This window comes from Dama dama, chromosome 27 (assembly GCF_033118175.1).
Source record: "Dama dama isolate Ldn47 chromosome 27, ASM3311817v1, whole genome shotgun sequence".
Taxonomy (NCBI): Eukaryota; Metazoa; Chordata; class Mammalia; order Artiodactyla; family Cervidae; genus Dama; species Dama dama.
In genome coordinates this window covers 8563039-8635127 of record NC_083707.1, presented here as the reverse complement: position 1 = coordinate 8635127, position 72089 = coordinate 8563039, and positions in this window count along the sequence as shown.

Genomic DNA, 72089 nt, shown 5'->3' with positions numbered 1-72089 from the left:
TCCATGGACAGAGGAGCCTGGCAGGTTACAGTCCATGGGGTCACAAAGGGTCAGACAGGACTGAACGATTAACACATATAATGATCTTTGGAATAACTGGAGCTAAACTTCCTTCCTGACAAGCACTGATTTTGTGTTCAAGATGAGTGATTTATAGGAATAAAAAATATGTATCTAATTCATTGGTGAGTGGAACTAATTATACAGGACTACATCTTAAACTTTTAACTACATGTATAAATTTTCTGAGGATACAAGGACTATAAATGATGGAATGCTAGGGTTGCAACCTTCTTTTTGTTCAAGCCCAAGTTCTCGTGTTTCCTTCCTATCACCCTGTCTGCCAGGATGACTCGCCATGTCAGGCCCATGTTCTACAAGGGAACCTACAGTCTGCTCACATATCTGTGATTCCCAAGAGAGATGACCTCAGAATAGCTAGCCTTTCAATATTATACAGCCATACACACGGGACTCAATAGTGTTGGTTTAGCCAAAAAGTTTGGGTTTTTTCAGTAAGATATTATGGTTCAATCTAAACACTAAACTGACAAAAACCAAAAGCAACCATGATGAGCAAAATTATAATCAACTGAAAAATCAAGAGTTTGGGAAATACATTTGTAAATGCATGACAAAGCTCTAAGATTAATAATAGTAATAGTAATAATGCTGCAAAGTGCTCTTACAAATTGAGATAGATATAAATGGATAAATGAGAAAATGGGTAAATTATTTGAGCAGGAAATTCAGTGAGGTTTTAAGTACAACTATAAAAATACATATGTAAAATATAAAAACCTTACTGGTAGCTCTAACTATAAATTTATATAAAATTGGCTATCAGAATGCTGATAGGTAACATTATTGATTGGAATATATACAAAAATATTTTTAATTGATATGTTAAAGATTATTGCAGCTTTATTTAAGTGCAATATGGGAGTATTTATTTAAACTATAAGTAATAATCAGTAATTCTATTTCTGCCAGTTCGTCCCACATGGAGACCACTTGAAGGCCATTATACAAAAAAACAGTGGAATGAAAAACTAAAACCTCAAGTTAAGGATCCCCGCAAAACTGAATAGGGGCAGAAATTGTGAAATACAGGTTTCCCTGGGATCTGAATGTAGAGGATTCTCATGAAGCCTTTTGTAAGACGAAATGACAGAGAAGCAAAGCAGCAATCACATTAGGGCATCCTGCTAACGGACGCAAGGGAAGTAAAGCCCGGATGCTTACAGGGTGCGAATCTCTGGCGGCTTGATGTTGTGAAACTGACGTGGGTCCCGGGGAAGGTGCTGGGGGTCCCGCCCCCTGCTCAGGTACCTGCAGCCTCTACAGGGCTTGCTGCAAGACAGACAAAGGCTGAATGCGGTTTCTGCTTTTTGTGTTTTTTTTTCCCATAAAAGTGGAAACCCTCTGTAAGTTGATTTGGGTTAGCAAAACATGTACTGACGTGGGTCTTGCATGGAAACTGAGTGGCATAAAGCAAACTTTCGAAGAGCAGGGGGTACCTGTTTAATATACAGTGGGGCATTATGAAGAAAATGAAAGAATTGGAACTGTCATCTTGTTTTGGAGGGATTTCTGTTAATTGGGTAAAGCACGATTCCCAGCTGTGAACATAATTCTAATCTTATAGGACAAGGTATAGTGTGTATGTGTCTTTGAATAAACATGCAGTCATATAAGCTGGCAGAAAGTTATGGAAGGACATCACTGACACTGGTTACCTATGGGAGTGATTAGGTCCAGCGGGGGGAAAAGACAATAAAGATTGCAAAAGAGTAAAATAAAGGTGTTTGTGATGACAGAAAACACATAACTTATGATCCTATTTAAATGAAAGTATATCCATGGGGTCATAAAAAGTCAGACATGACTGAAGCGACTAACCATGCATGCATGCATGTGTTAAGAGGTGTTTGTATAGCTTCAGTTCTTTTAAGTATTAGCCTCACTTGCTATATTTACATTCATGAGATGGAGTTTGTTTTTGTTAAGTTTCCCGTTATATTCTGAATTTCTGTCCCTGATTATCTCAACCAAACACACCAACTCAAGTCTGTAAAGCATAAAAAGGTAAAATTTGTTTATATGTTTAATTTATAGATGTGCGTTTCTGTGTCAGCATAAATACCCGCACTTTTCTTTCCCATTGCAGTTATATCAGCATAGTCAATTACATCGCAGGAGGTCTTTGCTTTTTACTGGTTTTTGAAAGGTGTTAAGAAAGTTAAATTAGACAATGAAGCAGAATCCAAGCGTCTACAACTGGCTTGCTCTTTTAAATAAGCATTTTGTCATTGTCTTCAACTTCTAATGTAAAGATGTTTTAGAGACTCTCATTTTGAAGAAAGGAGGAGTGGGGATAATGAGAAAAGGAATAAGATATATGAAAAAAGAGACCAACCAGCGTGGGAAAACTGGGTGTTCAGGGAGGTTTTCTTCAGGAGGTGACCCTGGAGTTGAGACATTACTAAGTCAGGAGTGCTTGGAGCTGAAGAAGTGATGAAGCCTGGAATCATAAGGCAGGATCAACTTTGCAAGTGAATATAATAAGGAAAAGAAAGCCAGTGCATCTTGCCTGGTTTGTAGTATAAGAAGAATGCCAGTAGTGAATAGTGAAGTTGGAGGGTTAGGTTTGGTGCAAATCTTTGGGGTTAGGGTGTTCTATTGGCCAGGTGACAAGTTTAGACTTTGTTAAGGTTTACTGAGATGGCACTGAAAGGTTCTGAGGAATGAGCTGAGGTTTCGGCTGACTCACCTTGTCAAAGATGATGCTGTGAGTTGTTTGGAAAATGCCAGGTGCATGTACACAAGTGGCAACAAGTTGATGAATTAGGAGGTTGTATCTGTTGTCCAAATGGCTTGAAATGATATAATGCTTACAGATACAGGGGCCAGAAGATTTCTGTGACATTTCTCTGAAGCTCTGTGTCCTTTGGGTTTTGAATATGAAATTAGATTAAGATGAGATGCACAAGGGAGCAAATACTGAGAGAAATCCCAGATTTTTTAGCTTAAAGCAATCGGAAGGATGAGAGTGTCCTTTGTCAGTATGCGCCCGTTTTTCTAGAAAGTGTAACCTTAATAAGTGTGTGTTTATGAACCTTTGTTAGTGAATAGACATTTATATCAAGGAAAGCGCCTGAGGTGACATGTGAAATCAATTTGGGAACAATAAATTGGTATTTTCAGAGTTAACGACACACACAAAAGTAACAATGCTGCTTTGTATTTTGGACCACCAGTGAAATACTTCTTCATATATAACAAGATATAATTAAAAAGAAATAATAGGATTGCAATACAATAACACTACAGAATAGTTACACCAGTGGAAAAATAATCTGTCTCACTAAAGGCCAGATAAGTGCTTGGCTAAACGAACAGACAGAGAGACCTGCTGGCAGGTGTCCTGAGGCAATTCAGGAGTTGAAAAGAAAATCCTTCTCTGAGAAAAAATCTTCCTAAGAGGAAGGTTAGAGGGCAGACACCCTGGTCAGAGCTGAAAGGTCACTTCCTTGACGAATTCAGCAAATATTTATGCAGGTCAGTGAGATACAAGCAGAAAAAACATAAGGTTCCAGCCTCAGAGCGAAGCCCTGCTCATTTGATACCCGCGTGGAGAAGGGCAAGCTCTCCTCCTCCCTCCTCGTCTCCCCTCTGCTCACCTCCTTCCTGACTGAACCTTCCGGATTCTGGAAAATGCCTGCGGCCGCACGCCTACTATTATGCACCAGAGGAGCGGGCCTGACGCCGCCTGTGCAGAGGGGTCTCCGGGTGACCTGTACAGAATCACAAAACTTGACTCTCAACTATCATTTGATGATAATAAAGCCATCTCTTTGGGCTTCTCTGGTAGCTCAGATGGTAAAGAATTTGCCTGCAATGTGGGAGACCCGGGTTCAATCCCTGGGTTGGGAAGATCCTCCGGAGAAGGGAATGGCAACCCATCCCAGTATTCTTGCCTGGAGAATCCCATGGACAGAAGAGACTGGCAGGTTATAGTCCATGGGGTTGCGAAGAGTTGGACATGACTGAGCGACTAACACTTTCACGTCTTTCCAAGCTGCTCCTTTATCAGATTTTTTTTCTATGTCCTCTATTTTATCTTATTAGATCTTTGAATGGGAGTGGATCTTTTCCTGCAGTGGATGTAATAAACTAACAAAGTATCACCAGTGCACAGAGATTGCAGAAATAGTATCTTCTTTACCTGGTGTTGTTCCCAAATCCCTAACCCAGACTCACTCAGAGTCATGGAAACACTGCGTAGTGTCAATGGTCACTCATTGCATCCCTCCTTCTGACCTGATGTTGGGTAACTCAACATGAATGAAGCATTTTGGTAAGCCTATTGATTAGTTGGAGACAGACGGGTAAGCAAAGTCCTTCAGGGTGTGATTTATGCTGTGAATTCACAGAGAAGGAATGTGTAGGCCAGCTTTCACTGACCGTGTTGCCTAAATTGAGGCTGAATGGTGTCCAAGAGTTAACATGATGAACAGAGGAGGAAGCTCATTCTGGGTAGAAAATGAAAACACAGGTAAAGACATCCAGGCATGAAAAAACATGAAACTGTCAGGAGGAAGCAAACAAAATCGTAACTTTTAAATATTTTAGCTATTAGTGCATCTCTATTTTCAAGTGGGCACACTCTTGATTTTAAAAAAGTGCTTCAGTATATCTATCTATCTATATATTTTTTTCTTCATTTATATCCAATTATTTAGCATTAAAGTAAACTAAATTTCAAAGTTTTGAAATTGCACACAAAAGTATGTATGTCTCTTTTTTTTTTCCTGATACTTTAGTGGGAGGAATTCAATTTTTGAGATGACATAATAAGCCTGAAAAACAAATTAATGGTAGTGAATATGATTTAATACATTAAAATTGGTTAAATCATTGTGGGAAAAAAATCATCCTTTAAAAACTAAAAGTAAAGTGGATTCTATTTATATTAACATGCTAATTACTATAAAAGTGAAGTACATATGAGATGAAATTATGAAGAAACTGCAGCAGATTATGACTTTTGTCAAAGTCCTGCAGCTGTAAACCACCAACATCTGTAGTTGAATAATTTCATTTATGATGTTTTTCAACCTGGGAGAATACTTGTATTGGGGTGCCTGGGTTGTCTTAATAAGGAGAGCATTGGGAAGGACCTAGTAGAAGACCCAGTCTTGCTGGTTGATTTGGGGAGAGAGTTTAAAGAAGTGGGCTTTGCTCTGATTTGGGATAGGGTTAATCCTACAATTGTGTGTCTTCATAAACCTTATCTACAAGGAGAAAAACTAAAACTTGAATAAAAATGTAATTGACAAAGAAGTAGCAAACATGGGTATGAGTCAGAATAGGTGGTATTTGATCATTTTTGTGGCTTGGACAGAGTTTTGTCAGTGTTCATATATTGTGACTTGGTCTTGGTTTTATTTGATCCACTTGGGTCATTCAGTGGTGTCCTGATACTAGAGTTTTGTGAAACTACTTATTTTTAACACAGAATAACAAGCCCTAGTCGATAGTACCAGACAAGATCCTGAATATCAGGGAAATCTTTCCTGTTTCTGACTTTCAGGTTGTGATTCTAATAGCAGATAATAAAATGGAGAAGAGAAATAAATATCACTAAACATTTCTAAGCTCATCTCAGTGTGGAAGAATGTATAGACAAGTTTAAATGCTCATGCTAAAGCAAGTTCATGTTTGTAATGTATGGGGCAGACAGAAGGTTGATATCCTTAATAGACAGTTTTACAAGTCAAAATGGTAACTACATTGTTTAGGGAAAAAGAGATAGTTTCCATGAAGACTGATGATAATCCACTGATAAAGATTAAAGGCATTTATAGTGTGACTGATTAATTGTGATATAAAATGTAATGACCGTAAGAAGTACTTTCATTTTGATCCAGCAGTCCAATTAGAAGGAATTTACCCCCCAGAATAACCCATAAATACTCAAAACCGTGAGTAGGAAAATAGTTGTCATAATATTTTAACCTCTTTATGAAAAATCTCAAATGTGCAAAATAAGGTAACTATAATAAACTCTCACTAAACCATCACACAGCTGCATCAAATATTAGTATTTTGCTAAGTTTTGTCGATACCTATGCATCTTTGTTGTTCTGTGATATTTTGCAACAAATCCCAGACAACACATCACTGAGGCAATAGACATTTCAGTGTGCTATAAGGTCTTTAAAAAAATAAACACCATATTATTACCACAGCCTAACATTCTAAAAGTATGCAGATTGTCTTTATAAATATTTAATAACCTGATCATATGAATGTATCCTATTTTTCAAAGTGCCCCCATCTTCATCAAACATCAAATTCCAAAGTCCTCACTATTGTGCTTGTTACCTCTTATAGGTCTCTTTCTATAACAACAGCCCTTTTTTTTAATGTCAATGATTTGTCAGTAAAACCTGGTTATCTGTTCCTGTAGACTATCCTTCATCCTAGCATTGGCTGAGATCTTCTGTGTGTAGTCACTCAAATCATCTTTCTCATTTATGCATACTAAGTTGCTTAAGTTGTGTCCGACTATTTGCGACACTTTCAACTGTAGCCCACCAGGCTCCTCTGTCAGTGGGATTCTCCAGGCAAGAATATTGGAGTGGGTTGCTGTGCCCTCCTCTGAGGGATCTTCCCAACCCAGGAATTGAGTCCATGTCTCTTGCGTCTCCTGCATTGGCAGACGGGTTCTTTGTGACTAGCACCACCTGGGAAGTTCTTGTATTTCCTGTGAATTCAAAAAGATCTGAGGCTTGGTTAGATTTGAGACTAAACTTTTAGAATACTTTATAGGTGGTTCTGTGAAATTTCTATTGCTCCTCTATGAAGTACAAAATATCTGACTGTATCACCTTTGATGATGCTAACACTGATTAATGCTCCAAGATGTCATGGACTGTCAGCTTCTCAACACTGTTACACCTAATGAGTTAGCATTTCTTTGGAAATTGTTGTCTAGACCCATACATCATCTGTGTATAATATTTATTTAATAGTTTAAATGGAAAACAACTTAAATTTAACCATAGAATATCGAATAATTGACACTGACAAATTAATTGACATCCCATAATCTAGCACTATGTAACTTTTAAGAAAAAATGTATATGTATACATAAAATACATAGAAATATTCAACATTTTTTCATATTTTTAATGTCATAAAAGCTTTGAATATAATACAGTTTCTTAGAAAATATGATTTTACCTAAATATATATAAATCTGTAACATGAATTTTTATTTTGAAGTTATTTTTCTCCAAAATAATTATTTCTATGGTGCCTATATGTTAATTTATCATTAATTTCCTATTTATCAAGTATCACTTAAAGTGTAAGTAAAAACAAAGTGCTCTTCTCTGAGAATTTGTATAACCTGGTAAGTCTACTATTATATTGCTTTTTATACTATCATAGTGTAGCCTGTTATTCCAGTGCTTTCCAAAGTGAGAACAATTTGCCTTCAATTTAATGCTTAATTTAAATAATGCAATGATAACAAAATGGGCTTATATAAAATTATATTTTCTTAATATCTAGCCACTAAAACAGTTGATCATTTCTCAAATGTTAAATCTCCTTCTCCACAATCGGATCTGCCACTCTGATTAAGCATCGCCGTTTTGATTTCTGCGAGTGGTCAGATGAAGGGTATTCCAGTGGAAAGTACCTCCTTAATTTTGGCTGAAGTATCTTCAAGTCCTCCTCTGATTCCTGGGTTTGTGGTGTGACTTAGAAGGTCCAGGATCTCAAGGCAGCACTGTTACATTCTCTCTCTTGGGCCTGAGCCATCAGCTTCCAGAGTGGGCATCTCAAGGTACATTCAGTAGTAGACTGATCATCACAGTTTACACATCACCATTACGAGTAGGTTGTTTTTATTAACAGACCACTCCTGGTTCTGACAATGGAAGTACTGAGAAGGGTCACTGAAAACACAGACCTTTTTTGAAGCTAGTGAGGATCTAAAATAGCCTGGGAAAGTGGGACTTAATTTGACTTTACCACAATCCTCTATGAATACTTACTAATAAAAATCAACACCCTTGCTAATACCTGATCTCCCAGTCTTGAGCTCTTTGGTGCTCCCCATCCTCCGGATAATTTATTTATGCTAAATTACTTGCACTTGAGGAAAATCTCTTAATATTCAATGTTGGTCAAATGTCAAATGCTACAGTAGCTAGACATCTATTCACTAAGTGATTCTGGAAAGGAAATGTCATTTACATAGTGAAATTAAATGAGTGCCAAGTAAATAGTGTCACATATTGTTATGATACCTGAATCTCACAGAGTATTGATTTTGCAGTTCGCTGTCACCTACCAGAAGTTAATTATTTTAACTTAGGTTTACAGAATACAGAATACTACTACATGAATCCCTCTAGTAAGAGGTAGAAAAAACCAGTGTCTGGATCATAATTGTAGTAATTGCTCTCTATAAGAAACTGCTAAATATTGCATGAAACATAATTGTGATTGTATAAATATAATGCCATTTGGTGAGGGTATATGTCTCATTTAAATTTCTTAGTGACTCAAGAAATAAAATCTATTTCTCAAGAAATCGATCTCTTTAGAATAAAAACAGGAGTTCTTTACTATTTGAGCCAACAGGGAAGCCCAACAGATAATTTAATTACAATATTTGATATAAAATTTATATCTGGCAATAGTGAATAAAGAAAATTTTCCGCTGTGTTAAGTGTAGTGAGAAAAATCTGTAATTGTTACTATGGATTAAGAAAAGTTCAAGTCATTGCTATCTATAGTTTCCGGCTAAACCCAATTAATGTTATATTAAACCTGGTATTTTTAAGGACATACAACAGAGGAATTGATACCATAAAATAATGAACAAAACAGTTGTCTTTTTAGGTTGAAACTGAAGCAAATCTTGTCGTTTTTTGTGAGAATAAATAGTAACTTTGGGGTTTCTGCAGTCTCTTCCTTATTTGAAAGCATAATAATGTGTCTCCTAGAACAGGCTTCCCTAGGACGGGCTCAGTGGTAAAGAACCGCCTCCCAGTGCAGGAGACCTGGGTTCAGTCCCTGGATCGGGAGGATCCCCTGGAGAAAGGAATGGCAACCCACTCCAATGTTCTTGCCTGGAGAATCCCATGGACAGAGGAGCCTGGCAGGCTACAGTCCATAGTGTTGCAAAAGAGTTGGACATGACTCAGCAACTAAACAAGAAGGACTTGGGTCACACAGGAAGAGTTGCCATGCAGGACCTCACTCGTGGATAGGTTAATTTAATCTGAAGAGGATCTTCTTGGCCTTGGCAGGAAAGAAAATGTTTCTCCTGGAGACAGTCTAAGTCAGTGTCCTGACCGTTACTGTCAGGCTAGCAAAATCAGTGTTTTAACTGTTGAACTTTTCAAATAACTCAGCCTGCCATGTTTCCATGCTACCCAGAAAACTGATTTTTGTTTCCATTCTAAGTTTTTCCAGGGTGATGAGAGGGCATGCTTGTATAAACAGTTTAACAGTCCTGTATCTACAAAGACTTCAGCTGATTGGTGTGATGGTTTTTTCCAAGTAGTCTTTGTGAGTGAGGGCACCGTGTCTAAGTCCAGGAGTTCACCCTTAGCCTGACCCTTCCCCTTGGGCAGGTTAACCATCAGATGTCAGAGTCTAGAGAGCAAACATGCAGTCTGTGGATGTGGTCATCCAGGCCTGGTAGTAACTGTTAGGGTGGCCAGCTTCCTAGATCAGAGCTTTCCAACTGATGGGGGTGGGCGGGTTGCAACTTGTGTTGCAACAAGTCGATGCCTCGGCTGTTAACAGCAACCAGAGCAGCCAGAGCTTTGGATGGTGAGCAGACTTCTCCATCCTCTTAGGTGTTGTGTATACTCTCTCTCTTTCTTTTTTCATTTTAATTTTCTTTAACTGTTTATTTCATATCAGGGTATAGCTGATGAACAATGTTGAGATAGCTTCCGGTGGACAGAGAAGGGACTCAGTCATACACACACATGTATCCATTCTCTCCAAGCTCCCCTCCCATCCAGGCCGCCACGAACATTGAGCAGATTTCCCTGTGCTTACAGCAGGGCCTTGTTGTTGATCCATTTTCAATACAGCAGTGTGTGAATGTCAGCCCCAAACTGCCCAACTACGCCTTTTCCCCAGCAACCATAAATTTGTTCTCTAAGTCTGCAGGTCTCCTTCTGTTTTCTAAATAATTTCATTCATAACATTTCTTTTCAGATTCCCCATATAAGGGATGTCATACACATATCTTTTCCTTTTATCAAGTTAAGGCATGTAGTTGTTTGACAAAAACTTTTCAAAAACGTATACTTACAAGTCAGATCACATTATAATAGTTAACTAATATGGTGTTGGTTAACTAATGTGGCATTAGTGAACAAAATACAGTCAGCAAAAACAAGACCAGGAGCTGACTGTGGCTCAGTTCATGAACTCCTATTGCAAAATTCAGACTTAAATTGAAGAAAGTAGGGAAAACCACTAGACCATCCAGGTATGACCTAAATCAAATCCCTTACAATTATACAGTGGAAGTGACAAATAGATTCAAGGGATTAGATCTGATAGACAGAGTGCCTGAAAAACTGTGGACAGAGGTTTGTGACATTGTACAGGAGGCAGGGATCAAGACCTTACCCGAGAAAAAGAAATGCAAAAAGGCAAAAGTGTTGTCTGACAAGGCCTTACAAATAGCCGAGAAAAGAAGAGAAGCTAAAGGCAAAGGAGAAAAGGAAAGATATTCCCATTTGAATGCTGAGTTCCGAAGAATAACAAGGAGAGATAAGGAAGCATTCCTCAGTGATCAGTGCAAAAAAATACAGGAAAACAATAGAATGGGAAAGACTAGAGATCTCTTTGAGAAAATTAGAGATACCAAGGGAACACTTCATGCAAAGATGGGCACAATAAAGGACAGAAATAGTATGGACCTAACAGAAGCAGAAGATATTAAGAAGAGGTGGCAAGAATACACAGAAAAACTGTACAAAAAAGATCTTCAAGACCCAGATAACCACAATGGTGTGATCACTCACCTAGAGCCAGACATCCTGGAATGTGAAGTCAAGTGGGCCTTAGAAGACATCACTACGAACAAAGCTAGTGGCGGTGATGGAATTCCAGTTGAGCTAATTCAAATCCTAAAGGATGATGCTGTGAAAGTGCTGCACTTAATATGCCAGCAAATTTGGAAAACTCAGCAGTGGCCACAGGACTGGAAAAGGTCAGTGTTCATTCCAATCCCAAAGAAAGGCAATCCCAAAGAATGTTCAAACTACCCCATGATTGTACTCATCTCAAACGCTAGCAAAGTAATGCTCAAAATTCTCCAAGCCAGGCTTCAACAGTATGTGAACCATGAACTTCCAGATGTTCAATCTGGATTTAGAAAAGGCAGAGGAACCAGAGATCAAATTGCCAACATCCACTGGACCATCAAAAAAGCAAGAGAATTCCAGAAAAACATCTATTTCGGCTTTATTGACTATGCCAAAGCCTTTGATTGTGTGGACCGCAAAAACTGTGGAAGATTCTTCAAGAGATGGGAATACCAGACCTCCTGACCTCCCTCCTGAGAAATATATATGCAGGTCAAGAAGCAACAGTTAGAACTGGACATGGAACTACAGACTGGTTCCAAATCAGAAAAGGAATACATCAAGGCTGTATATTGTCACCCTACTTATTTAACTTACATGCAGAGTACATCATGCAAAATGCCAGCCTGGATGAAGCACAAGCTGGAATCACGATTGTCGAGAGAAATATCAATAACTTAGGATGCACAGATGGCACCACCCTTATGGCAGAAAGTGAAGAAGAACTAAAGAGCCTCTTGATGAAAGTGAAAGAGGAGAGTGAAAAAACTGGCTTAAGGCTCAACATTCAGAAAACAGATCATGGCATCCAGTCCTATCACTTCACGGCAAATAGATGGGGAAACAGTGGAAACAGTGAGAGACTTTATTTTCTTGGGCTCCAAAATCACTGCAGATGGTGACTACAACCATTAAAAAGCAGAGACATTCCTTTGTCAACAAAGGTCCATCTAGTCAAGGCTATGGTTTTTCCAGTGGTCGTGTATGGATGTGAGAGTTGGACTATAAGGAAAGCTGAGCACTGAAGAATTGATGCTTTTGAACTGTGATGTTGGCGAAGACTCTTGAGAGTCCCTTGGACTGCAAGGAGATCCAACCAGTCCATCCTAAAGGAGATCAGTCCTGGGTGTTCACTGGAAGGACTGATGCTGAAGCTGAAACTCCAATACTTTGGCCACCTGATGCGAAGAGCTCACTCATTGGAAAAGACCCTGATGCTGGGAGGGATTGGGGTCAGGAGGAGAAGGGGACGGCAGATGGTGAAATGGTTGGATGGTGGTACGAACTCAATGGACATGAGTTTGAGACAGCTCTGGAAGTTGGTGAAAGACAGGGAATCCTGGTGACCACTTTCCATGGGGTCGCAACTTTTCGGACATGACTGAGCGACTGAACTGAAGTGAACTGAATGTGATGTTACTCATTCTTAGTATTATTTCAAAATTGCAAATATGTATAATATTAGTGAGTTGACACTAAGGTAACTTCACCCAATTAAGAAATGTAACATCACATATTTGAAACCCTTCTTATACTCCTTTTCCATCTCACTGCCCTCCTAAATGTATCTTTATTACTAAACAGCATTCTGTATTTATTTTTCATTCCTGTGTGTGCTTTTAAACTGTTGTAACATATAGGTACACTTATAGCCATTTAATATTGTTCTGTATGTTTTAATACTTTATACAAATGTTATTAAATCATTCAGAAACCAGTTTTAATTTTTCTTACCATTAGGTTCTGTTATTTATTCATGTTGATCATAAAAGCTTTTGTTAACTGATTTCACTTGCATAACATTGCATGGCTTGCATGTAAAATTTGTTCATTGTTCTATGATCCTTTTACTGGGTAGCAGTGTTTTGTTTTAAACTATGTTGCTGCAAAAGCTTTTGTACATACTTCAGTATATACATATTGCATTTATATTACCTACTTTTGTCTGTGCTGGGTCTTCGTTGGTGCACGATGCTTTCTCCAGTTGCAGAGGGTGGGGCTCCTCTCCAGTGGTGATGGTGGGCTTCTCATTGCAGTGGCTTTTCTTGCTGTGGGGCTTGGGCGCTAGCGTGTGCTGGCATTAGTAGTTGTGGCACAGGGGCTTGGGAGCTGTGTTACACAGGGTTAGTTCCTCTTCGTCTTGTGGAATGTTCCCTGAGCAGAGATTCAACCCATGTCTTCTGCACTGGCAGGTAGATGCTTCACCAGTGGACCTCCGGGGAAGTCCATACTTACATATTTTGCATGTATTTTAATATATATATGGAAAATGGAATCTTTGGGCATATTCACCTCTAGACTTACTTGTTCAGTCTCTAAGTCACGTCTGACTCCCTGCAACCCCGTGGACTACATATAGCACGCCAGACTTCCCTGTCTTTCACTATCACCAAACTTACTGAATGTAGCCTAGAGATATGTTAGAGGGATTCTAGCAGTTAATTCTTCCTCTAAATGTGTTTGAATGTCCCCATTTCCATCTGTGTTGTCAGTACTATTATAACTGTTTAGATATTTGCTAATCAGGTATACTATATAATCTTATTTTAATTTGTTTATTTTGATTGCTAGTGAGGTAGAATACATATTCATATGACTAATGTGTAGTAAGATTTCCTATTCTGGAATTTTTCTTTTTGCTCTTTTCCTTTTCAAGGTTTTGGGATAAACTTTTCTCTTATGAACTTATGGACATCATAGAAGTGTTTTGAACATGAATTTGTTGTCATGCAAATGTGTGAATGGAGTGGGTTTCCATTTCCTTCTTCAGCAGAGTCTTCCCGACCAGGGGATCAAACCTGCATCTCCTGTATTGGCAGGCGGGTTCTTTACTGCTGAGCCAGCAGGGACTCCCAATATATCAATATAGTTGCCTATAAATTATGTGCAGATACATTAGATACATATTTATAGACAAGAAAATGTAGATAGATATGTTGAAGCTAGAGTTGAATGATCTTTTTGACTTTTAGCTGAGTAATACATTAGCTGGAAGATATCAAGAAATAGTGCCCAAATAGGAAAAATTAATCTGCATAGTATGAAATGATGCTGAGAGGTTCATTTTTAGTTCATTGGGGTGTTCATTTTAGTTAATAAGCCTATTTAGAGCCACCTGGTTAGGTTAGCTGAAACTGAAAAGAAATCTTCAAATACATCAGGCATGGTCTTTAAATAAGATAAGATACAAAGATCTATAAATAGGTTGGAAAGTAGTGTTAATGCTGAGTCTAGCGCTATGAATAAGAAATGTTAAGTGTCAGCTCAACCTTTATAAATGCTTTGCTATGTTGCTTTTTGTATATATATATAATAATAACACAGAAGAGTTTCCAATTAAATTATGTTGGTTTTATTAAGAAATGAATTGATTATGTATTCATTAATTTATAAACATTGAAATATAATAAGAATGAGGTCTCCGCAAAATTGCACAGCCAATAATGATAATGGACAGATATTTTGCATTTAAACAACTAAGTGATGCTTTTTAAATGGTGAGAAAAGTGGGCTCAGTGGAGCAATTACTTAGATACTAACCTTTTTTTATAACAAAGTGGTTCGAGAAAATAGGCAATAACTCAGTGTTCAAATACATTTTAAAAGTTTTTTTAACTACAGACACTTTTGAAATTGCAGCCATCCAGCAGCATAATATCTAATTTTACACAGTTGCTAAAGATAAATGATTTTTCCTGATCAAATTATATGAGGATGAATAATTTTATACTATATAATTGGTGAGCTGGATAATTCAATAAGTCCATTTGCTATGGTTGACTTCTTTTCACAAGTAGAACGTCTGTAATGAGGAAGGCAGTTTTGTCAAAACAGCTGCCAAATAGCAATAGCATTAAAAAATTAATCAGTAAATTAATTAAACATTCTCTGGATGTAAAACATGCTATGTACTGGAAAATGTAAGTGGTTTGGCAACCTTTGTAATGCTTTCATCAAATGATTGTAGGAAACAATAAAAATAGGACACCTTTTTTTTGCAAATACAAGCTGCTTTATAAGGAGACCATTCTACTGAAAAGATTTTATCTTCAGCAAATGAAAGATTTTTCTATTAATTTTTATGAGAAGTATCAAAATGCTAAAATCATATTTTCAATAAGTTACTATGAATTGAATTATTAAGAATATGTTGTCCAAGGCACCTAGTCCCCATTTCCTATTTCACTTTCTCACTTTCACATACTCTAAAGTTTTTCCAAAATATACCCAAGAAATACACTCATCATAGCAATTATTCTGACTTGGTTTTTGTTGTTCAGTTGCTAAGTTGTGTCTGACTCTTTGCAACCCCATGGACTGCAGCACACCACACTCCTCTGTCCTGCACTATCTCCAGGACTTCCCTCAGATTCATGTCCGTTGAGTCGGTGATGCTATCTAACCAAAGTGATGTCTTTGCTTTTTAACATGTGCTTAGGTTTGCCATAGCTTTCCTTCACAGGGAGAGTAAATGTAATTACCTATGTGTGTGTGTATATATATGTTTGTTAGATAATTAGCAGATACTGATTCATATTTCCACATGATCCTCATAGATTGCATACTTGTCCTCTTCTTTAGTATCCTGCATTTTATTTCCTTATGTTTTAAAGGATCCTTTTCAGAGTATCCTTTGTAATTACATGATCTGCATGTTTTGTAAATATCTAATTTTTTCCCATTAGTTTTGAGGATTTTTGTTTCAAATGCATTAAACATGTTAATTCTAAACTTGGAGATGAGGGCAGTGACTGTCTTTTGGCCAAATAAGTTTTATTCATTGGAGCCTTCTTTTTTTTTTTCAAGCCCCACTGCATGCTAGGCATATATGAAAATTCTAGCTCATAATTCTCTGCTCTAGGGAATACCCTAGGTAGAATTACCTGTTTGGTACATTAACATACTTTCAGTCAAATTTCCCCCTTGCCTGATCTTTGCCGGAGCGGTTGGGTTTAGGTTTGTTCTTGAGACTTACTTTGGTCAACAGGATGTTAACAGACATGATTACAGGAGGAGGTTTGAAATGTACTAGAATGTTTGTGATTCCGCCATTCAGTGAAAAGAGCTTCCTCTCGCAAGTATCTCGGGCCCTACACTATGTTGAACTAAGTGTACCTGGACAGAGGGGCCGAGTCTAGCTGGACGTTCAGCGGACCCAGGTCTCCACAGGGTAGAGGTTCCTGGGAAAACCGCACAGAGGAAGAAATGGTAAATGAGCAGTATTTCTCAAGGCTTCCACCCATCAACCCCTTTCTGCTACTGTCTCCTCCAGTCACCTCCCTCTCAGCTCAAGTAAGCCCTCTTGTACTTTTAATCTTCCAATGATTTTGCTTCCATTTTAACTTCATATAATTACAGTAATGCACTATGTTTACTTTTGTGTTTGTCCTCTTTTGCTCAATGATATGTTTTGACATGTATCCATGATTTTGCCCAAATATCTTTTCAAGTATAATGCCTTAACTCTAAAATATATATAGGAGAATAACCTTGTTTATTATAGGAATATATTAATATTGATTAATACTAGTATAGTTTAATTAAATATTGATAATATTTTTTTAAATTTTTTAAATTTTATTAGTTGGAGGCTAATTACTTCACAACATTTCAGTGGGCTTTGTCATACATTGATATGAATCAGCCATAGAGTTACACGTATTCCCCATCCCGATCCCCCCTCCCACCTCCCTCTCCACCCGATTCCTCTGGGTCTTCCCAGTGCACCAGGCCCAAGCACTTGCCTCATGCATCCCACCTGGGCTGGTGATCTGTTTCACCATAGATAGTATACATGCTGTTCTTTTGAAATATCCCACCCTCACATTCTCCCACAGAGTTCAAAAGTCTGTTCTGTACTTCTGTGTCTCTTTTTCTGTTTTGCATATAGGGTTATCGTTACCATCTTTCTAAATTCCGTATATATGTGTTAGTATGCTGTAATGTTCTTTATCTTTCTGGCTTACTTCACTCTGTATAATGGGCTCTAGTTTCATCCATCTCATTCGAACTGATTCAAATGAATTCTTTTTATAGTAAGATTAACCGCAATTCTCAGGGAGGTGGAGAGAAAAAAAATAACAAAGAATATTGAGACCGGAACAGGATGCCCAGGTATCTTTCTGACTCTGTATCCACGTAGGCACATGATTATGGGCCACTGTATTATGAAGTCTCAGTTATTATTTTCAATTTGCTTTTTTGTATTCTGATTCAGCTCATAAGATTAGATGAAGTCTCAAGTTAACTGAGCTATAAATATTTTATGATTCTTTATCTCTGTGGTTTTAGGATCTTTAAACCTAACTGAATCTTGTTCAATTTGCATTCTTATATATTTACCCTATGTGACTTGTAAATTAGCAAGCAAAAGCAAATTGAGAGGCTTACCTTATGATTAATTATACTTATAATGACAACTGGTTAAATCACAAGGTTTTGACTATCACCTCAAAGGAAAGAACACACATTCTAGTAAATGCTAAGGCATCACTTGTGAGCTCCACAAGGGAAGATAAGCCGCTTGCTTCTTTTGTCTTAGATTTGCTTTGATCTCTTTCTCTCTACTTTTCCTTTCTAACTCCTGGTCCTTTCCCCCTTATGCAGTGAGCATTTACTGCTCCTGTGTTGGTCCTTTAATGGACCGGAACCTGGTGGTCTAGAGTCGACCATAACAAAGTAAGAGAGAGAAAGAGGCTGATATCCCCTGAATTAGCCGGCGCAGGGGTGGGGGTGGGGGTGGGTGGAGAGAGAGAGAGAGAGAGAATATATACTGTCTTACAAGGTGGTTATTCTCAGCAAAGATAAAGATTAAAATTCCAGACTTACAAAACATAAGATGATCCCTATCAAAGAGAGAGTTGCAAACAATCACCTTTTCATAAGAAGGAAGAGGGTACTTATCACTATAATGGGAAATGCCTGGATTCCTCAGCCCCGGGAAAGGTGTGCCTCTCCTCTTAATTCCTGAATATTCAGGAATCAATAAGGGCCAGAGGGTTCCTGACAGATCCAAACAGCACACAAGAAGCCTCTTGTTAAATGCTGCCTGACACTCCTGTCCCAGATGACAAGCCCCCACTCCCGCAGGTGGGGATAGTAATGAGGCAACACATCATGGATCACTGTAGAGTGATGGAAACAGATAAATAAGCAAAGAACCCCAGGTGCTATGATAAAACTCTAAATTAATGAGTCATTTTTGACTCTGCTTTAAATCTGTTTACTTTTCAGGATCCTAAAAATGATAAATCATTGAAATCTTTTTTTTTTTTAATAGCAATCAAACACACTAAAATGTATTAAGCACCTACTACATACCAGAGACCATCCCAACATTGAATGTGATAGTTGATAAGTTATAAGGAAATACTGTCCTCCCTGCTTCTCATCTCCATCAAAAGGGTATATTGCTCTTAAACACTGATTTTTGGCTTGGCTGTGTGGCTGCCATTGTTCAATGAAGTGTAGTCAGAAATGACCTTGAGCCACTTTCAAGTCTTAATGGGCACCTCCATTTCCATTCACACCTTTGGAAGTTTCTTACCTCTGCGAAGACAAACATGTACTATCCAGGTAGCCATTGCCCCTTTAGCCAGGGCCACAGAGTGAGGTGGGCAGAGCAGAGATGCTCCAGCCTCCTGCAAATTCACGTGAAAGAAAGATGCCCAGTGCAACTCAGATCAGCATGAGAAGAGATGTTGGCCTGATTCTGCATTGATTGTTCATCGGGAAAGGTGACATACAGATGTACATTGCCCCTGTATTCAGAGTGAACATTCTGATTTTGCATATAATGTGGGAGAGATTACTTCCCTAGAGGCACACAGGAGTCAACACCTGAGCTGAATCTAAAGGAATAAAAGTAGCCAGACAGGGAAGAACGGCTTGGGGAGAACTGAATTGAGTAGGGTTACAAAATATTTCCTAACACAGGGACCGGCATCTGTAAAACAGCATGACAAATAGTCTATTTCTTGGGAATTTCCAGCTCTTCAGGAATTCTGGTCTGAGACAAAAATTAGCAAGGGATAAGCCTAGGGATAAAGATAGTCAGCGCAGAGATGAAAGATCTTCTAGCTCTCCCATCACTGAGGTTCAGCCATCATCAACATCTTTTCATGTCTGTTTGTCCCCTCATGTTTCTTTTCATAAGATGTTTTAAAGAAAATCACATACAGGGGGACATGTTACCTTTCATGCTATATTATGGGTTTAATCATGGAAATTAAGAGGCGGTCTAATGACACTTCTGAAACTGAAATTTTGGGACTAGGAATATGATAGTGGGAGTGTTTATAACCCCTCAATACTAAAATGGGTTTTTGGAAAAGTTTACTGGTACAAAATTAATTTGACTTGATCAAACTTTTAATACACTCAAGTAATTGTTCAGTTTAATTAAATATGCAATTTTGACTCCTGATTTCATTTTCTGTGATTGGTTTATAGTTTAATATAAATGGCATACAAAATGCTCCCATAAGCATAATCTAAGTCATAGGACTTTGCTTTTGCCTCATTGTACTCTGCATAGAAGGATTGCTGTTGTTAGCACAAAATTATTCCCAAAATGTTTAGGGATATCTAGATATCTACATAGTGGCAATTTTCGGGATGGGGTGTCAAAAATTTTCATCAGAAAAGATTTTTAAAAGTGCTTCATTTCCAATTATTTTTGTTTCTGTTTAATCTCTTCCTCACATTTACTCTAGTACACTTATGCCAACGTGAGTAACAACATACAACATAAAGTTAAAAATTCCATGTTATTTGTAGCCAACATGTACCTTTCCTGCTGTTTTTCTAGACAAAAATTCCCTGAATTTAGACACTTTGAATTGTTCAGAGATGTATAAATGATGATGAAATAAACATGCATAGGAGAAAGCTTCCTTCAGTGAGGACTTTACTACTCATTATGTTTGTGAATAAAATAGAAAAGCTATTTCACTATTTATGGCAGTACAACCTTCATCCCACTGTACTAGGTGATATATATCTTTAATTATTAGACTGCAATTGAAATGAGACTGCAATTTCAGGTAATTAGGCATAATTTGAGGTTGTCATGGATGGTGGTTATAATTCAAGAAATAGGGGCCAGAAGGTTTCCCTTGGTGGGAACATTCTATAGGACAGTAAAAGCAAATGATTGACATGAATGCACTTGCATGTATATACATGACTTTAATTTTTTTTTCTGTTTCAAACCAATGTTAGACTAAGAAAACTTGCAGAAACCATATAGGAAGTTATCTTGCATAATTCATCTTATTCCCTAAAGTCAGTATTTTGTATAACCACAGTCCAAGTATCAAGAAAAGAACTTCATCGTTGGTATGTGTTCATTATTATAGTACAGATTTTTTTTCTGGTTTTGCCATTGTTTTCCAATTTTTTTTTCATCCAAGGAGCACAGGAGTGAGTATCTTTGAAGGTGCCCTATTGTACATGATTTTTTCCTGTTGGTCTTCTCTAACTTGTGACCATTCTTCTGTCTTGTCTTTTCATGAGCTTGACACTTGAAGATATTCATTTTGTAGACTGTCTTTCAATTTTGGTTTGTCCAACATCTTTTCAGGGTTATAGTAAGTTATGATTTTTGCAAGAATACCATAGAAATGATTTGTTCCTCATTGGATCATGTCATGGAGTTAATGGTGTCCATGTATCTTACTGGTGATTTAACTGGTGTATGCACATTAATGATATGCATACATCTTACTGGTGGTTTAGCTGAATGAAACTGGGTTTCCTCCCAATAAAATCACTGTATTTCTCTCCATAGATGATATGTATTAGTATCTTTGATACTATTAAACTCCTTTCTCTCTATTAACTTGCCAAAAATTTTAGCATCCGTTGATGCCCGTTGTCTGGACCATGTAATATTACGGTGGTATTCTGACCCGTTGGTGAATTTCTAGTTCGTGTTGCTGTTGTTCAGTTGCTAAGTCATTTCCCACTCTTTGTGACCTCATGGATTATAGCACGCCAGGCTCCCCTGTCCTTCACTCTCTCCCACATGAGTTTGCTCAAGCTCATGTCCATTAAGTCAGTGATGCCATCCAGCCACCTCATCCTCGGTTGCCCCCTTCTCCTCCTGCCCTCCCTCTTTCCCAGCATCAGCATTGTTGTTGTTCAGTCACTAAGTCATGCCCAACCCTCTGTGACCCCATGGACTGTAGCCCGCCAGGCTTCCTTGTCCACGGGATTGTCCAGGCAGGAGTGCTGGAGTGGGTAGCCATTCCCTTCTCCAGGGGATCTTCCCGACCTGGGGATCAAACCTGCATCTCTGCATTGCAGGCAGATTCTTTACCATATGAGCCACCAGGGAAGCCCCTTTCTACTTCCTATTTCTATTAGTTAGAATTCTATTGTAAGGAAGAGCTATCTCTTGTTAATTTCTCTGGATTTATGGATATTTAGCAGTTTATTTTCTTAAATTGTTTCAACTCTGGCCACTAGGACCTCCTTCAGTTTGGCCATTGTATTCTTTTAACAAGCCCTTTCTCTGTCCCACCCCCTCTTTTGTTTAATGTTCTCTTCCCTGGCAGCTCAGATGGTAAAGCGTCTGCCTACAATGCAGGAGACCCGGGGTCAACCCCTGGGTCAGAAAGATCTCCTGGAGAAGGAAATGGCAACCCACTCCAGTGTTCTTGCCTGGAAAATCCCATGGACGGTGGAACCTGGTAGGCTACAGTCCATGGGGTCACAAAGAGTTGGACACGACTGAGCAACTTCACTTCACTATGTTTTAACACCACAAAATGATGTTGCAGGCTCATCTTGGACTTTCCCTTCTCCTGCCCTGGAATCAGCCACTTCTCCAAAGAGCCCTGGTTCCTTTTAATGTGAATACTGTTTAGAGGGCAACATGTGTGTGGGAGATTATGGTTGTTACCTATACCATCATTGATTCTGGTCCTCTCAGAAGACAGAACTAGGAAATATGTGTATGTCTATTAACTCACAAATAGATATATCTGTAGTTCTTAATGTATATATATTTAAAATGAGGTATTTATGTATAATTTTCATATGCCTGCATACATATTAATTTTATTTATATTTATCCCTTTCCTGGAAATCTTATAATATCTAAAAATAAAGTTTTGAGGGAACATGTTATGTACCTTTGTTTTGTCATCTGATATGTCTGGGGTGGTACTTAGCATATTTCAGAGGAATTAGAGTGTTTTTTTCTGCTCAGCATTCTCTCCAAATATGCTATGCCCCACCCCCAGTAAATTATGCCTCTGTAGGCCTACCAATCCTAATGCATTTATGAGGCTTCTCCAGAGAAACAGAACTGGTAGGGATAATATGATCTAATATAAATTTATATATGAAGAGAGAGAGGAGGAGAAAGGGACATGGAGGGAGGGAGAGGTGAGAGATTTCAGGGAATTGGCTCACATGATTATAGAGTCTGCTAAGTCCAGAATCTGCAGAGTGAGCAGGCTGGAGACCCAGGAAAGAGGTTATGTCACAACTTGAGTCTGAAAGCGATCTGCTGGCAGGATTCCCTTTCTCAGACACCTCAGTCTTTTTCATCTCACGATCTTCAACTGATTGGAAGAGACCCACTCGTATTATGGTGGTAATCTCCTTCACTCAAAGTATACTGATCTAAATGTTAATCTCATTTGAAAATAGTTTTACCAACAGCATTCAGGCATGTTTGACCAAATATCTGGGTACTATGGCCCACTCAAGTTGATGCGTAAAATCAGTCATCATAACACCTGCTTTTTTCCACTGTCTCACAAAGGAGGACGTAGGACTTGTCCTAGTTGCATGTAGGGTTTCATTTGGTGGAGTGAATGGCTCTGGTAGTAGGCATGTTACTCACATATAGTCTGTCAGAACTCTTCAATGGGATGGATATTTGGACAATGAGAGGAAGAGTCGAGCTTACACACTCACTGTGGAAATGTCAGGCTGGGCTCCCCACCTCACAGAAAGATGTGCAGAAGTATGTGTGAAGTTCTCTTTACATGAAGGAATAATCTCTGAAGACATGAGTGTCTCTGGACTCCTCAGACATGTCTTGGTAAGCTTAAACATTTTTCTTATGTTTATTTGAACTAGGTATCTGTGACTTGAAATATTGATATGCTGCTGCTGCTGCGGCTAAGTCGCTTCAGTTGTGTCCGACTCTGTGCGATCCTTTAGATGGCAGCCCACTGGACTCCCCCATCCCTGGGATTCTCCAGGCAAGAACACTGCAGTGGGTTGCCACTTCCCTCTCCAATGCATGCATGCAACCCCATAGACGGCAGCCCACCAGGCTCCTCTGTCCCTGGGATTCTCCAGGCAAGAATACTGGAGTGGGTTGCCATTCCCTTCTCCAAGAACTATTGATATAGAAACTGATATTGGGGTATATGTTATATTGCAAGTGATACGGAACACAATATTGGCTTTCCTGTGCTAAGGCAAAGCACCTTCTCTCCCAGCAAGGACGCTGTCTGTCCTTGTCATGGGCAGTGAAGCAGTTATCAGTTCATCTCCTGCTGTGTTTTGGAACTCAGATCATGAGTGGACTGGACGCTGGAGCCTTAGGAGCAAGTATAGAAAAAAGACAGTGTTGTAGCATGTTAAATATGGAGTTATTGCCTATGCTGTGTACATTAGCAAAAAAGCTTCCGTTTAAGCTTGACTCTTGGAGAGAGCCAAGTCCTAGGATATTGTTTTCCTGAGAGGGAATAAATCTCCTTAGACCAGCAGTTGGAGAGCTTTTGATGACTGTGCACCTTGTGAAATCACAAGAGTGAAATTCAGTAAGTAAAAGGAAGGGAGGAACAAGAGATGAGGTCAGATGAACAGAGAGGAAACCCCAGAGGAGGGCAGCAGGAAGCCTCAGCCTGTTCTGTATTCTCCACCTGATTGGATGATGAACAGTCACATTTTAAAGCGTCCTCCACTGGGATGGAACAGGGTGCAGAGAGCCCGGCTTTCCTGTACTTACAGTACAATCAGTATTGCCTTACTATCTCAGTGGATGTTCTTCACACGACTTTTGAGACTTGGAGATCAAGCCTGAGTATGGATGCTGAAGCACAGAGCACTCTGCCTGTGGCTAAGAGACAAAAATGTTAATATTAGGAACCAGATGTGTGGGCCGAACATTACTGGACAAGATACATAGTGTTACTTCATAATCATAGCTTCCCTAAGATGTCCTATGAGATGTTATCTGATACTTAAAGATTTTTATTTCTTTCTCCATTTCTTTACCGTCTTCACAGTTTTTACATATTTCTATATGACTTTGTACCTTTTTAACTTGTAAATTCAACTGCATCTCCTTCTGAAATTGACTTTGAATTGCAGTGTTTCAGTTGTAATACTCTGTAAAATTTTTATAATTATTGTTGATGTGCAGTTGGCTTATGGACTTCCCAGGAGGCGCAGTGGTAAAGAATCTACTTGCTAATGCAGGAGACACAGGAGACCCAGGTTCCATCCCTGGATCAGGAAGATCTCCTGGAGTGGGAAATGGCAACCCACTCCAGTATTATTGCCTGGAAAACTGCTTGGACAGAGGAGCCTGGCAGGCCATAGTTCATGGGTTTGCAAAGAGTCAGACATGGCTGAGCGCTTGAGCACACAGCACAGAGCTGGTTTACAGTGCTGTTAAATTGTGCAGGGCAGTGACTCAGGTTCATGGGTTATATAGATTGAAGGTCCTTTTCCATTATGGTTTGTTGTAAGATATTTACTATAATTCCCTATGCTATATAGTAGATCCTTGTTGCTTATGTACAATAGTTTGTATGGGACTAACAGATTCACGTGATCTGTTAATAGTTTATTTTGATCCTTTTTATCATTTCTGCTGAAAATTTTTGGGAATGTACTTTCCTTTGAATCATTGTTCCAATTCAATCCTGTATTTTCTTTCATAATAATACATACATTACACATGTATGTGACTGTGTGCTTTTTCAGTAGATTCAGACAGATATTTCCATGATTATCATGCAAGTCAGTCAAAGCATAAATTCTAACACAGTGTTTCTAAACCCTAACCATTGTTTTATAACTATAAAACCTAATTTTTAAGAGAGCATATATATAGAAAATGTGAATGTATATATATATATATGTAATTTGCTTTTTTAAGCCACCACACTGCAGAAAAATTAGGCCACTTGAACTGCTAGTTTGGTGTTTGTGTCTATTGTACAGATTGTCACATTTCACAGTATAATTTGTTAGCAACAGATAGCTGAATGAGTCAAGGAAATATATAATAGATTCATATTCTGATAATCACAGAGAATATTGAAATAATCATCAAAATGCATAATCAAGAGCTAACTTTCAAGTACTTTCTATTCTTTGAAGATCATCCATGAAGCACTCTCTTCTGATAATCCAAGTGTAACTCTCATATTTATGTTCTCTCTGGTTCTAAACATGGAAGAGCACAGAAAGTGAATTTGAAGTTAAAGTCACAGAACACATGAAATTATTACCATTAAATATTAAGACTTAAGAATTACCTCTTGCCTTTATAACTATTGCTAAATAATACAATTGTGAATAATATGTATATCTGTACTTATTCCTATACTCCCATTGCCTAATTATTTTTTCTATGACTTTGAACAACACAACTATCCAAAGGCATGACCATCAAAAACTCAGATGTGTCACTTTCTCGGGTTATTAAAGATGCATAAGTGGGTATGAATGAAAATGCTGTTCAGATTCATCCTGACATCTAATATTTAAAGTATAGGTATAGAATAAGTCAAATTTCTCTATTTGAGTGTTCCCAGCTCTATATCTTTGTGTGTTTTTTCAGTAGATTCAGACAGATATTTCCATGATTATCATGCAAGTCAGTCAAAGCGTAAATTCTAACACAGTGTTTCTAAACCCTAACCGTTGTTTTATAACTATAAAACCTAATTTTTAAGAGAGCATATATATAGAAAATGCAAATGTATAACTTTTTACATTATAATATTTGGTATGTTAATTTTGGTACATTAATATATTTAAGTATATTAATATTAGATGGACAATATGTATGTCATTGTATGTTTTCAGTGTCTGAGGTCTTATAATTCACTATTTCCTTTTTCTTCTCGTTGAGATAAAACATACATTCATCAGAGCTTTCCTAATTGGGAACTACCCTGAAACTCTAGTTTTATAGAATAATAATAGTTTGCTACTCACAAAAGAGATTCTATTATCTATGAAGTTTAGGAAATTTTGAATAAACAAAAATTAGAGAATAGAACATTAAAATTTATCTCATTTATATTACCACAGTACCTTTTCTAATAGAACAACCTGGGGACCCTAGTGTTATGAAACATTGCATTACATCAACATCTATGTTTTCCAAACAAATAGAATTGATCTTGATTCTACAGTTCAGTTCAGTCCCTCAGTTGAGTCCTACTCTTTGCAACCCCATGGACCACAGCGCGCCAGGCCTCCCTGTCCATCACCAACTCCCGGAGCTGGCTCACACTCATGTCCATCGAGTCAGTGATGTCATCCAGCCATCTCATCCTCTGTCATCCCCTTCTCATCCTGCCTTCAATCTTTACCAGCATTTGGGACTTTTCCAATGAGTCATTTCTTCACATCAGTTGGCCCAAGTATTGGAGTTTCAACTTCAGCATCAGTCCTTCCAGTGAACACTTAAAGGACTGATCTCCTTTAAGATGGACTGGTTGGATCTCCTTGCAGTCCAAGGGACTCTCAAGAGTCTTCTCCAACACCACAGTTCAAAAGCATCAATTCTTCAGCATTCAGTTTCCTTTATAGTTCAACTCTCACATCCATACATGACCACTGGAAAAACCACAGTGTTGACAGATGAACCTTTATTGGCAAAGTAATGTCTCTGCTTTTGAATATGCTGTCTAGGTTGGTCATAGCTTTTCTTCCAAGGAGCACGTGTCTTTTAATTTCGTGACTGCAGTCACCATCTGCAGTGATCTTGGAGCCCAAGAAAATAAACTTTGTCACTGTTGCCATTGTTTTCCCATCTATTTGCCATGAAGTGATGACATTGGATGCCATGATCTTCATTTTTTGAATGTTGGATTTTAAGCCAGGTTTTTCACTTTCCTCTTTCACTTTCATCAAGAGGCTCTTTAGTTCTTCTTCGCTTTCTGCCATAAGCATGGTGTCATCTGTGTATCTGAGGTTATTCATATTTCTCCCAGCAATCTTGATTCCAGCTTGTGCATCATTCATCCCAGCATTTTTCATGATGTAGTCTGCCTATATGTTAAATAAGCAGGGTGACCATGTAGAGCCTTGACGCGCTCCTTTCCCAATTTGTAACCAGTCCATTGTTCCATGTCCAGTTCTAACTGTTGCTTCTTGACCTGCATACAGATCTCTCAGGAGGCAGGTCAGGTGGTCTGATATTCCCATCTCTTGAAGAATTTTTCACAGTTTGTTGTGATCCACAGAGTAAAAGGCTTTGGCATAGTCAATAAAGCAGAAGTAGATGTTTTTCTGTAATTCTCTTCCTTTTTTGATGATCCAATGGATGTTGACAGTTTGAGTTCTGGTTCCTCTGCCTTTTCTAAATCCAGCTTGAACATCTGGAAGTTCATGGTTCACATCTGTTGAAGCCCTGCTTGAAGGATTTTGAGCATTACTTTACTAACATGTGAGATGAGTGCAGTTGTGGATAGTTTGAGCATTCTTTGGCATTGCCTTTCTTTGGGACTGGAATGAAAACTGACCTTTTCCAGTCCTGTGGCCACTGCTGAGTTTTCCAAATTTGTTGGCATATCGAGTGCAGCACTTTCACAGCCTCGTGTTTAGTACTTGAAATAGCTCAGTTGTAATTCCATCACTTGATTCTACAGCCTGAGCTAAAATTGCTTTGTTAAATTTAATAAAATTATTTTCAAATTTGGAAAACATTTAAATGAAATATACTCTAATTATTAACATTAAAAGGTTTATTATACACAAAGAGAAGCACATGATTTTCTTCCTCAGTGTGTCTGAATTTACCCCTTTTTAAAAATTTACTTATTTTGAATTGGAGGCTAATCGCTTCACAGTATTGTGCTGGTTTCTGCCAGATATCAGCATGAATCAGCCGTGGGTATACACACGTCCCCTTCTTCTTGAACCTCCCTCCTACCTCTCACCCCATCCCACACCTCTAAGTTGTCAGAGAGCGCCGGGGTGAGCTCCCTGCATCATAAAGCAAATTCCCACTGCACGCCTTACATATGGTAATGTGTATGTTTCCATGCTGCTCTCCATTCATCCCACCCTCTCCTTCCCCCACTGTGTCCAAGGATACCAGTCTGACTGGGTGAGTGCCCCCAGACAACCTCGCCTTTCTTATCTCTGTACAAACTCGGTTTCCAGGTAAGATCACATCTTGCGATGCTGAGGGTCTCTGACATGTTTGCAGGGACACAATTCAACCCACAGCGAGTGCTTACACAGTGCTAATGAGAAAAATAAGAAAAAAAGGTCTGTCTTCAAGGATAGGAAGCAGTGTGCCAGAGGAGGCAGATGGATGGATGAGGGCCTGAATTAGCCCTTCCTTCCAGAGGTGGAGATGTGAAACAGTTCAAAGCAGTTCACAGAAAGCCTCCAGCACATCATTTGCCTCATAAATAGACTTGCTCAATAAGATACATTATTTTTTTCCCCTTTATTTCCAACCCCTTTCTTTCCCTCTTATTTTTCTGTAATCACACATATTTCCTTCTTAGAATATGGACTCAATCTGGAAAATGAGTGAATGTCCCTTTAGTTTTCCTGAGCCTTTCTTACTGTGCCGCCAATCTGTCCTTAGAACCTAAATTAATACATTTTTGCAATAGAGAGTCTAGAATGCCAGTCTGCATTCAACCTGTGTTTCAAAGAATTTAGTTTCAAAAAACCCAAACAAGCTACCTTTATGTTACAGAGTGGGACAGAGTTCAAAGCCGTGAAGTCGTGTCTGATCTTCAGATGCTGTCTCATTGCCTCCTCCGTGGTTCTGCCTCAATGCTAAAACTGAAGCTTAAACTATCCTTTGATTTTTTTTTTAATTCTTTCTCACTGGTATGCCCTTATCAGTTCCTTTGTTCATTTTAACTACATAATAAAATAACAAAAGCAACTTAAAATTTCATCATACAATATGATGAAATAATTACTTTGAAATATTTCAATATGATCTGAATTAGGTTTTAGTAATTTTGATTTTGGAATTTGACAAAAAATATAAAATTCTAAGTCTTGACATCATTAAATTCATTCTTTTATTAAGAAGGACATAGAAATCAGTTGCTTTCTAACTTGGAAATATTTTATCATTTGTAGTACAACATGTATTGCATTTCAATCTAGTAAATCACTCAAATTTGCTACATATAAGTGATGCTGTTGTATAAGGCTATATTTCAGCTTCATTTAACAATCATTATATATTCCATTTGTTCTTAATCATCTGTAGAAAAGTAAGCTTTAGGAAAGTATTGAAGGAGGAAAGATATTTTTATGGAAAATTAGAAAAAGCTTCTAAATACTGTTCATTATTTCAGAAGATAGTTGTATAAATCTAATTTATCTCTTCAAGTTTAGAGGGGAACTTGGAATGAAAGCATATTAAAATAATTGGCATCTAGGAAAATTTAAAAAGTTTAAAACCCAGGGAAATTTAAGGAACTTTAGAGTGAAAGTGAGAAGTTATAAGAATATAACCACATTAATTTTCCCTAATGATACTCGAGGAAAAGTTTCCAGTCCCATAACTTCTTACTAGTGTGCTGTGAAAAAAATGATGTTGAAAGACCATTGGGAATTGCATTTTTGGAACTCTCCAGATTCCAGCTTAAGGTAAAATGTTGAAAATTCTTTCTGGTTGAGAAAATCAATTCAGTTGAACAATAACCTCATGCCTGTTAGTGTCTGTCTTTTAACAAATACAAATAAATTATATAACGTTCAGAAAATGTAGCATTCACTTGTGATGCTGCTAAAGGTATCAAGTACTAGTAGTAGCTATGTGACTCTGGAAATGGGAGAACATAAAATTAAAGATATGGGCTGCTTTACCCATCAAAATATCACTACTGCCCAATGAAGCTTTGCTCTCTTTGATTCTAACAAATCAAACAAAAATGTCATTCTAACATTGCATGACAAAAATGTCAGTAAAACTTGATGGTTGCCATACTTAAGTGAAAGGGCTGTTCAGATGGACTGCCTGTTGATCCCTGGGTGGTTCCAGTTTCCCGCGCCCATTTAGGAATGGGTGAGGGTGTGGGTGGAGCTGAGGTGCAGAGTGCAAGTTCACTGAGAATGGCCCATGTGGGGTTCCGACCGTCAGAAGACAGCTGAGCTGCACCAGGATGATGCGCCTTAGACCATATTATCACCACAAAGGAGTAGGTGTCTTAAAACAAGGTGTCTTTCACGCTTGGAAACATCATTCTCCTCTTGTTTTGGAAGAAAAGGGGCTATACAATAAACTGTAACTTACTTACTTTTACAGTTCCATGTATAGACTGTAATGATGAGAAACTCTCCTAATCATTCAAAAGAAGAATATCCACAAGCGTAAGGAATGACTGCTGGGTATAACTGTTCAGGAAATAGATTAACACCAGGTAAAAAGATGAGAAGGCTTCCCTAGTGGTAAAGAATCTGCCTACCAATGCAGGAGATGTACGAGACACGGGTTCAGTTCCTGGGTTGGGAAGATCCCTTGGAGAAGGAAATGGCAACCCACTCTGGGATTCTTGCCTGGAGAATCCCATGGACAGAGGAGCCTGGCGGGCTACAGTCCAAGGGGTCACAAAGAGTTGGACACGACTGAGCACGTGCGCACGCATGGTCACACACACACACACACACACACACACACACACACACACACACACACGATGAGAGGGCTGTTAGAAAAGCTCTAGTGGCTGAATACTGAGACCTGGAGAAAGAGGGATGTAACCTGGCTCACATGACTGCCTCCCAAAGGATTTTGTCAAACCCTTGTAATTATCCCAGCATAAGTGGGTTGGATGCGCTGATGCTGAAGGAGGTTGAGAAAAGGGATCTTGGAGCGGCATGCTGAGTTTACTCCATCTATGAAGGCAGTTTAGTGTGATGCATGACACAGTGGGATGCTTAACTCATGGTTAATAGACCAATACAATTGTATAGATAAATCTGTTTCCTAGACAGGGCAAGGGTCACTTGATTTTTCTAGAAATTCATCCTCAGTCATGTCTGACTCTGCTACACCAGGGACTGTAGCCTGCCAGGCTCCTCTGTTCATGGGATTCTCCAGGCAAGAATACTGGAGTGGGTTGCCATGCCCTTCTCCAGGGCATCTTCCCGACCCATGGATTAAACCCAGGTCTCCTTCATTGGCAGGCAGATTCTCTACCATTGATCCACCAGTGGAGAAATTCATTACAGAAATGCAAATAAACCAAGCCATTCTGTCCTCTTTACGCTGTAGTTTGGTCTGAAGTAGCCAACATACTTTGGTGTCATCATTAAATTTCATTGTGTAAAGTGCCTGCTCTTCTTTTATCTGACTTTTATGAATATAGTAATAAATACAGAATGTGTTTAGTGTTTAAAGATTGTGCTTTATATAAATCTATCTAGCTATCCATCTAACTACAGTTAGTGGCTCAGGTTGAGATGTTTGCCAGTTTCAGGTAATGTGTTTAAAATAAATTCTAATTAACGTATTGCTCATACTTACTAGGCTATCAAATACTCATTTTAATTTTCATCTTATGTTATAACATCTACTTTTAATAATAGTTTAAAGCAGCCAACATAAAATGCAGAGCATCATGATTGCTATATTGCTCTTCATTCAAAATGATAATCATTTGTTTAGCCAGCTTTAATCTTTCATTTGCCTGATAGTTTTCTATTAAAAATTTTCTAAAAATGTATGCTTCATATCTAAACTCCAGATAGAGAGAAAAAGGAAGAAAATCTAATCATTGTATCTATATTCTAGTTAGCCTTTATTTTATTAAAGTAATATCACATTTTAATTATTATTTTAATTACATGAATCTGTGCTCCTCTGCAAAGTTGATATAGTCAAGGTTTTTCTAGACCTTAAGGGGAAAAGGACCACATTAAAAATGCTTACTTTTAGTAGTTTGCTTTTTTGTAGCTACTATTATTATAAAAAAGGTTGGTCATCAATATGAGCATTCTAAAAACACCTATGAGAGTTGAAGAAATATTGCTAGTTGTTACTGAGACTACGGTTTACTCTCTTGTTTGTGAATGATCACGTACTCAATAAAGAATTGTTGGAATGTCAACTTGATTAGGGATGAAGTGTTTGGAGAACTTTGTGATAAAACAAAGTCAGCCCCTAGTCAGCAAGATCGCTGAAACCTCGACACCCTACCCCAGAAACAATGAGTGCTTGTATGTGCAGCCAGCCTTTGTAAAGAGGAAAAGCAACAGGAACTAAAGTGAGCCATGCTCGGTTCCTTTACCCCACTCATCAAACTCATCAACCCAGAAGAACCTTTTTTTAGTTGAAGTATAGTTACTTTACAGTGTTGTGTTAATTTCTGCTATCTAGCAGAGTGATTCAGTTTTATCTACCCACCAGTGTATCTATCTGTAAAATATCCTTTCCATTGTGGTTTATCCCAGGGCCTTGACTGTAGTTTCTTGTGCTATACATGGAATAGTTTGCACACGCTAAGCCCAAACCCCCAACTTCTCCCTCCCCCTGCCCCTGCCCTGCGGGCAGCCACAGATCTGGTGTGTATGTCTGAGTCTCTTTCTGTTTGCGGATAAGCTTATTTGTGTCATGTTGATAGTTTGGATTCCACATATAAGTGATATCATATGGTATTTGTCTTTTTCTTTCTGACTTACTTCACTTTTCAATAGTATGATGATCTCTAGGTTCATGTATGTTCCTGCAAATGGCATTACTTTGTTCTTGTCAATAGCTAAGTAGCATCCCATTGTATATTTATATAACACATCTTCTTTATCCATTCATCTATTGATGGACATTTAGGTTGTTTTCCATTCTTGATTGTTATGAAGAGTGTTGCTGTGAGCAAAGGACTGCATGTATCATTTTGAATTATAGTTTTATTTGGATATACGCCCAGGGGTGGGATTGCTGGGTCATATAGCAACTCGTATTAGTTTTCTGAGGAACCTCTGAGGAACATTTACTATGTTCTCCGTAGTAAATTACCAGTTTACATGCCCATCAACAGTGTAGGAGGTTTCCCTTTTCTTCACACCTTCTCTAGCGTTTGTTACTTGTAGACTTTTTAATCATAGCCATTCTGACCAGTGTGAGATTGTAAATCATTGTAATTGATTTGAATTTCTCTAATGATAGCTGTATTGAACATCTTTTCATGTCCAAGGGGCCATTTCTTATGTCCTGTTTTTGTTCAGTCAAGTAACTAAGAGTCTGGAAGTCTTCCCCCAGTAGAAAATTCTTCCATATGAGAGAGCATATCAAGAACAGGGAATATATTCTTCTCCTCTAGTTTAAGATTTAAAATAATTAACAGCAACACATTTAATGTGCTCACCATAGTTTCTTCAAGAAACATGAATTTTATTATTGAAAATAATACATTTGGAGTTATTTAATGGAAGCAGTCTTTCTTTCCTTTGAGTCCATCTCTTTGAATCCTTCTTTTAGAATTTTGAGCATGTGAAAATTGTGATATCTTACAGTTTTGTACAGAATTTATTTTTGGTAAAACAGTTTTCTAATGCAACTATATTTTGTGCACATTCTTGTTATTTTTTCTCTTTTTTTGTAAAAGCCTAAGGTTCTAAAAACATGTCATTTAGTATATTTGATGGGAGTTCTTTCTTAAAGCTTCATTTAAAAAAAATTCAGAGTACATTTTGAAGAATTCATGATTATGGTAGTAAAAGCTAGTAAAAGCTAATGATGTCTGATTTAACCTTTTCCAGATTCCTCACTGAAAAATTGTTGAAAGTAAGTAGCAAACTCAGATAATGCAAAATTTCATCAAGCCTGGAGACTTAAATGTTTCTGGGTTAGTGTTACATAATAATAGTTCATAAGGTGTGTTTGAAGCAAATTATAAAACACTTGATACATAGTTACTAAGTTAATTCTTTACTCAGCATGAAAATAAATGTGGACTTAAAGCAGCTATATAAAAAACGTAAGGTTAGAAATCCTTAACTATATGAACCTCCTTCCTGAAATGCTATTGTTGGCTCAAGATATTCACCTGCCTTCAGATGATAATGGCTAAAAATGAGGTTTTTTTTTCCTAAAAACATTATGTTTATGGTTGTAACTGACGTTAGCATTTAATTATGATTCTTCATAGTATGTTAAAATGCTGAGTATATTGGTTTTTTACACATCTTTGAACTAGTTTATGTACACACTTTTACCAGTAAAACAGTAAGTGGCTTGATAAAGTCACGCCCACAGTGATCTAAGTCATCTGCAATTTGTGGTGCCTTGCTTACTGGTTTTAATCAAAGATTCTTTCCCACTGTCATCAGGAGAAAGAAACAAAGAGACTGAATATCATCCTGCCACTCTTTTCTTTATGGCATGCATTAAAAAACCAGTGAGACAGCAACTAATATAAAATAATTTGAAACATTCCTCTGAATTGTCCTAGAAATATCACAACACTCATTCTCATTGGTTTGTTTTTTAATTTGCAAACACTTCATAAATTCTGCGTGGGGGTGCAGTGCAGCCTTATTTTTGCAAGTTAGCCATTAATGATGAGTCCTCATTCTGCTTATTTTTCCTTCTCTGTGGTGCTTAATGAGTGTGGTCTGTTTCATCACATCATAACTTGGCATTTTACTGCCTTCTGTTGCTGGTTTTGAAAAGTGTTAAGTTCTCACATTTATTTTGCTTCTTTTCTAAAAAACAATTCAAGCAATATGGTTAGAAAACCATTAAATATTTATATACAATATTAATTATTAATTCATATCAAGCAAAAGCAATTTCATTTTTCTCTCTCCTCTTGCCTGAAATGTTGGTTTTCATGTGGAAAACCACCCCTCCCACTGTATATTGTCACAATCGGGTGTGCCATTCACAGTGGCGATTCTAGCTAAATGGATGACTGTCCACCCTGAACTCTACGCCAAGTCTATCAGGAGAACTTCAGAACTGTATTTATTTATTTACTTTATTTTTATGATTGATATTTTATTGGTTATTCTGAGAATCACCCCACTAGTATTCTTGCCTGAAAAATCCCATGGACAGAAAAGCCTGGCAGTGTGCAGTCCACGAGGTGACAGAGTCGGACCGACGGAACACAAGCTTCATGATGATGGCATATGCATTTCAATATTGAAAAATGTCCTACATGTATCCTTCCTCTTATCTCACAGGGGCCTCAAACTCAGCATATCCACAGATACTCTTTATTTCCCAATCTCCTCAAGTTTATGACTTGTGTATTCTTCAGGTCTGTGGTAATATTCATACCCCACAAAATCCAGGAATCTTAGAATCATCTTTAATAACAACCTTTTCCCTCAAACCACCTCCAGTTGATTGTTAAGCCATAGTAAGCTGACACTATAAACATTTTTGTGTTGCCATGACAACAGTTATATCTCAGACCCTCTTATTTGTCTCTTGGATGGCAAAAGTTGCCTGCTATATGGATAGCTTCTCTGTATCTGCATGATGACATCTTGTTGATGAAAGACCATTTGCTTCTTAAAGGAGGATGGAAACATCAGTGCTCGAAGGGATTGTTTATTATCTAAGGACATTTCTGGAGATTGTGCTTCTGTGGCTTCAGTGGTTGGTACCACACCAATGGGCTCATTCTTTGCCCCTCCTGATCTCATACTCCATCAGGGGAGGTCTGAAATAAAGCAAAAGACTCACTGATGTATGGACATTTCATGTCACCTCACGAAGAAGCGGTATTTCCTGCTGTTTTCAGAATGAGATGATTTTTAAGGAAAATGAAGCTTAAAAAAAACACAACTCAACATTTCGCATAATTTTGTTGTTTTGTAGTCTTGCGGTGTTTGGCTCTCTAGAGTTTCCTGGTTGTGGGGGAGAGAGATTGTAATAGATAACCAGTCCCAGTGAAGCCTGCTGGTTACATAGGCTTTGCCACATGGAAGGAATAAAAGGAACTTTAGAGGAAGAAGAGTCCACTTTGAAGAAAGTATTTGCAAAGCAGTGTGCACATGCTAAGTTGCTTCAGCTGTGTCTGACTCCTTGCAGCCTCATGGACTGTAACCTGCCAGGCTCCTCTGTCCATGGAATTATCTGGCAAGAATACCGGAGTGGGTGGCCATGCCCTCCTCCAGGGGATCTCCTCAACTCAGAGATCGAACCCATGTCCTGTTTGTTTCCTTCATTGGCAGGCAGGTCCTTTACCACTAGTGTCACCTGGGAAGTCCGTGTAAAACACGGCTCTCTCTCTCTCCCCCCACATCTCTGAAGCTTTATGTCATCTGCAAGATGCAAAGTCTAGCATCATTATTTGTTGACTACAGACACCTGTTCACCCACACAGAAACCATCAGTGCAAGAGGGACATTGAGAGGGAACATAGACAAAAATAATGTTCTTTTCAATTACTCCTAATGAGGCCATTTACAGACTGGATTAAACCAATGCTGGTGGGGATTGGATGGTCACCTCAAGATATCTCTAATCTGATGTAGGGACCAGCCCCAGTGACAGTGTGGACGGGAATCATGGGTGATAAAGTTGTACTTCCCTCATGAAGATCTTTGAAAAGGCACCAGCTGAGTACCTGAAGTCTGTATCTGATGTGCCACACGAAACAACTGCCATTGCTTGTCTGCAGAACATGGGATTCAACACCGCGGGGTACTAGAGAGCAACAGTGGCGGAAAAGGCGAGCACGCTGTCGACTGACACGTGGCGTGTGGACAGAGGGTGGGTACTTTTAAAGGGAGTGAAAGTTGCTCAGTCGTGTCCAACTCTTTATGATCCCATGGACTATACAGCCCATGGAATTCTGCAGGACAGAACGCTGGAGTGGGTAGCCTTTCCCTTCTCCAGGGCATCTTCCCAACCCAGGGGTCAAACCCAGGTCTCCCACATTGCAGGCAGATTCTTTACCAGCTGAGCCACAAGAGAAGCCCAAGAATACTGGAGTGGATAGCCTTTCCCTTTTCCAGCAGATCTTCCCGACCCAGGAATCGAACCGGGGTCTCCTGCATTGCCGGTGGATTCTTTACCAGCTGAGGTATTTGAAAGGAAGAAGGTGGGCAAAGGCGAAAGCACATACAGTCCTTGAAGAACTCGTCTAAGACATCTCAGGAAAGGGTTGTTACACACTTCATTCCTTGGCCCTGACCTGACTTATTCCTGAGGATGGTTCTCAGAATAGTACCTGGTCTCCAAAATGTAAAACCCCCAGATTTCAGTAAATCATATGTTCTGTGAACTTGAGAGAATGTCTCAGAGAGGTTGCCTCCAGAAGTGATGTCTCCAGATCAGACATCATTGTGTGGATGAAAGTTTACTGTGTAAACTTGAGTTTTCTGAGACGTGTGGCTGATGAGGGAACAAAGGGGATGTGGAGGAGTGTTTCAACCAATGATCTTCAATTATCTTCTTAACGGGATTTTTCACCTCATCTTTTGGACACGTTCAGCTCACGTTTTGGATCTGCTGTCAGTGTGGCTGCAGCCAGCTTTCTTTTCTAGTCATATTAACTTGAAGTTGACTGACAGTGGTCATCAGTGTTTTTCTTGCTGGACTTCTTTAAACTGTGAGGAGTACTGACTAAGCAATTCAGGAATGTACTGTAAGGAGACATGTAAGGATCACCAGTGTGCATGCACTTTCTGATTATGATCTTTGTATCATCTCTTTCTAGAAAGTAACACGATTGATGTGGGGACCATCTATCCCCTAGTCTTCTAAGTGGATCCAGCTTTACACTCTTAGCTGATACTGCAGGGACTGTTGACTTTCTTGGGGATTTAATTATTTAGAGGAATCTCTGCTTATACAGGTATCACTCTGCATTTAGGAATGAATTCTGCTATTGAAGATTAATTTTCATACAGCTTATGCCTTTTTTGGATCTAATATTTCCACTTGCTCTCTGTGGAGTCTAAGAACAAACCTGCCAGCCACCTTGTCCCTTTTGACCGCCTCTCTCATCACATAATTATCTGAAACCCTCCACCGTCAGCCTTAGGGACACACACTGTTTCCATGCCCCTCCCCCCAGCCTCCCCCAACCCTCCTAGAGAGTGCTCAGTGGAATCTGGTTGCAAGGTCTTTGTTTCTGTTAATATCTATGGACTTTTGCTTTGGCTGCCAAGAAATTTAGACATAACACATTTGCAGGCTCACGTTAGGTGTGTAGATTATGGTAAGGATTTATAGTCATGGTCCTCTACGTTCTGACCTTGTTTATTTTTTATATTAATCGCATGTTTAACTTACACCATCCATCACAGCTTACACACTTTTGTATTCTATGTAAAATATTATCTGGAATAATAAGCAGAATAAATCAAAATAAATGAAAAAAGTGTTTTAGTTTTCCTGCAAAAGAGGTTCATTACTTTTTTGCTTCTGAATTAAACAGATTAAATTATCTGGTTTTGTGACTGATACAAAGGGCTGTTACATTATTCCCAAATCAATGTCCCACTAGTAGTAACTAGAGGCATATTCATAAGACATCATCAAATCCTGTGTTTGGAACTTGTCACTGAATGTAACCATTATTAATATTATGGACTTTAAATTTGAATTTCAGTTTTAGATACTGGGTAACATTAGAGCATGGAATGACTGCTAGTTTAAACACCAATATGATTTCTACTTTTGAATAACCTTGAGCTCTGGAATTGTTTCTGAAATTTAGAGGTAAATATCCTGAGTTCCATTGTTTTCTAAACATTTTTCTCTAAAAGAACAACAACAACAACAACAAAACCCAGCCGAAATCAACTATAATTTAATAAAAATTACAAAAAAGCAATACTTTAAGAATCTGCAAAATATAGTTTCAATGGAAAAAGTTAATGATCAGCTGGAATTTAATTTGTTTCTCCTTTTGGTAAAAATAAGTTGATCCTTTCATGTCAAGTATATGTCTTGACTCTGAGAGGTTAAAAAAAGTTGAATATTTTGTTGTAGTTATAGTTGCTTTTATATGTTGTATTTGAATAGTCTGAAAGTAATTATCTTTGCCAGAAGAGATCCCTTTTTATTTTTTCCATCCCACATCTTAGATTTGAGGGGAGACTGGGGTTAAAGAGAGAGCCAGGTCTGGCCTCTCTCACATATTTTTGCTTCATTTCTCCTCAAAGGCTGTAATCTGTGTTTGCCCCTGGGTAATCAGTTCCCAAAGAATGTGTATCATGCCTGTGATAACAGTAGGACAAAGTAACTCATTTTACTCCATTTTTGTTTTAACTTATTTTGGGATTTTCCTCCACCCTCCACCCATATGGATAATGTATTTCATTGGGCATATGTAATTTACTGAGCTTTGTTATTACTATGAAACCCAATTATTGGAGAAAAAGAAAGATTGCTTCCATAAAGGCTCTCATGTTAATCTTGTTTCAGCCTAGATTACAGGTATAGGGCCAGGCGTAAGGCATGCTTGCAAGACGCAAGGCAAGAGGGGGCTGTGTTTGGAAGAGAGGCTTGTGCAGCATAGCAAATTCAAGAAGCAGATTGTGGCTTTTTTTTTTTTAATTGTTTGCTGTTTGTTTTGGTTTGTCTTGTTAATGATAGAATAGTGCATATAAATAGATGCATGTTCATTAAATACGAATGAGTGGGGTGCTTTTTAAAAGGACACTTTTTTAGTTTTGTTATGTCCTTTGGACTGTGTTGGGTGTCCGTTGCTGTGTGGGGCTTTCTCTAGTTGCGGAGCCTGTCCGTCTCATTGCAGTGACTTCTTTTGCTGAGGTTCCTGGGCTCCAGAGCACCAGCTCAGCAGTTGGGCACTCGGGCTTAGTTGCTCCTTGGCACATGGGATCTTCCCAGACCAGGGATGGAACCTGTGTCTCCTGCATCGACAGGTGGATTGTTACCCCTGAGCCACCAGGGAAGCCCTAAAACTACATTTTAAATATTGGGTTTCTGAATCCAGCAGTAGGAAGAGTTGAAAGGTATACTTAGATTTATAGGCACAGATTGAAGTACATTTTATATTTAGGAGTACCTTAATCAGTTATAAGTGTTCCCTATATTTGTTCAGTTGACTTGTTGCCAGCCTATGTGTCTGTATATAATATGGTACCTTCCTCAAAATGTTCCAATGACTTGCTTTTTATACTCTTAATTGCAGCAAATTAAGTATGTATTTTTATGTGTGTTGTTGTTGTTCATCGCTAAGTCATGTCTGACTCTTTTGGGATCTCAAGGACTGTAGCCCAGCAGGCTCCTCTGTCCATAGAATTTCCCAGGCAAGAATACTGGAGTGGATTGCCGTTTCCTTTTCCAAGGGATCTTCCCATCCCAACCCAGGGATGGAACCCACATCCCCTGCATTGGCAGGCAGTTTCTTTACCACTGAGTCAGCAGGGAAGCCCCAATATTTATGTATAGTTGCTATTTAATGATATATATTAACTGCAGCAATCCAAAAGTTAAAAAAAAAAAAAAACCTAGTTTTTAGAACATGTAAATGTTTGAAAGTACCAAAGGGTCTCTGAATCTTGTACATCTTTCTCCCTTCTTCTTATAAAGGAAAACTTCAACCTCAGCCCATTGCATTGAGGTTGCCCCTCTGAAATTTCCTACAGTAGCTCACTATTGTTAAAATAAAATGCCGTGAGAATATGAAAATATATATTCCATTATACATTTTTTACTCTAATCACTACCACTGTTCCAAAGCAGATAATTTGTGCTCTAATTATCTTATATTTGTGGATGTTTTCTATGTTTATATGACTTCTGCAGTTTTTCCTGCCTCTCGACATGTCTCAGCCTAAATATCCCAATCTCCTTTTCCAGATTTCAGTGTAACTATTTTCTGTGATTTTTTTGTTTTATTCTTATTTTATATTGGAGTGTAGTTGGTTAACAGTGTTGTGTTTAGGTGTATAATAAAATGATTCAGATGTACATATACTTGTATATAATCTTTTTCAAATTCTTTTCCCATTTAGGTTATTACACAGTCCTGAGTAGAGTTCCCTATAGTATGTACATGTCAACCCCAAACTTTCAGTTTGTTTTCCTTGAAACCTTAAATATGGAGATGGGCCTGCTGATAGTCTCACACACACAAAAAATTATCTCATAAAATAATGAACTCTTAAACTATAGGGAATCATTAGGGTCCATCAGTATGCAATTATTATTTTCACTTATTAAGGGAAACAATTCAATAAATATAAAATATGTTTTATAAGTCTGAAAACATTTTTCTTATGTTATAATGCTAAGTTAGGCAGAGTATTTTGTTTTTGAAGGTATATGTTAGTCTGAGTTATGAATTCCGCATCAGAGTGAGGTGAAACATCTGGCTCGTAAAACGTCTCAAACCTCAAACCACTTTATGTATCTGGAAATGATCTTTTTCACACATTTCTATAAAACATGTAGAAATACAAGGAATGCTTCTCTGTTTGAAAGATTGCAGATGCCTTTGATATAAAATTCTTGGATTTCTTTTGTGTACTTGTACCACTGGAGTTGCTATATATGCTGCATAAAATTCTTGGTCATTTTATAAATTTGAAACTTGACAGGCCTCTAACCATTTCCCATAAGTGATGGCAAGCCTGAAGGTGGTCAGTGCCCGGTTCTTTTGAATTTCTGCGTAGCTGTGGTTAGTGTGTCTACACATGGTTTCTCTGTGGTTCCAGTTCCAGCGTCTCAGTTGTGTTCCGGGCAGGAAGAATGACAAGAGGAAAAATGAAGCCAAGCAGACAAGGCTCGATCTTCACGGGCTTCTCCAAAAGGCTTCAACAGCGTTCTGTGCATCTTATTAATAGCACATCACATTCGCAGGGCTCCCCTAGAGGCAGCACAAGAACTCTCCATCTCTCTTTCTCCATTGTTCAGTCGCTCAGTTGTGTCTGACTCTTTGCAACCCCATGGACTGCAACTCGCCAGGCTTCCCTGTCTTTCACTGCTTCCCAATGTCTGCTCAAATTCATGTCCATTGCATTGATGATGCCCTCCAATAATCTCATCCTCTGTCACCCCTTCTCTTCCTGCCTTCAATCTTTCCCAGCATCAGGGTCTTTTCCAGTGAGGCAGCTCTTCACATCAGGTGGCCAAAGTACTGGAGCTACAGCATCAGTCCTTCCAATGAATATTCAGAGTTGCTTTCATTTAGAATTGACTGGTTTGATCTCCTTGTACTCTCAAGAGTCCTTTCCAGCACTGCAGTTTGAAAGCATCAATTCTTTAGTGCTCAGCCTTCTTTATGGTCCAACTCTTACATCTGTACATGACTACTGGGAAAACCATAGCTATATAGTATATAATTATTTCTGTATCATCCTCGTGTCTATAACTGTGTGTGTATCTATACTGTATTGGTGCCCTGAATGATATCTGTTGACAAGAAAATGGGAGAGTAAAGTGTAGAATTTTATGGGCAACCTGCCAGTCTTACCAGTTGAGCATGGAATGCATGATTATCGGTATCATTTATACTCCTAGGAATTAGGCCCTATGTCTTTGTTACGGTATCTCAAACACCTAGGAGAATGCTCGGCCTTATCATAGGTACTAAGTACATATTTTTGAAGAAAGAGTGAGAGAATGGGTGCTTGTTAACACAGAATGCCTTTAGCTTCTAACAAGGCAGGCTTCCTTTTTCCTTCATTCCTCCTCTGTTCATTTTCGTCACGACTTTTGTTGCAGTGTGGTGATAGTTGGTAAGGATGGGTTTCTGCTTTTACTGCAAATGTGTGTGAGACATGCGTCAGACTGCACTCGGCATGCCTAGGCAAGTGGATTTTGAGATAAATGTATTTGGATCAGAATCTGATCTGCCTCCCTTGCCTCTCAGTCATTTGAATTGTTGCAATCACAGAAAGGTGTTGAATATTAATGAATTAACCCTGTTCACATGCTAGAGTCACTAAATATTAGTATGAACAATGACTGTGAGGTTCACTCCAGCTGCCTTATGGATGAGAAATAGACTCAAATCTAACAACCCTATGTTTTGTTTTACTTGGAATAGTTTCTGTTTATAGCTTTTGAAGTAACTATTCACATAGGAAAGTCCCAATTTGACATGGAATCATATACTCACACTCAAAAAGCCCTGCCAGGATTTATGGGATCACAATGCGCAGAGCTGCGGAGGTCATGAGTCTCCTAACTGGTGGTCTAGCCTTCTTCCTTTTGTATTTTACCCACCCTCTAAAGAGAGCATTTCTTAAAATGGTGACAAGTGAAATTCATGTTGGGAGTTTAGCGTTCCAAGTCCCTGGGACACAATTCCATGAGAATTTGATTCAGTATCTGGATGGGGTCCCTGAATTGGCATTTTTAACAAGGACCCTGAATGATTCTGTTGCAAGGGGAAGACAGATCACAAACTGAAAAACAGTAAAATAAATGAAACGAGGCTTACATTATACAGCTCCTCGAAGAGTTCATGAAAATTCTTAGCAAGTAGAAACCTAGAAAAGACATGACCATCTGAAGCTAAAGACAAGTGCTTTTCTAATTAAAAAATCAGAAGTGCAATGTTTAAATTTGAATAATTGTGCTAATGTTCACCATGGCAGTGCATATGCCTAAGTGCTTCATTAAAGCGTACATTTTATAAACTCCATATCACTTGATAGATAATTTATGTGGTCTAATTGCACGAGGACCACAATTTTCACTGCAGATGACCAGCTGTGGCTGCTGTCCAAAGGAGACCTCTGTTCAAAGATCTCCACCCTTCCTCCTCTATTTCTTGTGGCATTTAATTGGGTGCTCAGGAATATATTGCATTAAGCATGAATCAGCTTTTTATTTGCCTTAAATCATAATCTCTTCTGAATTTTTATTTTGATGGAAAAGGAAAAAGAAGAAATAACTGACAAATAGAGAAGATTTGAGTTATTTAAAAGGGCTTCCCTGGAGGCTCAGACAGTAAAGAATCTGCCTGCAATGCAGGAGACCTGGGTTCGATTGCTGGGTTGGAAAGATCCCCTGGAGGAGGGCATGGCAACCCACTCCAGTATTCTTGCTTGGGAATTGCATGGATAAAGGAACCTGGCGGGCTACAGTCCACAGCATCGAAAAGTCAGACACGACTGAGCGACTAAACATACAGCAAAAGTAATAAAAATAAGTTGCCAAGAACCATTCTATTTGCTGGAGAGAGATTGTCTTTAATTTTCAGACTAACCCTATGGGAGATGTTATCTCCATTTAATAAATTGAGACTCAGGAAGATAAAATAATAAACCTGTGTCTCATTGAAAGTAAGAATTGAAAACTAAGACTACCTTTGCCAAATTGTGTGTTCTGAACACACTGTGGTCTCTCTGTGTCTCTGTCCTTCAGTCTGACTTATTTCTCCATTTCTCCATCCTGTCTCCACTCCCCACCCCCACCCCCACATCTACCTTCTGGATTTCCTACTTTCTACAACTCAGCTATTTAAGCATCATCCTTTCACTGAAAATAGAATCGTTAGCAAGTGTCTTAAAACTTTACTCATAAGTTCTCTCCTAACTAGAAGTTCTATCCTATGAGGAGTCGTAGGTTTTTAAAGTGGGATTGTGACTTTCACAAAACATCAAAATATCTGCTGTTCTGTAGGAGGAAACTCAGGCCCAGGGAAATTAAGCAACTTCCTTACACTGCCCTATTCATTTACTGGCAGAGCTTGAATATAATTAAGTCTCTTGGATCATAATGCATTTTTTCCCTGGAATTTGAGGTTAAAGACTGCTAGTTAAATATTAAAGGAGCTCAAGTATAGCACTTCTAGGAGCATAAAAGAACTAAAAGAAGAAGAAAAATCTATTCAAAAGTCAATTTGTTTCATAAGATATTCATTTGGAAAGAATGATTTTTATAAATCACATGCACTTGCAAATTCCAGAATTATGGTCTTTTCTACAGATTGATGCTGTTATGTTGTTATGTTGATGCAGGAGTAGTAGAACATGCTGCATTTCTGAATGAAACTGGCCCAATTATAAGGCATGTCTCCAATGAATTCTGCAAAGATGGTGTTTTCTCTAGTGTTAGATTTGGATAAACCAAATTATGTTTGGCAGTTCTGAAGAGGCAATTAACCATTACTAGGGTATTTTATGCACCAGTCTAAAAATTTTCACATATCAGTACTAGATGGTATGGAATAGAATTAATATTTAGCAGGGACCTATTATTGCCAGTTAACATGGAAGATGCATTACATGTGATATTAATGTCGGCCCTTGCAACTGATCTCTCAGTTGTGTCCGACTCTTTTGTGACCCCATGGACTATAGTCCACTAGGTGTCTCTCTCCATGGAATTCTCCAGGCAAGAATACTGGAGTGGGTAGCCATTCACTTCTCCAGGGGACCTTTCTGACCCAGGGATCGAACCCAGGTCTCCTGAATTGCAGGCAAATTCTTTATCATCTGAGCCACCAGGGAAGCCCCCAACTAAGTATATATTTTAGTAATGATCACAATATTTCGCTAATTTGCTATTAGGATCTTCATTTTACCAGATCCTAAGTTAAAATTGAGAAGAGGTCACTTATTCAAGGACACATAGAGAGGGTCACCTGAAATATGTTACCTGAATCAGAGAACACTGTCATTCCAGTGTGATTCACAGAATAGTGGAATATTGTAGGAAACACATTTATCACAGACATGCCATCAGAGAAAGTAAAATAATAGTTAAATTGCAGCTAATAATTGAATTAGATGAGTTTTACAGTTATTAAAATAAGTTACATTAACCATTTTGAAAAATGATAGTTTTGTGGTGGTTTTTTTCTCCAAAGCTTCTTAACCTAATAGTCAGCTTTATAAAATTTCGAATATTACTGAAACCTATAAAATTACTTTTTTGTGAGGGATCGGGGGCAGGAGGAGAAGGGGACGACAGAGGATGAGATGGCTGGATGGCATCACCGACTCGATGGACATGGGTTTGAGTAAACTCCAGGAGTTGGTGATGGACAGGGAGGCCTGGCATGCTGCGATTCATGGGGTCGCAAAGAGTTGGACACGACTGAGCGACTGAACTGAACTGATATCATAACTGCTGTGGATTTTTAAGAGAATCATGAAGCCCAAACTTTTAAGAAGTCTTTCTTCCAATATATGATCCAGGAAACCACTGCAACCAGAGACTCTAGCCTGAGAATGAACACAGTTCTGTGGGAAGAAAAGTAGAAGCATAGAAAGAAACTATATTGTAAAATAATTAGCCTCCAACTAATAAAAATAAATGAAAAAAAAAAAAAACCAAAATGCTTTTTGTGTTAAAAAATAAAATAAAAAAGAAGTATATTTGCAAAAAAAAAAAAGAAGAAAGAAAGTAGTTTGTTGTGACACACTTCACCTGAGTGTCATGCCTCTCACTTAAGCTGAGGTCCCACCTGCAGACTTTATGAGCCCTCAAGTTGTATTGATTCTGTCGTTTGCATTGGCGTTCTGTAGCTGGCAACTAGGTGTGAATTGATTCACTTGGATGACTCAGTATTAAAGATAATTATTTCCAAAGTATTGATGAATTATATTAGATACAAAAATATTTTTGAAGAAGCTTTGTTAAATACATTTGAAAAATAAACATATTAGAATACCTAGGAAACATCTTTAAAAGGAGGGAATCAAAACCATTGGATATTAAAATATTTTTAAAGGGTAAAATAATGTAGTATGATTGATGTCCTTAACAGAAAAAAAGAGAAGAATAGAGACACAGAGACAGAGAGATTTCTTAGAGAAGTCACCAAAACCATAATCCAAAGAAGAAAATTCTGTTAAACTGGACTTCAAAATGATCTGCTTTCCTTTTGGAAAGCACTGTTAAGTTATAGATAAGCAAAAAGATGAGCAAAGGACTAAAAAAATTATTCACAAACTATTTACCCTCTTAAAGACTTGTATCTCTTTGATAACCATCATTTTGTTTTCTATGCCTATGAATCTTTCTGTTTTGAAAATAAATTTGTTTGTATCTTTTGTTTCTTTTTAGATTCTCCATATCAGTCTGTCATATTATATTTATATTTGCCTGGCTTACTTCTCTTAGTATGAAAATTTCTAGGTCTATCCATGTTGCTACAAATGATATTACTTCATTTGTTTTTGTGGCTGAATAATATTCCAATGTGTGTATATATATGTATGTCTGTGTGTGTGTGTATACACACCGTGTCTTCTTTATTCATTTGTCAGTTGAAGGACATTTAGGTTTCTTCCATGTCTTGTTTGTTGAGATATGATTGTCATATAGCATTGTGTAACTTTAAGGAGTACAGTGTAATGATTTGACTTACATGCATCATGAAATGATTATTGCATTGTGTCATGAACATCTATCATCATTTTTAATTTTTAAATTTGGCATATGGCACATTAAAACATTTGACAGTCCACACTCCTATTAAGTGTTACTTAATGAAACATGATTTTACACCCTTTCACACTGTAAAAAGTATTTAGGTAAGTGGTAAATTATCTGTGTGAATTTTAATTTATTACTCTAATGCATTGGGTCTTGTTGAAATTTTAAAGAAAGAGTAAACTTTTATTAAAGGGATTTGGCCATCCACATGGCCTCAGTACTGAAAGCAAACATTGATGTAATGTTTCTCCCTGAGTGTCACTCTTAGGATTGCAATTAATTCTACAGAACCAACATTGAAAAACAAGGTCACATGTTGACATTAATGTGACTAACACCACATGACTCAATTCTGATTTTTTTCTTTTATGCCTCTAGTTCTATTGCCTAAGACCAAGAGAAAATATAAATTCTGCCCTCAACCACTTTTTTGCCTCAACCCCCGTCTCCTTAAAAGGTAGCATTTATTCCTTTGTTCTCTGTGACTTACCTTAACTTTTTTGGTCCCTCATCAAGATGCCTTTTATGCTTGAACTTGTATTTTCCTCCTCGCTTATTCAAACACTAGGAGCAAGTCGTTATCATAAAGACATTACTTTGCCTTTTTTTGCCTGAGTTATTTTTGTTTGCCTGTTGAAATTTACACGTCTTTTATTTTTCTAAGTCCCTGGTTTTATTGTTGGCTCATCCATTCAACCCCACCACCTTACGATGCCTCTTTATTTTCACAGCATGATATACAAAACATAAACACATGACAGACGTTGTAAATTTGCCTAATTTGATTTGGGAAAAGAAATTGGGTCATTTATCTTAGTGGATTCAATATATGGTTTCAGTTGTGTGTTTATTTTTTTGGTAAACATTAAAAATTGAGACAAGCCCTGATGACCTAGCTTTTAAAAACTCCCCCCACAGTTCCACTACTGCATAATTAGGATGTTTCTCTGCAGTCAACACGACTGTTGTATTATCACTATAGATTTATACTCATTATTAAGGCTTTATGATATCCAACAATCACAGAGACGGATGAATTATAAGACTAATTAGATGCACCAATTTTCTTTTATAAGATTTGCATTGTTTCAAAACCTTTGTGGAGTGCTAATTGCTTAAAATTCATCATGGCAGAGTTATTATTTTTCATAGTTTAATATGTATTGTTCTGAGTGGGGAGGATTTCAGAGATGGGTATGAAGCAGGAAATCTCCATCTTCCAAAAGATTATCATCAGTATCTGGAGAAGCTGTTTGGAATTGAATCCCTTCCCAAAACCTTGTTACAGCTTTTAGACCTGTCTGTGGATTTTATAGATAATAAACTCAGTGAGTAATGATGGCCCAGAATAAAGGATACCAGGGGTCAGAAGATGCGGGTCTCAGGATGGGCTGTGGTCATCTGCCATCATGGTGTTGGATACAGGATAAGACCACAGAGACCTCGTAGCCTTGGGAGACTTCTCCCTTTGAGTAAGATTGGTTCCCTAGAAGATCTTAGAGAGGCTGGAGACCCAGTGCTGCTGGCAAATGGGGAAATGAGGTTTGGGGTTCTAAAGGGGGACTCTAGGTTCTGTGCCACCATCCACCACAGTTGTCACACCAGAATGGTCTCTCTTGCTCCAAAGGCCAGCCTGGAGGCTTTTGTCTGGATTTTCATTGAATGCGTGGTTGGTGGACTTTCAATTGTGTCCAGTGTAATTCTTGGACTATTGACGAGCTTAGGAGCATTGGAAAAAAATTAGAATCTTATGTATTTCCTCTACAAGAAATGTTTAATAGGTAGTTAGCTCAAATGTGAAAAGAGACCAATGACAAGCCACTATCTCAAGCCTTTATTAAAACATTGCAGCATTAGAATAGTTTAAATGACTGTTTTGTGGGAAGGAAGTTAAGTTTTTTATAAGGTAGGATCGAGGAAGGTAGTCATGGTTTAGTTTTTGTTTTCCAGGAATGGTTCGCCATTCAAATTCTCAAACTATGGGGGGAAAAGGTTGTGTTTTTCCTGGGGTAAGACGCAGAGCAAGCAAGACGTGGGCCCTAGTCAAATAGCTGTTGGTTGGTCAATTTGGGTTTAGTGAAAATGGTGGAGAGGGACGGTTGAAACTAAGGTATCGCAAGGGTCAGTTCACATTTTAAGGTCTCAGTTTTTCCTTTTGGACAGAGTTACCTTAAGGGATAGCATGCTTAGGTCAGTTGTCAACATCAGGATGGGCACCCTGTATCTGAGACCTTCATTAGTGCCCTCCACACCTTTGGAAATCACTGAGTTTTCAGTGCATGTGGAAGCTCTTCCTACAGCTTCCATATTTCTTTGGTCACTGTATCATTTGACCAGAAGGTGTCTGTAAAGTAGCATTTACGACTCGGAGGGGGATGTAATGTAGGGCCAGGAAGCCCTGGACACTAGAAATCGAATCACTGATTGGCCTTCAAAGTCTGTCCGTGGGCCCCTCTGTCTTACCTGGTACAGATCATAAAAAGACATCCCACGTTCCACCTGGATTTTCTGATCCGGGTGACCCAGGGAGTAAGAGGAGGGCCACGTGGTCAAGACTTTTTCTTCTGTGTCCCATTCTGTGTCCTTCCCGTGAGGTATTTTCAAAACAGTGAGGGTTAATCTTTAAACATGAAAACGTCAGTATTAAAGAAAAAAAAGAAAGCTTTTAATTTTTGTTAATAATCTGGAATTTCAACATGAAAGAAGGGACTAAGACCAAAAGAACAAAGAGCATGAGACAAAGAGGGCTGGTACTCAGAGAGGTTCCAGAGGGGGTCTTAGATCAGGAACTTGGGATAGAAATGTCCCACATGTTGCTTTTGTCAAGATTCTTCAGAAAACTCTCTTTTATGATTTTTCTGCTTCTAAAGAATCCCTAAGGATTCTGTTTCATGTCTTCCATTAGTACGGAGGTACAAAAAACGAATTGATGTATGATGACTTTTAACTGAGATGTGACTGTAAACTTCAGTTCATACATACATATTATTACCTATATAGTATAGACTCATGTATATAGACAGGTATGGTTATGTATAATCATTCAAAAGCCTTTCACATTTTACAGCTTGTAAGAATAAAGGTTACTTAAGGCTAGCATTAGTGATCTACATTTGTCTGTTTTTCCTATTTTGATAATGTCCACATTAAGGATCAGGTAATAACAATTTTACTGAACTTAGGTGCCGGGTTCCTCTGCCCATGGAATTTTGCAGGCGAGAATATTGGAGTGGGTTGCCATCTCCTTCTCCAGGGGACCTTCCCTACCCAGGGAAACCATGTCTCTTGCTTGGTGGGTAGATATTTCACCAGTGAGCCACCAGGCTCATTCTGATCATGCCCCTGGGGTTCCCCGAACTTGTCAGGGGTGTCAAAAGTGAGAGTGGTTTTGGGGACCTATGAATTCTGAAATATTTAAACTCTAAAACATTTGTGAAATAAATAGTAACTTGAGTATTTAGATCAAGTCATTTAGAAAGATTAAACCGTGAGAGATATAACCTTGTCACTATATAAATTAGAATTTTACAGTGATAATAATTTAATATAATAAACTATAGAAGATGTATAGCACATAATCTCTAAGCTTTTATTGTTTTCTCATTCTAGTTGGCCAAAGGAATCATGCACTTTTTCAGGAATATTATTGCATGAACCGTCATGATTTTCTAATATGATTTATAAACCAATAGACTCATAAACTAAATTTTAAAAACTTCAAAATTAATCTTTATAAATTCTTTCCTTATTTGAACTAGAACTCTTAAAAGTAATAAACAGGATTATAACTAGATTACATTTCTCAGTTGATTTGTTTCCCTGTTCTTTTTTCTAATTAGCTCATTATTTTTCAAGCAAAAGCAATCCAGTTTTTTGGTTTTTACTTCTTTTTTGACTCTGTTTATCAGAGATAGATATGCATAGAATGCAAACATGATGACTTTGATCAATATGTCTCCAAAATTTCCCAAGTGGGTAAGGAAAGGATGGGAGATGAAGAAAAATGAAAAGTAACAGGGAACTAAGTGGGAGCTGATTCAGACAAATATTAAATTCTCTGAAAATTAAGTCACTCAGTTGCGTCCGGCTCTTTGCAACCCTATGGACTGTTGCTTACCAGGCTCCTCCATCCATGGAATTTTCCAGGCAAGATTATTAGAGTGGGTTGCCATTTCCTTCTCCAGGGGATCTTCCTGATCCAGGGATCGAACCCAGGTCTCCCATATTGCAGACAGACGCTTTACCATCTGAGCCACCAGGGACCCCCTAAATTATCTTTGGAAATGCCTAATTCTATTCTCTCTGCGAGGAGGAGAGAAAGCTTAGATACACAAAACTGACCTCGACATAAACATGTGCATAGTCAAACAAATGTGCACTCCACACTTACACACACACTCATACCCACCCACACATACACACCCCTGCACACACAAGCTTAAGGTTCGTTGAACCTGGCTGAGATAAGCTAGTTTCTCCATTACATGAACTTTTCTTGTCAGACAGCAAAGAGTCTTCTCAGGAGGATTTTCCCTTGTATGCCTCTGAATGAACAGTCTTGCTTATGTTAAAAATTCTTTGAGATGTTCACTGTAATCCTAATTTGTCCATGGGGAGTATTATGGACTGAATGTTTCCCCCAAATTCCTAGGTTGAAGCTCTAACAACCTCTCCCCACCAGTGTGGACTTGGACATAGAGCCTCCAAAGAAGTAGTCAAAGTTGAATGGGTACCCAAGGGTGGGGCCCTGAACTTTGTTGAATTAATGTCCTTGAAAAGAAGGTTATCTGACTAGTAAGTCATCAGGATTCCACAATATCTTCTTTACCTAAACTGTGCTGCAGAATGACTAATAATGCATTTCTATGACAAGTGAGTAATCTGCAAAGGCTGTATAATTGCAACCGTCAGGAATTTAGAGCCTTTTTAGAAAAGTGCATAGTGAATAGATTCTGTATCTTACTCATGCGTTCTGAGCACCTCCTTTGTCACATTTTTCTGTGTATTAAGTCAATGTCTCCATGAAGTTTCATTCACACTAGAAAATTACCTTTAATTATATAGCATTAAGGGCTTCCCTGGTGGCTAAGTGGTAAAGAATCTGCCTGCAATGCAGGAGCCGCAGGAGCTACGGGTTTGATCCCTGGGTCTGGAAGATCCCCTGGAAGAGGATATGGTAACCCACTTCAGTATTTTTGCCTAGAGAACCCCATGGACAGAAGAGCCTCACAGGCTACGGCCCAGAGGATCACAAAGAGTCAGACACGACTGGAATGAGTTAGCACAGCTCAGAATACAGCATTAAGCAAATGAGTGTATTATTGCATTTTCCAACTTGGATTCAATAGCACTTCATGGATGCATAGATACTGCCGTGTTTGAGCTGAATCTTCATTCGTAAATTTTCTTGTTACAAATTAGCTTTTTTTTTAAACTGTCAACAAATTTTTCCCAAGACGTTTTTAAAATGAGCAGGCGTGGGTGTGGTGACAGGAAGAACGCACTTTGACATCATCGGCTTCTCCAACTGCCCCAAGTAACCTTGGCTGTGACTCTAACTGTGACTCTCAGAAGATAGACTGTCAGACATTCCAAGGGACACAAAACAGTAACAACAGCAAAACCTGAGAAACAAAATCACTAAGAAGTAACAAGACTAGTTAACGTTTATTGGGTTGGCCAAAATCTCATTCTGCTTATCCTGTAAGATGTTACAGGAAAACCCAAACAGACTTCTTGGCCAACCCAATACTTCTTCACTTGAAATATTTTACAGGTGTTCCTACCTAAACCCCAGTACTCTTGCCTGGAAAATCCCATGGATGGAGGAGCCTGGTAGGCTGCAGTCCATGGGGTCGTGAAGAGTCAGACACGACTGAGCGACTTCACTTTCACTTTTCACTTTTATGCATTGGAAAAGGAACTGGCAACCCACTCCAGTGTTCTTGCCTGGAGAATCCCAGGGATGGGGTCGCACAGAGTCGGACACGACTTAGCAGCAGCAGTTACCTAGAACTAAGCTCTTCGAGAGTTCTTCCTGAGTTGGTGTATCCCAGGTACCTCTAACACCTCTAATCTAGGTCTTCCGCCCTGATCCTTGATACCAAAAGAGGAGCAGAATGGGATTTAGGGTAGTTGAGAGAAAAAAACACATCACCCACTATTTACCCGCACACCTTAAGCCAAGGTATATACCTTTTGGTATAAACTTTTGTATCCAATAGAAAGGGGGTAGTTTGCTTAATCCAAGGAAGTTTTTCCTTTCACATTTTGCGTTCACCCATGTTCATAGAGTTTTTCTTCTATTTACATTGCTTTCAAGACAAATGGAAATTTCCTTCTGCAAAGCTGTCCTTAGTGTTTGAGGTTACAGTTAGAGAATTTTTTTTTTTTTTAAATAAGTGTCTGTTTAAATGAAACCACAGCCATTCTTCTGTAAAAATGTAATCCCGAATTGTAAAGGTTAAAAGATTTATATTATGGAATATTTCCTAGCTAACACATTGTTATTTGGTAACCAAATTCTGTCAGTGGCTTATAAACTAACAACGGGCTTAGGAAAAAAAAAAAAGATTTCCTATTGATGAACAAGAGATTCTTAGCAAAGTTTTTGGTGATTGAAATTTACTGTTCAAAGTATTGTTGTTTTTCAGCCACTAAGTCACGTCTGTATCTTTGTGACCCCATAAAAGTGTAGCAGGTATTACCTGGAACTTTAGATAGTTGAAGGAGCTGACTCAGTTCAGTTCAGTTCAGTCGCTCAGTCATGTCCGACTCTTTGCGACCCCATGAACCACAGCATGCCAGGCCTCCCTGTCCATCACCAACTGCCAGAGTCCATCCAAACCCATGTCCATCAAGTCAGTGATGCCATCCAGCCATCTCATCCTCTGTCATCCCCTTCTCCTCCTGCCCCCAATCCCTCCCAGCATCAGGGTCTTTTCCAATGAGTAAACTCTTCGCATGAGGTGGCCAAAGTATTGGAGTTTCAGCTTCAGCATCAGTCCTTCCAATGAACACCCAGGACTGATCTCCTTTAGGAGGGACTGGTTGGATCTCCTTGCAGTCCAACGGACTCTCAAGAGTCTTCTCCAACACCACAGTTCAAAAGCATCAATTCTTCGGCGTTCAGCTTTCTTCACAGTCCAACTCTCACATCCATACATGACCAGTGGAAAAACCATAGCCTTGACTAGAAGGACCTTTGTTGGCAAAGTAATGTCTCTGCTTTTTAATATGCTGTCTAGGTTGGTCATAACTTTCCTTCCAAGGAGTAAGCGTCTTTTAATTTCATGGCTGCAATCACCATCTGCAATGATAAGGAGCTGACTAGAAAAGGCCAATTTATAGGGAAAAAAATTATCTTATTTGGAAAAGCTTCCTATATCAAGAACTAACTGCTAGAATGAGTTATTTTGCTAGCTAAAGCACTGACACCTTTCTTAGATCTTTATCATTGTTGCTAGTTTAGTGAACAGGAGTATACCCTCACAAATTTCTCTGATTCTTGTCTGTGAAAAAACAACTTTTCTTTTAAGTACTGCCAACAACCACTCTAAAGGACCATTAACATTCCACTGACAGTATTCTAAACTATACTCTATCACATCAGAACTTTCTAGTCTTCAGCAAAATGCTTAATGAAAAACACTCTCACTTTTTTTTAACTGACATATTTCTGATTTTTAGTACAGTTGATAAATTTCCATAGGTGTTATTGATATTTGAAATTTCTCATTTGTGATTTACTTGTTCATATCTTTTGTATATTTTTGTTAATAAGCTGTTTTTATTAAATATTTATGTAGTTAGATATTAATTTATATTTATGTATCTGTGTGGGTCTGTCTCCTCACTAAGCAGTTCTTGTCCTAATATTGCTTGCATTTTTCTTATTTCTTTTACTGTTGATAGCCCAACATCCTGTCTTATTTTTTAGGCTTTGTATTTTGATTTTAAAAGTTGACACTTGATAAGGAGGGTGGATCTTAATACCTAAAGGTGCATATTATTTATTGTATATCTGCACACTAAAATATATTTATCTTTCTCTTGGGGCACAGTTGGCTTTTTCTTGGAATTACTAGTTTTATTTTTCCCCATGTTGTATTCCTGTTTCCCAGATACTGCCCCAATTTCATTTATCCAACTGTTAAATTTAATGATTTATTTTAGCATATTTTCAGTTTCTGAGAACTTTCTTTTTACTTTATTATGGCAGTTATATTTTTAATATCTAAGAACTCCTTCTTTCCACAGTCTCTTGTCTTGTGATGTAATACATTTAGTCCCTCTGAGATACTCATTAAAGGTTTTTTGTTTGTCTTAGTTTGTTATTAAGCCTTTTTTTCTCTGAATCAAGTGTTTGCTTTGAGTTTTTAATCTTCTTTTCTTTGAGGGAAAAAGGGAATTTCTTTCATTCAAGTTACAAACTTTCCTTAAACGGCCTCAGATCCTTCTTGTCCAGAAAGTTTAAGAACAAGATATTGTAAAGTTCCCCCCTCAAGGGTCACAGCCTTGTAATGGTGAAGGGACAAAACTGTAGTTTTTCCAATAGTCATGTACAGATGTAAGGGGGCTTCCCTGGTGGCTCAGTCAGTAAAGAATCTGCCTCCAATTCAGGAGACCTGGGTTGTATCCCTGGGTCCAGGATATCCCTTGGAGAAGGAAATGGCAATCCACTCCAGTATTCTTGCCTGGGAAATCCCATGGACAGAGGAGCCTGGTGGGCTGCAGTCCATAGGGTTGCGAAGAATCGGACACAACTGAGCAACTCACACACACACAGATGTGAGAGTTGGATCGTGAAGAAGGCTGAGCACCGAAGAACTGATGCTTTCAAATTGTGGTGCAGGAGCGGACCCGAGACTCCCTCGGACTGCAAAGAGATCAGACCAGTCAACCCTAAAGGAAATCAATCTTGAATATTCACTGGAAGGACTGACGCTAAAGCTCAAGTTCCAATACTTTGGCTACCTGACCCAAAGAGCCAACTCATTAGAAAAGACACTGGTGCTGGGAAAGCTTGAAGGCAAAAAGAAAAGGGGGCAGCAGAGGAGATGCTGGCATCACTGACTCAACGGGGAAGAGTTTGAGCAAACTCTGGGAGATGGTGAAAGTCAGGGAAGCCTGGTGTGCTCAAAGAGTTGGATATGACTTAGTGACTGAACAACTATATACTGGAGTTCACTTGCATAGAAATGATGTTCATATTTCTCCCTAAGCATTATTTCTTGAGTGAAGAAGCCGATGTCCAGTTGCTAAACTTTTGTGAAGAAGTGGGTATACTGTACTTTTTCCAACTGGTTTAGCCATTTGTTCTTTAAATTCAGGATAAGTGTTAAGTTTTCTAATAACCTGACAATTTCTGATTTCTCTTGGTATGAACTTAAAAAATAGATAATAATTTCATGTAATTTCTATGGTATCTTGGAGATAAGAAGAAGAGATTTTCACGTGTGATCAGTCTGGCATCTTAAAACTGGAAACTTTTTTTTTCTATTTATCATTTGAGGATTAATTAAATTTGTATTCAGCATTTTGAATTATTAGCTATATATATAATTAACTTTATTGTCCTATTATGAGTGGAATTTTGCTTTAGAAATTTATTACATTTCTCAAATTCATCTGGAAAATGTGATTAGCTTGATAGCTTGGGGTTCAATATTTAAAAAAACTATGTCTACAAATTTCAGATTAAATATACTTGAAGCAGCTCCGGTATCTCTATAGCAAATTGCAGCCTGTGACTCTTCAGCATAGAGACAGAGACATTACAGAAACATTTCAAGTTAAACAATATAAATAAAATATATTTTTTAGATTTATATGTAAATGATTAGACTTATGCGTTTAGTATATTCAGGTATTTAGTTTCAACATATAGGAGAATTACATATACTTTTTAGAATGTTTGAAAATTTGAGCCATAAATAGTTTTATAAATTTAGATTAAATCACTCTAAGTGATTCTGATCACCTTGTTCATGTTATCTTTTGTAACCATTGTCACTGAATAAGAGAGAAATTGAGTTCTGATCATCAGAGGTTGTTTTATTTTTATTTTTTCAGAGGTTGTTTTAATCTCATGGATAAAAACAATGTGGTTTTAAATTATGCAAAAATGAAAGTTCTTTAAGAGCAATGGCTAAATTTCTATATCCATCCAACTTATTTTATGTCTTTATCCCGGGAATAGGAAATGGCAACCCATTCCAGTAATTGTCCTGAAAAATTTCACTGACGAAAGAGCCTTGTGGGCTACAGTCCATGAGGTCGCAAAGAGTCAGACATGACTGAGCACATATCGCTTACTAGAAGGAAATAAAACACATATGAATGTGTATTTATATGCATATAAGTACATAGAATATATTTAGAAATTCTCTTTTCTAGAACTTTGGTTTTGATAAAGGATTTATAGTTCATGTTATCTGTAGTAACTACAACTTACAGGAAGAACTTTCCTAAACTTTAAAGGGGTGACACCATTCACTATTATATTTACACAAGCTTGGCAATGTGTATTATATCATTTTAAGATGCTTGTCTTCATCTTTTTTCTTTATATTTTTCTAAAATGTAAGTTTCTAGTTAGCATATTCTGGAATTGTTAATTTGTATCTTTTTCTTCATTTCTATCAGTATCCTTATCACATCTTATTTGAAATATAATTTTAGATGATAATCACGTTCTGTTCTTACTTTCATGCTCTGCAACCATAATGTGCTTCATATATTAGATTTTCTCTTACTAATTCGATAGAATTCAAGTTGTTTTCCATATACCAAGGTTTCTTTTCTTTACTTCTCTTTCTATATACCTTGAATTTTCAAAAAAAATTTTCCTCACCACCTTCTAGAACCTGATGCTATACTAAGAAAACTTTATTCACCAAGATCACCTTGTGAAATTTAGTCATTTTTCAGTAAGAACACAATTACTTCCATCTACAGATGCTTATGAGCATTTCTATTTGATGTTATTTTAAACAAGGAATATTGTGTTTCTCATCCATCGTGACAAAGGCTCTGCAGCCAAGTACCTCTTACGGACTTGAGTTAGTGATACTGACAACAGCAGAAATAGCATGAAGAAACACTTGAACCATTCTGTTCACGACTTACTCAGCCTGAAATGGTTGTCTCCTGTGTAGGCAATGGGTACGATGGAGGTGCTCTTGAAATCCTTGAAGTAGAAACCATTTGGTGTGTTAACAAACGGGACTGCTATAGCTTCTTCAGTCACACTTCTTTGTATCAGAGTGTAATTCCGTCAAAAAAAATCTAACGTAGACCACACCACTAGATTTCTAGAGCATTCAAGAGAGGTAAAACAAATATCAATCTTCTTTTTCCTAATTTCTTTGAAATTCAAATATATATGCATGTAGGTGTTTTTTCCTATTACAAATGAAATAATATTTTATTATAAAGTATTATATATGTATGCATAAACACAGTTTCCCTGGATTTAAAGGGCAAATGATTCAATTAGAAGTTGGATCCAGACCCTGGCATGAGAGCCAGAAAGAGAGACAGAAGGAATATAATCATTCACTGTATTTCTGCCTGTTTTTTCTCTTTCTTAATTCTTTAGTCACCTTCTAGAGGTAGACCCAGGGTAAGTCATTCCCTCTAGAACCAACTAACAGTGGGTTGCCCAGTAGCTGTCAGAAAGAAATGTCATTTTGAACAGTCTTAGTATTTTACTTATGAGCATACTTTATAATTTATTCTGACTTGCACTTCTAGTGATAGAAATTTCTAGGTTTAACATAAATATGCAATACCTATTTCCGCCTCCTTCAGCTGTCAGCTTCAACCTGTCTCATATCTTTAAAAGTTTAATAACTGAGATTTGTATAGCACTTAGGTGTTTTCAAGTCGATTTAAGGAATAAAATTTCATTTCATTCTCAAGCAACCCCTCAGATGTCAAAATTAATATCCCAATTTTGAGACAAAGGGACTGAAGCCCAAGAGATTGACTCCCTTTTCCTGGGTTTCCTGGACTGAAGGTGGCAGAACTAAGGTTGTTACTGGAGTTTCCTGATTTCTATGTTTGAGGAATGAAAGCTATTCCTCCTTTGGTTTGCTTTTCACTTTGCAAGACAAGCATCCTCGCAGGGAGTCAGGGTGGGGATGGGCAGGGAAGCAAGGTCTTTCTAACCTTCCCTTCCTCTCTGTAAATGCATGGGAATCCTCCTGGGTTTATGAGCCCCACTACAATTACGCCTAAAGTCCTGATAGAGATGATATTCTCTGTCTTTCCAAATAAAAGAGTTCAATTTACAACAGGAACATATGTTGGAAAAGCACTCTAGACATGAAGGGGACCAACAATTTCATTCATAAACTGTATAACCTAGGATCTCTTCCAGGTGCTCAGAGAAACTTAGCCCCAGTGAAATCAATGCCTGGTATATTTCAGGACTTCCCTAGTGATCCAGTGGTTAGGACTCTGCGCTTCCACTGCAGGAGATGCCAGTTTGATCCCTGGTTGGCGAACAAGGTCCCACATGCCATGTGGCATGGCCAAAACATTTTTTTAAAAGCCCACTGTACTTAATACTTTCCCATTTTTATTCATGCATGCATTCATTTACTCATTTAAATTCTTTGTTAAGCTACTGCTTCTTGCTATGTGGCAGACCAGCATTCCCAAGCCAGTTAATACATAGTAATGCAGTGTCCTGGATTTCAGCAGGATTTGCCACCAAAGAACAAGATTTTCTTTTTTTTTTTTTTTAATTTTCTGAAATAAAACTGAGATGGAAAAAAAATGGTTTAAAAATGAAAGACAAGGGGGGGGAGAAATTTCATGATGTAGCCCTTAACAATACTTGGACTGTGGGAGACTCCACTTGTAAGAGATGGTTGAATTCTCCTTTCAATTTGTACGACATCTCTGCCTCATCCCTGTGGTCAAGGCTTCCGGGTGATGAATGAACCTGACTTTTACATGCCTGGCTAGTTAAGCTGTTTTTGTTAAATGATTCATTAAACTCAGTCAATCCAGAAAGAGGAGCTAGTTAGAGGAGCTATATAGTGTTTCATGCTTGCTTGTTAAGCTCTTTCTTCACATAATGAGCAGAGTTTCAAAACTTTTGACTATAATGCCACTAGCAATGAAATACTTTGCCGAGATATGGGTGGTAGAGCTTTCTGTTTCTGGAACTCAGTTGCTGTAGACAGAGAAGGCTGGTGAGGGCCCTACTGTCACATATACTCCATTATCTCAGGCAAATACATTTTGGACATCAAACATTATTCTTTGTTCTTGCTTTTGACAACTTTACTGTATTTTCCCCACATAGTTGTTTGTAATCATTGTGACACGATACTCAGCTCTTTGAAAAGTAAGTTTGCATGGAACCTTAAGAATAAGTTCTACTCTTTGACATGAGAAATTGCATCCACAGTTTTTGTACGTGCATATGTGTTTACATGTGTTTCTGCTTTACATTCATCCATAACCTTGTGAAATACAGGTTTAACTTGAGCATTGGAGTGATTTGGAATTAATATTTGTATTACATGTAGTATATACATTTTGGAAATTTTGCATCATTATTAAACATGCTTAAAAATTACTGGGGGCAAAATGCAGCCTCCAAAAAATCATTATGTTACAAAAAAATAGTTGTTTGGCTCTTGGTAGACTGAAATTTCATGTAAGGCTCTCCCACTGATTTAATCTAGGATCTTAGCAAAATTAAGTACAGCTATAACTGAGTTTTCTTATTGACAAATGAGGCAAATTGTCCACTAACTTACCATAGGGTTATTCCCACAGCAAATTTATTTTGATTAATGTTCTATAATCTTTGTTACATATTCAATAAAATATCTCCAAATTTGTTTTTCATATTACAATGGGTACCCTCTATTTTCTAAAAAAGCATATTATTTAAATGAGTTTCTATCATAGTCTGTGCAGTTAAAATTTTTATAGAATAGGAGACATCTGCTAATTCTCAAAGGCTTTGTGTTAGTTGCACTATTGGGAGCTCCACCTCCTTCTCATAGGAGATCTTGAGTTTTCTGTATTTGGTCTTAGATATGGCGGCACTACTGGTAAATAATCCATCTGCCATTGCAGGAGACATAAGAGACATGGGCTCAATTGCTCGGTCAGGAAGATCTGGAACAGGAAACAGCTACCTACTCCAATATTCTTGCCTGGAGAATCCCAAGGACAGAGGAGCCTGGTGGGCTAGACCATGGTGTCACAAAGAGTCAGACAGGACTGTGTGATGGAGAACACATTCACAGAAACTATAAAATATTCTAGTATATAATTGTTGAATTTCTTGATTCGCTTTCTGAATTGAGTTATTCTGTGATGATACAGGAACTAGTGGCCACTATTGCTATGTGTGTTTTATGGTTTGTTTTGGTTTTTTATCGTGTAGGGTTTTTTCCCTTTTATTTTAAACATTTGCCTTTAATATTTGTTTTAATGCATTTTACATATGCTTTTCATGAATACATTTTTGGGAAATCTGAAGAAATAAGAAATGCAATCTTTGGTCAGTTTTAGGTATATTCTCTAATGTAAGCAACTCAAGAGTATTTGTGTTTTACATTGGTAATTTTGCAGTTTGTTCATTTGTCAAGTGTTTTCCAATTGATGTCTTGATCTCTACTGTTTCCTCTCAGTCTCTTTCTCCTTGCCCAGATTTTTCTGTGCAGTATTTCATGCCTGAGCTTTATAACATTCCAGGAAGGAGGTTGAAATTCCCTCCCCCTTCTTGTTAATGGTTGGATAAAGATGTCAGCATAATTTCTGTTTACCACGTTTAAAGCTGTCTCCACCGCCTGCTGGCATTACAGGTGATTGTCTGGTTGTCAGCAGGCAGCTGGCCTGATGCCCGAAGAATTAGATGAGGGTTCAGGACGCCTGACTCACTATATGAGATTCCAGGTGCCTGAGTTTAGGATCACATTGCTCCTGTCCTCTGCACATTATTTATCTCATCGGCAAAGGCAAACCTACGAAAACAACTGATTATATCTCTTCAACTCTAGGGGCTTGCCTGGTGGCTGAGATGGTAAAGAATCTGCCTGCAATTCAGGAGACCCAGGTTTGATCCCTGGGTCAGGAAGATCCCTTGGAAAAGGAATGGCAACCACTCTACTATTCTTACCTGGAGAATCCCATGGACAGAGGAGCCTGGGTGGGTTATAGTCCATGGGCTTGTAAAGCTTGGGACACAACTGAGTGACTAACACACACACACACACTCTCACACACATCACACACACACACACACACACACACACTTCAACTCTAAGAGTGCATAGACATGCTATCAGTTTACTGTGGCTACTGCTTCTGTCAAGAGAAAATGCAGGGAGCTTTACTTGATATGAATATTTTATTGAACGAGAAACATGTGGTTCATGAACAGGAAGACCTCAGAGGAGAGTGGTCAGGAGTTCAGCTCTCAGCAGCATAGCTCAATTTATGAAGCATCATCTCCTGAGGGATGAGTTGCTTCTCCCAGCTAAGCCTTGTCTCCCGCTGATGGTAGACATCCTTTCACTGGATGCAGTGTTTTCCTTTCTCGTGGTCTCAGGGTAGAAAATTTATGGAAAGTGTTGGAAGCATGAATACAACGTTCTTAGGAGCTTTCTCTTGTCTCATCTCTTGTCTCCATTCCAAGCACAGAGGAACTGCACCAGTTGCAAGAGTCTAGCCTCTCAGGGTGGGTTCAGCCTGCTTCAGGGAGGGGACAACAGCAAAACATAGGCATGTGCTCAAGAGCAAGGTGATTGTGTATACGATGAGCATTTTGCCAGTTGTCTTGCGTCTCGGGATGACTCCATGATGTGTTTGGGAGCTTTATATTTAGCTGAACTGTAACTCTTTGCCAGTGACACACTTTGCCATTGTTAAAATAGAGTTCAAGTCACAAGTGTCTAATATTTTGAACAACTTACATTGTCCACGCTCACAAAAAAGAAGCTTCCCACATGATATTGTTGGTCTGTGTATGCTTCAGAGCAAGCACACTGGTTTCCCTCATGACTGATTACCAGAACCTTATATCCCTTTTCATTGCATCACTTACTTTTTTGAAGCTGATGAGTTAGGAAGCTATGAATGAATTCATGCTGACATGAAGAAAGGTTAAGTTTTGTTTAAGGTTAGAGTCAGCATTTAGGGGGAAACCTGGACAGTTTCAAGTGTGAGTATTGGGACTCTGAGCGTTTGGTCGAGGAGTACATCCAAACTGTTTCCACTGTCTTGCTGTTTCTTTCACATTTGCCGTACAGGAGCTCTATGAGAAAACTTGGAAGAAGAAAAGAATGTGTGACTTTCTAAGTGCAGGTGACTAGGTAATCCACAGGTGGCATAGGTTGAGGCAGTTCTCAGAGTTGTAAGTTCTGAGACTAAGCTGAACTTCACTGGAAATCCCCATCAGAGCCCTTGGGTGACCAGGCACATTGTCAATGAGCAGTGATGTTTTGAAAGGAAACCTTTCGTCTGAGTAGCGGATCTCGACAGTGGACTTAAAATATCTAGAAAACTATGTTGTAAAAAGACATGCTGTTATCCTGCCTTTGTTGTCATTCCATTGACAGAGTATAAGTAGAGTAGATTTAGCTGCGTGGGCTTCCCAGGTGTCTCAGATGGTAAAGCATCTGCCTGCAGTGCAGGAGACCTGGGTTCAATCCCTGGGTCAAGAAGATCCCTTGGAGAAGGAAATGGCAACCTACTCTGGAATTCTTGCCTGGAGAATTCCATGGACAGAGGAGCCTGGCGAGCTACAGTCTATGGGTTGCAAAGAGTTGGACTTGACTGAGCAACTAACACACACAGCATAATTCTTAAAAGCTGTAGAAGTTTTGCAATGGGAAATGAGCATTATCTTCAAGGTAAAATCACCAGCTGCATTAGCATGTAACAAGAGAGTCAGCTTGACCTTTGAAACTTTGAAGCCAGACATTGACTTCTCCTCTCTAACCCTGAGACTCCTAGATAGCATCTTCTTCCAATAAAAGTTGTTTCATCTACATTGAAAACCTATTGTTTTCAATTCCTATTGTTTTTTAACTTCCTTTATTAATGATCTCAATTAGATTTTCTGGATAACTTGCTGCAGCTTTTATATCAGCACTTGCTGCTTTATTTTTGTTGTTGTTTAGTCACTAAGTCATGTCTGAATATTTTGTGACCCCATGGATTGTAGTCTGTCAGGCTCCTCTATCTGTGAGGTTTCCCAGGCAAGAATACTAGAATGGGTTGCCATTTCCTTCTCCAGGGGATCTTCCCGATCCAGGTATCAAGCCCGTGTCTCCTGATTTGGCCTGTGGATTGTTTACCACTGTGCCACCTGGGAAGCCCTGCTTTATCTTACACATTTATTCAATGGAGATGGCGTCTTTTCTTAAACATTATGAATTAACCTCTTCCACCTTTCTTATGCAGCTTCCTCACCTCTCAGCCTCTGCAGAATTGAAGAGAGTTAGGGCTTTTCCTGGGTTTGGTGTTGGCTTAAGGAAATACCGTGGCTGGTTTGACTTTCTATCCAAACCACTCAAAGTTTCTCCATATCAGCAATAAGGCTGTTTTGCTTATTTATAACTTATGTGTTCACTGCAGAAGCACTTCTAAATTCTTCAAGAACTTTTCCTTTGTATTCAAAACTTTGCTAACTGTTTGCTGCGAGAGGCCTTTTGGACAATCTGGGCTTTTGACATGTGCTCCTCACTAAGCTTCACTATTCTCAGCTTTTGATTTAAAGTGAGAGACGTGAAACTCAATATATATAGGCCATTGTGGGGTTATTAATCTTCCTAATTCAAATGTGATTGTGTCTTAGAGAATAGGGAGACTGGAAGGGAAAGAGACAGATGAGGGGTCTCGCTGGTCAGTGGGCCGGTCAGAACACACATGATATTTATCAGTTAAGTTCCCTGTCTCCTATGGATGCAGCCCATGGCACCCCAAACGATTTCAATAGTAACATCGAAGATCTCTGATCACAGATCACCATAACAAATATGATAATGAAAACGTTTGAAATATACGAATTACCAAGGTTTGACAGGGAGACACCAAGTAAGCAGATGCTGTGGGAAAAATGAATTCGGTAGACTTGCTTGATGTAGGGTTAACACAGACCTTTAATTTGTATTTTAAAAAAGGCGATATCTGGTGTTAGAAAGTGTTCTAGTTTCATTCTTTTACAAGTGGTTGACCAGTTTTCCCAGCACCACTTGTTAAAGAGGTTGTCTTTTTTCCATTGTATATCCTTGCCTCCTTTGTCAAAGATAAGGTGTCCATAGGTTCGTGGATTTATCTCTGGGCTTTCTATTCTGTTCCATTGATCTATATTTCTGTCTTTGTGCCAGTACCATACTGTCTTGATGACTGTGGCTTTGTAGTAGAGTCTGAAGTCAGGCAGGTTGATTCCTCCAGTTCCATTCTTCTTTCTCAAGATTACTTTGGCTATTCGAGGTTTTTTGTATTTCCATACAAATTGTGAAATTCTTTGGTCTAGTTCTGTGAAAAATACCATTGGTAGCTTGATAGGGATTGCATTGAATCTATAGATTGCTTTGGGTAGAATAGCCATTTTGACAATATTGATTCTTCCAATCCATGAACACGGTATGTTTCTCCATCTGTTTGTGTCCTCTTTGATTTCTTTCATCAGTGTTTTATAGTTTTCTATGTGTAGGTCTTTTGTTTCTTTAGGTAGATATACTCCTAAGTATTTGATTCTTTTTGTTGCAATGGTGAATGGTATTGTTTCCTTAATTTCTCTTTCTGTTTTTTCATTGTTAGTATATAGGAATGCAAGGGATTTCTGTGTGTTAATTTTATATCCTGCAACTTTACTATATTCATTGATTAGCTCTAGTAATTTTCTGGTAGAGTCTTTAGGGTTTTCTATGTAGAGGATCATGTCATCTGCAAACAGTGAGAGTTTCACTTCTTCTTTTCCTATCTGGATTCCTTTTACTTCTAGAACACTTTCTAACACCATACACAAAAATAAACTCAAAATGGATTAAAGATCTAAATGTAAGACCAGAAACTATAAAACTCCTATAGGAGAACATAGGCAAAACACTCTCCAACATAAATCACAACAAGATCCTCTATGACCCACCTCCCAGAATATTGGAAATAAAAGCAAAACTAAACAAATGAGACCTAATGAAACTTAAAAGCTTTTGCACTACAAAGGAAACTATAAGTAAGGTGAAAAGACAGCCCTCAGATTGGGAGAAAATAATAGCAAATGAAGAAACAGACAAAGGATTAATCTCAAAAATATACAAGCAACTCCTGCAGCTCTATTCCAGAAAAATAAATGACCCAATCAAAAAATGGGGCAAAGAACTAAACAGACATTTCTCCAAAGAAGACATACAGATGGCTAACAAACACATGAAAAGATGCTCAACATCACTCATTATTAGAGAAGTGCAAATCAAAACCACAATGAGGTACCATTACACGCCAGTCAGGATGGCTGCTATCCAAAAGTCTACAAGCAATAAATGCTGGAGAGGGTGTGGAGAAAAGGGAACCCACTTACACTGTTGGTGGGAATGCAAACTAGTACAGCCGCTATGGAAACCAGTGTGGAGATTTCTTAAAAAACTGGAAATAGAACTGCCATATGACCCAGCAATCCCACTTCTGGGCATACACACTGAGGAAACCAGATCTGAAAGAGACACGTGCACCCCAATGTTCATCGCAGCACTGTTTATAATAGCCAGGGCACGGAAGCAACCTAGATGCCCATCAGCAGATGAATGGATAAGGAAGCTGTGGTACATATACACCATGGAATATTACTCAGCCATTAAAAAGAATTCATTTGAACCAGTCCTAATGAGATGGATGAAACTGGAGCCCCTTATACAGAGTGAAGTAAGCCAGAAAGATAAATAACATTACAGCATACTAACACATATATATGGAATTTAGAAAGATGGTAACGATAACCCTATATGCAAAACAGAAAAAGAGACACAAAAATACAGAACAGACTTTTGAACTCTGTGGGAGAAAGTGAGGGTGGGATATTTCAAAAGAACAGCATGTATACTATCTATGGTGAAACAGATCACCAGCCCAGGTGGGATGCATGAGGCAAGTGCTCAGGCCTGGTGCACTGGGAAGACCCAGAGGAATCGGGTGGTGAGGGAGGTGGGAGGGGGGATCGGGATGGGGAATACGTGTAAATCTATGGCTGATTCATATCAATGTATGACAAAACCCACTGCAATGTTGTGAAGTAATTAGCCTCCAACTAATAAAAAAAAAAAAAAAGGCGATATCTGAAGTGCAATAAAAAGAGGCACAATAAAAAGAGGTCTGCCTGTTTTTATATAAAAATTCATTGGCACAGACAATTAAAAAGAAATGAAACCAAAAGTACCAATAGCACACAAGATTATCATGAAAGGAAAGCAGTTTTATTATAAATTCCTCAAATTGTACTTAAATATTTAGCATCAGATAACCATAATATCTAGTTGGAGTCACTTCAGTTATTTTTAGCATTTTTCATAAAATGCTGTTATTTTATAGAAAATGTTATTCTTTGTAGAAAATGAGAATTGTATTTTTGTTGTTGTTCAGTTGCTCAGTTGTGTCCGGCTGTTTGCAATCCCATGGACCACAGCACACCAGGCTTCCCTGTCTTTCACCATCTCCTGGAGTTTGCTCAAAATCATGTCCATTGAGTCGGTGATGCCATCCAGTCATCTTAGCTTCTATTCCCCTCTTCTCCTCCTTCCCCAGTCTTTTCCAGCATCAAGTCTTTTCCAGTGAGTCAGTTCTTCGCATCAGGTGGCCAAAGTATTTGACCTTCAGCATTAGTCCTTCCAATGAATATTCAGGGTTGATATCCTTTAGGACTGACTGGTTTGATCTCCTTGGTGTCCAAGGGGAGAGAATTATGTGGAAGGATATAAATATTGAATTATCTTTATTTCCATGACTGATGGTGAAATTTATCAGTTAAAACCTCAAGAATATTTGCCAATCAATCTCTTTTTCACTCTGAGAATAGTTTCTGTCTTTTAGAAAATGAATTCCAGAAGACTTGTACATACAAGCTGCTTCACACATTAAGAAAAATACTTTAAAATGATTATAAATAGATTGGAGAAGGAAATGGCAACCCACTCCAGTATTCTTGTCTGCAAAGTCCCACGGACAGAGGAGCCTGGCGGGCTGTAGTCCATGGAATCTCAAACAGCGGGACATGATTCAGCGACTAAGCAGCATAAATAGATTAAGACATTGACAAGAATGACATGAACATGCCATTGATTACAAAGAAACAGGATGGATAAAACTTCATATCTACAATTAAACATTTTATGTCAATGTCTGTCATGCCATTTCTATCACAAATGGCTGACAATTATATCATAGAGAGAAAATGAATTTTATGTCTGAAAAACTGCTTATTAAGATTTTAGCAAAGCATTCTGTGCAGACAGAAGGAGCAGTTGTCAAAATAGATAGCTGAAGTTATTGTTACAAAATGTGCCACTCACTGATGCCAATTATAGTATGTTTTATAGAGGAACAGAGTTTTTTAACAGCAAAAGTAAAGATGGAATTTTTTATTCATTGAATGTCTAGCATTTTTTGGATTAATATAATAAAATTCACTGTTTGTATTTAAATTGATCACAATGAAAACACACTCAAACATTTTCCCCAGCTTCAAAACCAGTCTTTACCTCTCACAGAATTTAGGCATCCCCAAGAGATTGGCCACAGTGAGATAAGATCTGAGACCACCCGGAGAAAGAGCTTTATTTGAGATATACCTTTGTTCCTATTACAGTGTGGTGATAACACTTTAAAGGAACATTCTAGGCAGTCATCTGCTTTCTTTTCTAGTTTGCCTCTCCGGAAGACAGAGGGTACATCCTGCTGTGCATGCTCAGTCGTGTCCAGCTCTTTTGTGACCCCATGGACTGTAGCCCGCCAGGCTCCTCTGTCCATGGAATTCTCCAGGCAGGGAATACTGGGGTGGGTTGCCATTTCCTGCTCGAGGAGATCTTCCTGACCCAGGGGTCAAACTCCCATCTCTTGCATCTCCTGCATTGGCAGGTGGTTTCTTTACCACTGAGGCGCTGGAAGCCCTCAAAATGGTTTATTCCCCTCACATGCCAAAGAAACACTAAGTCCTCTACGTGTGAACCTTCCAGCTGTGAGCTCTCGAGGATGTGATTTCTGCCAGTGTCAGGAGTGAGAGAGACTGCAGCTTGCCGTCCATCTGCTGCTGCTGAGCATCTTTCAGCTCTTCCATCGCCCATCTCCTCTCCCTTTTCCAGTCAGAAACTCTCCTTGCCTTTCACTCGCTGCCAGTACCTGTGTGCCAACTCTTGTTCTGTACTTCTTCAGCGCTTTTCAAGGTACTGAACTGTAAGATTAACAATGTTTATTTTTTGTGTTTCTATTCTATGTATTATCTGTGTGAAAAGTGTTATAAACATTACCTGCGTGCTAAGTCACTTCAGTCATGTCCGACTCTTTGCAACCCCATGGACTGTAGCCCGCCAGTCTCCTTTGTCCATGGGACGCTCCAGGCAAGAATACTGGAGTGAGCTGCCATGCCCTTCTCCAGGGGATCTTCCTGACCCAGAAAGGGATTGAACCCTCATCTCGTCTTCAGCGTTGGCAGACAAGTTCTTTAACACTAACACCACCAGGGAAGCCCCATAAACAATACAGCGAAGTGCTACATGACAGTGTGTTGGCTGGGAACCTAGGCTAACTTTGCTGGGCTTAGGAACAAATAGGATTTACGAATGTTCTCAGAATGGAACATGCTTGTATATCGGGGACTTGCTCTATTGCACAAGCTTGTACGTCCCCTCTGCTCAGCTCACTATAGCTTGGACCTTCGGCAGGGCAGAGCTGAACGACACACACACAAGCCAGTGTTGCCTTAGCTGCTAAAGCCGCTCCCCAAAGCTTCTCGCACCCTCTGAGGCCACAGGCCATGGGGTCCTGAGGGCTCCTCAGGGGCCCCTGAGCTGCTGAGGCTGCAGACACAGCCTTCCACCGGCAGCTGTGGGTGGGTGCCTGACCTGGCCCGAATGCTGGCTTCCCATGCTTCGTGCTTAGTTCTGCAGATTTTGGTGGAAAAGTGCCTCTCAGTTTGCTGTCAGCAAACCTTTTGGCCAGCCTCCAGGGACTTCGAAAGGGTTCCTTTCCTAGTGTCAACCAGTCAAATAGAATCCTTTCCGGGGAGAGATTTCTAGAAGCTCTTCCCACCCCCCATTCCCTAACCCCTGACTCACCAGGTGGGTTTTCATTCTTTCTACCTGCTCTGCGTGTCAGCCTCGCCAGCAAGCTCCTGTGGTTTTACTAACTGCATTTGTACCTGTAACCTTCTTTTGGGGATAAATTTGAGTCACCAGAGAGCCTCATGTCTGGAGGGATTGGATGTCACCTCCTTGCTCCTGAGGCAGCCTGTAACTGATGGTCCGTGATTGGAGCATAAACCCCCTGCTCATTTGTCTCAAAGCAGAGCGAACTCCAAGGCATGATTTACAGCCCAGAGCTCTGCACAGCCTCAGGCAGGCCAGGCGCCTCCAACTTCCTTATCCTGTTGTCTGGCCACTTGCTAGAGCTTCCTCAGAGCCCTTCCTTCATAAATCACCTTGCACTTGAATTCTCAGTTCAGTGTCTGGCTCTGAGAGAATCCAAAATAAGAAAAATATTTTTTTATCACATGCCTGTGCCTTTGCAAGAGCAGTACCTGACAGAAAGCAATGAGTCCATAAAAGAAATGGGCTGTGACACTAAAAGTGACAGAACCCAGTATTAAAGTCTTAGACAGAATTTCACTTGATGATTCCATAAACAGAAACCTCTCAACAGTGATTCAGCTGTGGATTCAACTGTGCGTCAAGTTTTGGTCTAGAGGAAGTCCATTCTGTTGCACAATAATGAAATGGCAATTTACCCTTGTATAAGATTTGAGGAAAACATGGAGATGGGGGAGCCCTACGCATAACTGAATTCAGATCATCTGGAATATGTGTTCCTGGTTCAACAGGTGATACCAAAGGTTTATATCTTGAAGCTTCCTTAGAAGTTGAGCAGAGTCATCTCTTAGGTATGGAGGTAATACATTCATTCCATGAGCGGAGTAGTGAAGACTACAGACTGTACATCAACTGCATCAACTACAATCAGAATAGCAGAAAAATTTCCTTTAACTTCTATAACTGCTTATTTATTTCCATTGTTCAGGTACCGTGTTTAGTAGCTTTTTATGCATTAAAATTTGATCCACATTTGTGTGTGATGTGTGTGTATCTGTGCTTGCATGCATAGTTCTAAAGAAGGGTTCTGCGAAGATATACATCACATCAATTTTATGAAAAGCTTCTATTATTGAAAGAAAGGCTTG